Source organism: Abramis brama (assembly GCF_963993115.1).
Source record: "Abramis brama genome assembly, chromosome: 3".
Classification (NCBI taxonomy): domain Eukaryota; kingdom Metazoa; phylum Chordata; class Actinopteri; order Cypriniformes; family Leuciscidae; genus Abramis; species Abramis brama.
Window position 1 is genome coordinate 46,001,004 of NC_139965.1, and position 72,089 is coordinate 46,073,092.

The 72,089-nt window shown below is 36.5% G+C and overlaps 2 long non-coding RNA genes across 3 annotated transcripts; one reads left to right on the forward strand and one right to left on the reverse strand.

Annotated features, from left to right (window-relative positions):
• Positions 1-41,352: 41,352 nt before the first annotated feature.
• On the reverse strand, positions 41,353-43,773 carry LOC311079731. 2 transcript variants are annotated; one of them, XR_014605440.1, is made up of 9 exons: positions 43,628-43,773; positions 43,343-43,391; positions 43,171-43,239; positions 42,985-43,066; positions 42,857-42,890; positions 42,687-42,773; positions 42,380-42,544; positions 42,161-42,218; positions 41,353-42,067 (listed from the first exon to the last, which is right to left on the reverse strand). It is a non-coding gene; the product is annotated as an uncharacterized lncRNA (long non-coding RNA). The 2 variants fall into 2 exon arrangements; XR_014605441.1 differs by lacking the exons at positions 41,353-42,067; positions 42,161-42,218 and having other exon boundaries at positions 43,564-43,767.
• A 3,107-nt stretch (positions 43,774-46,880) lies between these two features.
• LOC311078579 lies at positions 46,881-49,656 on the forward strand. Its single transcript, XR_014605212.1, has 4 exons — positions 46,881-47,012; positions 48,499-48,545; positions 48,656-48,721; positions 49,274-49,656. It is a non-coding gene; the product is annotated as an uncharacterized lncRNA (long non-coding RNA).
• The last annotated feature ends 22,433 nt before the right edge of the window (positions 49,657-72,089 follow it).

The following is a 72,089-nucleotide window of genomic DNA, read 5'->3' on the forward strand; positions in this document are numbered from 1 at the left end:
ATGCAATGAAATGCAATGCAATGCACCAACAAACGTTATCTCTTTAATGAACATGGGAATGATTTAGTTCTGGTGTGCAATGCAATGCAATGCAATGCAGTGCAAATCAATGCAATGCAATGCAACAACACACGTTATGTCTTTAATCAACATGGGAATGATTTAGTTCTGGTGTGTAATGCAAAGCGAAAAGAGCATAACCTATATGTTATTCTTCAGTGCACAACGTTAGATCGTTAGTGCAATGCAATGCAATGCAGTGCAAAGCACTACAAATCAATGCAATGCAATGCAATGCAACAACACACGTCATCTCTATAATGAACATGGGAATGATTTTGTTCTGGTGTGCAATGCAATGAAAATGAGAAAAGTGCATAACCTTTACATTCTACAGTGCACAACGTTAGATCGTTAGTTCAATGCAATGCGAAAAGTGCATAACCTATACGTTATTCTTCAGTGCACAATGTTAGATCGTTAGTGCAATGCAATGCAATGCAGTGCAAAGTAATGCAAATCAATGCAATGCAATACAATGCAATGCAAAAACACTCGATATGTCTTTAATCAACATGGGAATGAGGTAGTTCTGGTGTGCAATGCAATGCAAAAAGTGCATAACCTATATGTTATTCTTCAGTGCACAACGTTAGATCGTTAGTGCAATGCAATGCAGTGCAAAGCAATGCAAATCAATGTAATGCATTGCAATGCAATGCAAAAACACTCGATATGTCTTTAATCAACATGGGAATGAGGTAGTTCTGGTGTGCAATGCAATGCGAAAAGTGCATAACCTATATGTTATTCTTCAGTGCACAACGTTAGATCGTTAGTGCAATGCAATGCAATGCAATGCAGTGCAAAGCAATGCAAATCAATGCAATGCAATACAATGCAACAACACACATTATCTCTTTAATGAACATGGGAATTATTTAGTTCTGGTGTGCAATGCAATGCAATGCAAAAAGTGCATAACCTATATGTTATTCTTCAGTGCACAACGTTAGATCGTTTGTGCAATGCAGTGCAATGCACCAACAAACGTTATCTCTTTAATGAACATGGGAATGATTTAGTTCTGGTGTGCAATGCAATGCAGTGCAAAAAGTACATAACCTATATGTTATTCTACAGTGCACAACGTTAGATCGTTAGTTCAATGCAATGCAATGCAATGCACCAACAAACGTTATCTCTTTAATGAACATGGGAATGATTTAGTTCTGGTGTGCAATGCAATGCAATGCAATGCAATGCAGTGCAAATCAATGCAATGCAATGCAACAACACACGTTATGTCTTTAATCAACATGGGAATGATTTAGTTCTGGTGTGTAATGCAAAGTGAAAAGAGCATAACCTATATGTTATTCTTCAGTGCACAACGTTAGATCGTTAGTGCAATGCAATGCAATGCAGTGCAAAGCACTACAAATCAATGCAATGCAATGCAATGCAACAACACACGTCATCTCTATAATGAACATGGGAATGATTTTGTTCTGGTGTGCAATGCAATGAAAATGAGAAAAGTGCATAACCTTTACATTCTACAGTGCACAACGTTAGATCGTTAGTTCAATGCAATGCGAAAAGTGCATAACCTATACGTTATTCTTCAGTGCACAACGTTAGATCGTTTGTGCAATGCAATGCAATGCACCAACAAACGTTATCTCTTTAATGAACATGGGAATGATTTAGTTCTGGTGTGCAATGCAATGCAATGCAATGCAATGCAATGCAGTGCAAAGCAATGCAAATCAATGCAATGCAATACAATGCAACAACACACATTATCTCTTTAATGAACATGGGAATTATTTAGTTCTGGTGTGTAATGCAATGCAATGCAAGAAGTGCATAACCTATATGTTATTCTACAGTGCACAACGTTAGATCGTTAGTGCAATGTAATGCAATGCAATGCAATGCAATGCAAAGCAATGCAAATCAATGCAATGCAATGCAATGAAATGCAATGCAATAAAATGCAATGCAACAACCCACGTTATGTCTTTAATCAACATGGGAATGAGGTAGTTCTGGTGTGCAATGCAATGCAATGCAAAAAGTGCATAACCTATATGTTATTCTTCAGTGCACAACGTTAGATCGTTAGTGCAATGCAATGCAATGCAAAATACAGTGCAAAGCAATGCAAATCAATGCAATGCAATACAATGCAACGCAACAACACACGTTATCTCTTTAATGAACATGGGAATGATTTAGTTCTGGTGTGCAATGCAATGCAGTGCAAAAAGTGCATAACCTATATGTTATTCTACAGTGAACAACGTTAGATCGTTAGTGCAATGCAATGCAATGCAATGCAGTGCAAAGCAATGCAAATCAATATAATGCAATATAATGCAATGCAAAATCACTCGTTATGTCTTTAATCAACATGGGAATGAGGTAGTTCTGGTGTGCAATGCAATGCGAAAAGTGCATAACCTATATGTTATTCTTCAGTGCACAATGTTAGATCGTTAGTGCAAATCAATGCAATGCAATACGTGCAATGCAACAACACACATTATCTTTTTAATGGACATGGGAATGATTTAGTTCTGGTGTGCAATGCAATGCAATGCAAAAAGTGCATAACCTATATGTTATTCTACAGTGCACAACGTTAGATCGTTAGTGCAATGCAATGCAATGCAGTGCAAAGCAATGCAAATCAATGCAATGCAATGCAATGCAAATGCAACAACACACGTTATGTCTTTAATCAACATGGGAATGAGGTAGTTCTGGTGTGCAATGCAATGAAATGCAAAAAGTGCATAACCTATATGTTATTCTTCAGTGCACAACGTTAGATAGTTTGTGCAATGCAATGCAATGCAATGCAACAACACACGTTATATCTCTTTAATAAACATGAGAATGATTTAGTTCTGGTGTGCAATGCAATGCAATGCAAAAAGTGCATAACCTATATGTTATTCTACAGTGCACAACGTTAGATCGTTAGATCGTTAGTGCAATGCAATTCAATTCAATTCAATTCAATTCAATTCAATGCAATGCAATGCAATGCAATGAAACAACACACATATCATCTCTATAATGAACTTGGGAATGATTTTGTTCTGGTGTGCAATGCAATGAAAATGAGAAAAGTGCATAACCTTTACATTCTACAGTGCACAACGTTAGATCGTTTGTGCAATGCAATGCAAGGCAAAGCAGTGCAAAGCAATGCAGTGCAAAGCAATGCAATGCAATGCAAAGCAATGCAATGCAATGCAATGCAATGCAATGCAATGCAATACAATGCAATGCAACAACACACATTATCTCTTTAATGAACATGGGAATGATTTAGTTCTGGTGTGCAATGCAATGCAGTGCAAATCAATGCAATGCAATGCAATACAATGCAATGCAACAACACACGTTATGTCTTTAATCAACATGGGAATGATTTAGTTCTGGTGTGTAATGCAAAGCGAAAAGAGCATAACCTATATGTTATTCTTCAGTGCACAACGTTAGATCGTTAGTGCAATGCAATGCAGTGAAAAGCACTACAAATCAATGCAATGCAATGCAATGCAATGCAACAACACACATATCATCTCTATAATGAACATGGGAATGATTTTGTTCTGGTGTGCAATTCAATGAAAATGAGAAAAAGTGCATAACCTTTACATTCTACAGTGCACAACGTTAGATCGTTAGTTCAATGCAATTCGAAAAGTGCATAACCTATACGTTATTCTTCAGTGCACAATGTTAGATCGTTAGTGCAATGCAATGCAATGCAATGCAATGCAATGCAGTGCAAAGCAATGCAAATCAATGCAATGCAATACAATGCAATGCAATGCAACAACACACATTATCTCTTTAATGAACATGGGAATAATTTAGTTCTGGTGTGCAATGCAATGCAAAAAGTGCATAACCTATATGTTATTCTACAGTGCACAACGTTAGATCGTTAGTGCAATGCAATGCAATGCAATGCAAAATGCAGTGCAAAGCAATTGCAAATCAATGCAATGCAATACAATGCAATGCAACAACACACGTTATGTCTTTAATGAACATGGGAATGATTTAGTTCTGGTGTGCAATGCAATGCAATGAAAAAAGTGCATAACCTATATGTTATTCTACAGTGCACAACGTTAGATCGTTAGATCGTTAGTGCAATGCAATTCAATTCAATTCAATGCAATGCAATGCAATGCAATGCAATGAAACAACACACATATCATCTCTATAATGAACTTGGGAATGATTTTGTTCTGGTGTGCAATGCAATGCGAAAAGAGAATAACCTATATGTTATTCTTCAGTGCACAACATTAGATCGTTTGTGCAATGCAATGCAATGCAATGCAATGCAACAACACACGTTATGTCTTTAATCAACATGGGAATGAGGTAGTTCTGGTATGCAATGCAAAAAGTGCATACCTATATGTTATTCTTCAGTGCACAACGTTAGATCGTTAGTGCAATGCAATGCAAGGCAAAGTAGTGCAAAGCAATGCAGTGCAAAGCAATGCAAAGCAATGCAAAGCAATGCAAAGCAATGCAATGCAGTGCAAAGCAATGCAATGCAATGCAATGCAATGCAATGCAATGCAATACAATGCAATGCAACAACACACATTATCTCTTTAATGAACATGGGAATGATTTAGTTCTGGTGTGCAATGCAATGCAATGCAATGCAACAACACACGTTATGTCTTTAATCAACATGGGAATGATTTAGTTCTGGTGTGTAATGCAAAGCGAAAAGTGCATAACCTATATGTTATTCTTCAGTGCACAACGTTAGATCGTTAGTGCAATGCAGTGCAAAGCAATGCAAATCAATATAATGCAATACAATGCAATGCAAAATCACTCGTTATGTCTTTAATCAACGTGGGAATGAGGTAGTTCTGGTGTGCAATGCAATGCAATGCAATGCAAAGCAGTGCAAAGCAGTGGCAAAGCAGTGCAAAGCAGTGCAAAGCAGTGCAAAGCAGTGCAAAGCAATGCAATGTAATGCAATACAATGCAATGCAACAACACACATTATCTCTTTAATGAACATGGGAATGATTTAGTTCTGGTGTGCAATGCAATGCAATGCAAAAAGTGCATAACTTATATGTTATTCTTCAGTGCACAACGTTAGATCGTTTGTGCAATGCAATTGCAACAACACATATGTTATCTCTTTAATGAACATGGGAATGAGTTAGTTCTGGTGTGCAATGCAATGAAATGCAAAAAGTGCATAACCTATATGTTATTCTTCAGTGCACAAAGTTAGATCGTTAGTGCAATGCAATGCAATGCAATGCAATGCAATGCAATGCAATGCAATGTCTTTCATAGTTTTCATAAGCCATATAGATGTCCATATCTGACCTTTTGAACTTATTTGTGGTCAAAGTGTCCTAACATTTTTTCAAACTGTAGAAAGTTATAGACTCCTTTTGATGATAAATCACCTATACAGAGGGCCCCTTTTGACATACTGAACATATTTCTGGCCAAAGAGTCCTCAATCTTGGGCTTTCTATACATATAGACTCCTTCTGATGCTTCATAAGCCATATAGATGTCCATATCTGACCTTTTGAACTTATTTGTGGTCAAAGTGTCCTAACATTTTTTCAAACTATATAAAGTTATAGACTCCTTCTGATGCTTCATAAGCCATATAGATGTCCATATCTGACCTTTTGAACTTATTTGTGGTCAAAGTGTCCTCAAAAGTTTTCAAACTATAGAAAGTTATAGATTCCTTTTGATGATAAATCAGCTATACAGAGGTCCCCTTTTGACCTCCTGAACATTTTTCTGGCCAAAGAGTCCTCGATCTTGGGCTTTCTATACATACTCATAGACTCCTTCTGGTGCTTCATAAGCCATATAGATTTCCATATCTGACATTTCGAACTTATTTGTGGTCAAAGTGTCCTAAAAAACAATTCTAACTATATATAGTTATAGACTCCTTTTGATGATAAGTCAGCTATACAGAGGTCCCCTTTTGACCTTCTGAACATATTTCTGGCCAAAGAGTCCTCGATCTTGCGTTTTCTATACATACTCATAGACTCCTTCTGATGCTTCATAAGCCATATAGATGTCCATATCTGACCTTTTGAACTTATTTGTGGTCAAAGTGTCCTAACATTTTTTCAAACTATATAAAGTTATAGACTCCTTCTGATGCTTCATAAGCCATATAGATGTCCATATGTGACCTTTTGAACTTATTTGTGGTCAAAGTGTCCTCAAAAGTTTTCAAACTATTAGAAAGTTATAGACTCCTTTTGATGATAAATCAGCTATAAAGAGGTCCCTTTCTGACCTCCTGAACATATTTCTGGCCAAAGAGTCCTCGATCTTGGGCTTTCTATACATACTCATAGACTCCTTCTGGTGCTTCATAAGCCATATAGATTTCCATATCTGACATTTTGAACTTATTTATGGTCAAAGTGTCCTAAAAAACAATTCTAACTATATATAGTTATAGACTCCTTTTGATGATAAGTCAGCTATACAGAGGTCCCCTTTTGACCTCCTGAACATATTTCTGGCCAAAGAGTCCTCGATCTTGGGCTTTCTATATATACTCATAGACTCCTTCTGATGCTTCATAAGCCATATAGATGTCCATATCTGACCTTTTGAACTTATTTGTGGTCAAAGTGTCCTAAAAAAAATTCAAACTATATAAAGTTATAGACTCCTTTTGATGATAAGTCAGCTATACAGAGGTCCCCTTTTGACCTCCTGAACATGTTTTTGGCCAAAGAGTCCTCAATCTTGGGCTTTCTATACATACTCATAGACTCCTTCTGATGCTTCATAAGCCATATAGATGTCTATATCTGACCTTTTGAACTTATTTGTGGTCAAAGTGTCCTAACATTTTTTCAAACTATAAAGTTATAGACTCCTTTTGATGATAAATCAGCTATACAGAGGGCCCCTTTTGACATACTGAACATATTTCTGGCCAAAGAGTCCTCAATCTTGGGCTTTCTATACATATAGACTCCTTCTGATGCTTCATAAGCCATATAGATGTCCATATCTGACCTTTTGAACTTATTTGTGGTCAAAGTGTCCTAACATTTTTTCAAACTATATAAAGTTATAGACTCCTTCTGATGCTTCATAAGCCATATAGATGTCCATATCTGACCTTTTGAACTTTTTTGTGGTCAAAGTGTCCTCAAAAGTTTTCAAACTATAGAAAGTTATAGATTCCTTTTGATGATAAATCAGCTATACAGAGGTCCCCTTTTGACCTCCTGAACATATTTCTGGCCAAAGAGTCCTCGACCTTGGGCTTTCTATACATACTCATAGACTCCTTCTGATGCTTCATAAGCCATATGATGTCCATATCTGACCTTTTGAACTTATTTGTGGTCAAATTGTCCTAACATTTTTTCAAACTATAGAAAGTTATAGACTACTTTTGATGATAAATCAGCTATACAGAGGGCCCCTTTTGACCTCCAGAACATATTTCTGGCCAAAGAGTCCTCAATCTCATGCTTTCTATACATACTCATAGACTCCTTCTGATGCTTCATAAGCCATATAGATGTCTATAGCTGACCTTTTGAACTTATTTGTGGTCAAAGTGTCCTAAAAAAAATTCAAACTATATAAAGTTATAGACTCCTTTTGATGATAAGTCAGCTATACAGAGGTCCCCTTTTGACCTCCTGAACATATTTCTGGCCAAAGAGTCCTCGATCTTGGGCTTTCTATACATACTCATAGACTCCTTCTGATGCTTCATAAGCCATATAGATGTCTATATCTGATCTTTTGAACTTATTTGTGGTCAAAGTGTCCTAAAAAAAATTCAAACTATATAAAGTTATAGACTCCTTTTGATGATAAGTCAGCTATACAGAGGTCCCCTTTTGACCTTCTGAACATATTTCTGGCCAAAGAGTCCTCGATCTAGCGTTTTCTATACATACTCATAGACTCCTTCTGATGCTTCATAAGCCATATAGATGTCCATATCTGACCTTTTGAACTTATTTGTGGTCAAAGTGTCCTAACATTTTTTCAAACTATATAAAGTTATAGACTCCTTCTGATGCTTCATAAGCCATATAGATGTCCATATGTGACCTTTTGAACTTATTTGTGGTCAAAGTGTCCTCAAAAGTTTTCAAACTATTAGAAAGTTATAGACTCCTTTTGATGATAAATCAGCTATAAAGAGGTCCCTTTCTGACCTCCTGAACATATATCTGGCCAAAGAGTCCTCGATCTTGGGCTTTCTATACATACTCATAGACTCCTTCTGGTGCTTCATAAGCCATATAGATTTCCATATCTGACATTTTGAACTTATTTGTGGTCAAAGTGTCCTAAAAAACAATTCTAACTATATATAGTTATAGACTCCTTTTGATGATAAGTCAGCTATACAGAGGTCCCCTTTTGACCTCCTGAACATATTTCTGGCCAAAGAGTCCTCGATCTTGGGCTTTCTATACATACTCATAGACTCCTTCTGATGCTTCATAAGCCATATAGATGTCCATATCTGACCTTTTGAACTTATTTGTGTTCAAAGTGTCCTAAAAAAAATTCAAACTATATAAAGTTATAGACTCCTTTTGATGATAAGTCAGCTATACAGAGGTCCCCTTTTGACCTCCTGAACATGTTTTTGGCCAAAGAGTCCTCAATCTTGGGCTTTCTATACATACTCATAGACTCCTTGTGATGCTTCATAAGCCATATAGATGTCTATATCTGACCTTTTGAACTTATTTGTGGTCAAAGTGTCCTAACATTTTTTCAAACTATAAAGTTATAGACTCCTTTTGATGATAAATCAGCTATACAGAGGGCCCCTTTTGACATACTGAACATATTTCTGGCCAAAGAGTCCTCAATCTTGGGCTTTCTATACATATAGACTCCTTCTGATGCTTCATAAGCCATATAGATGTCCATATCTGACCTTTTGAACTTATTTGTGGTCAAAGTGTCCTAACATTTTTTCAAACTATATAAAGTTATAGACTCCTTCTGATGCTTCATAAGCCATATAGATGTCCATTATCTGACCTTTTGAACTTATTTGTGGTCAAAGTGTCCTCAAAAGTTTTCAAACTATAGAAAGTTATAGATTCCTTTTGATGATAAATCAGCTATACAGAGGTCCCCTTTTGACCTCCTGAACATATTTCTGGCCAAAGAGTCCTCGATCTTGGGCTTTCTATACATACTCATAGACTCCTTCTGGTGCTTCATAAGCCATATAGATTTCCATATCTGACATTTCGAACTTATTTGTGGTCAAAGTGTCCTAAAAAACAATTCTAACTATATAAAGTTATAGACTCCTTTTGATGATAAGTCAGCTATACAGAGGTCCCCTTTTGACCTCCTGAACATATTTCTGGCCAAAGAGTCCTCGATCTTGGGCTTTCTATACATACTCATAGACTCCTTCTGGTGCTTCATAAGCCATATAGATTTCCATATCTGACATTTCGAACTTATTTGTGGTCAAAGTGTCCTAAAAAACAATTCTAACTATATAAAGTTATAGACTCCTTTTGATGATAAGTCAGCTATACAGAGGTCCCCTTTTGACCTCCTGAACATATTTCTGGCCAAAGAGTCCTCGATCTTGGGCTTTCTATACATACTCATAGACTCCTTCTGATGCTTCATAAGCCATATAGATGTCCATATCTGACCTTTTGAACTTATTTGTGGTCAAAGTGTCCTAACATTTTTTCAAACTATAGAAAGTTATAGACTCCTTTTGATGATAAATCAGCTATACAGAGGGCCCCTTTTGACCTCCAGAACATATTTCTGGCCAAAGATTCCTCGATCTTATGCTTTCTATACATACTCATAGACTCCTTCTGATGCTTCATAAGCCATATAGATGTCCATAGGTGACCTTTTGAACTTATTTGTGGTCAAAGTGTCCTAAAAAAAATTCAAACTATATAAAGTTATAGACTCCTTTTGATGATAAATCAGCTATAAAAAGGTCCCCTTTTGACCTCCTGAACATGTTTCTGGCCAAAGAGTCCTCAATCTTGGGCTTTCTATACATACTCATAGATTCCTTCTGATGCTTCATAAGCCATATAGATGTCCATATCTGACCTTTTGAACTTATTTGTGGTCAAAGTGTCCTGAAAATTTTTCAAACTATATAAAGTTATAGACTCCTTTTGATGATAAATCAGCTATACAGAGGGCCCCTTTTGACCTCCTGAACATATTTCTGGCCAAAGAGTCCTAAAAGATTAATACAATACATTCAGACTGATATCTTCGGATGTTATATCATCCTGACAAAAGTCCATATTTGACATACTAAACTTTTTTCTAGACCAAGGAGTTCTTGAAACTTGCCCTTTCCATATATACTCGTTGACTCTTTCTGATGTTACGTCAACCATACAGAAGTCCATATTTGACCCAAGGAATACATTTCTGGCCAAAGAGTCCTCGATCTTGGACTTTCTACACATACTCATAGACTCCTTCTGATGCTTCATAAGCCATACAGATGTCCATATCTGACCTTTTGAACTTATTTGTGGTCAAAGTGTCCTCAAAATTTTTCAAACTATATAAAGTTAGAGACTCCTTTTGATGATAAATCAGCTATACAGATTTCTGGCCAAAGAGTCCTCGATCTTGGGCTTTCTATACATACTCATAGTGCTTCATACTTCTGATGCTTCATAAGCCATACAGATGTCCATATCTGACCTTTTGAACTTATTTGTGGTCAAATTGTCCTCAACATTTTTCATTTTTCATTTTCATGACATACTGAACATATTTCTGGAACATATTTCTGGCCAGAAATATGTTCCTTGGGTCAATTATGGACTTCTGTATGGCTGATGTTACATCAGATGGGGTCAACGATTATTTATAGAAAGTTCAAGTTTCGAGTACCCATAGGCATGAAATATGTTCAGTAGTTCAAAAAGGGATCTCTGTCTGGCTGATTTAACATCAGAAGGAGTCTATAAGTTGGTTTCACTTTATTTTGATGGTCCCTTTAACACATTCTGTTGACTATAAGTAGCGTCACACCTACATGTCTACTAACTCTCATTAGAGTTTTAGTAGAGTATTAGTAGACTGGTAGGGTTAGGGTTAGAATAAGTTGACATGTAGTTGCAAAGTTACTTATAGTCAGTAGAATGTCTGTTGGAGGAGCATCACAATAAAGAGTTAGTAGATATTAAGCAGACACTCTACTAATACTCTAATGAAAGTTAGTTGACATGTAGTTGCAAAGCTACTTATAGTCAACAGAATGTTCAAAAGGGACCATCAAAAGAGAGTGTTACCTATAAGTTTATATAGTTTAAAACCTTTTGAGGACCCATTGACAAGAATTTTTTTTTAGGACACTTTGACCACAAATAAGTTCAATAGGTCAGATTTGGACTTTTATATGGCTTATGAAGCATCAGAAGGAGTCTATGAGTATGTATAGAAAGTTCACGATCGAGGACTCTTTTGCCAGAAAAATGTCCAGTAGGTCATTTATGGACTGCTGTCTGGCTGATTAAACATCACAAGAAGTTAATGATTTTATATAAAAAGTTCAAATTTATGGACTCTTTGGGTAGAAATATGTTCAGTAGGTCAATTATGGACAATTGTCTGGCCGATGAATCATCATAAGGAGTCAATTATCATGTATAGAAAGTTCAAGATCGAGGACTCTTTTAACAGAAATATTTTGAGCGGGTCAATTATGGACTACTGTCTGGCTGATGAAACTCTTGAAAAAGTCAATGAGCATGTGTAGAAAGTTCAAGTTCATAGACTCGTTGGCCAGAAATATGTTCAACAGTCAGTATGGACAATTGTCTGGCCGATGTATTATCTGAAAGAGTCTGTAAGTATGAATAGAAAGTTCAAGATCAAGGGCTCTTCAGTCAGAAATATGTTCAATATGTCAAATCTGAACTACTCGCATGAGTCATACACTCGCATGAGTACATACAACCGCGTGAGTACATACACTCGTTGGCCAGAATTTTTTTTTTTTAAATGTCATTATGGACAATTGTCTGACCGATGTCATATCTGAAATATGAGTATGTTTAAAAAGTTCAAGATCGAGGACTCTTCGGTCAGAAATATGTTCATTATGTCAAATCAGAACTACAGCATGGCTGATGAAACACCAGAAAGAGTCTATGAGTATGTTTAAAATGTTCAAGATCGAGGACTCTTTTGCCAGAAATATGTTCATGTCAAATATGGACTGCTGTCTGGCTGATGAAACATCAGAAGTCAACGATTAAGAAAGTTCAAGTTCTTAGACTCTTCGGGTAGAAATATGTTCAGTGGGTCAATTATGGACAATTGTCTCTCTGATGAATCATCATAAGGAGTCAATGAGCTTGTATAGAAAGTTCAAAATCGAGGACTCTTACCAGAAATATTTTCAGTAGGTAAATTATGGACTATCTGGCTGATGAAACACTAAAAGGAGTCAGTGAGCATACATAGAAAGTTCAAGTACATTGACTCGTTGGCCAGAATTTTTTTTCAATAGTCACTATGGACAATTGTCTGGCCGATGTACTATCTGAAAGAGTCTATAATAAGTATAAATAGAAAGTTCAAGATCAAGGACTCTTCGGTCAGAAATATGTTCAATATGTCAAACATGAAGTACTATATGGCCAAAGAAACATCAGGAGAAGTAAATGATTATGTATAAAAAGTTCATAAACTCTTCGGGCAGAAATATGTTAAGTAGGTCAATTGTGGACAATTATCTGGCTGATGAAACACTAGAAGGAGTCAATGAGCTTGTATAGAAAGTTCAAAATCGAGGACTCTTACCAGAAATATTTTCAGTAGGTAAATTATGGACTATCTGGCTGATGAAACACTAAAAGGAGTCAGTGAGCATACATAGAAAGTTCAAGTACATAGACTCGTTGGCCAGAAATTTTTTTCAATAGTCACTATGGACAATTGTCTGGCCGATGTACTATCTGAAAGAGTCTATGATAAGTATAAATAGAAAGTTCAAGATCAAGGACTCTTCGGTCAGAAATATGTTCAATATGTCAAACATGAAGTACTGTATGGCTGAAGAAACATCAGAAGAAGTAAATGATTATGTATAAAAAGTTCAAGTTCATAGACTCTTCGGGCAGAAATATGTTCAGTAGGTCAATTGTGGACAATTATCTGGCTGATGAAACATCAGAAGGAGTCAATGAGCATGTATAGACAGAATAAGATCAAGGTCTCTTTGGCCAGAAATATGTTCTCTTGGTCAAATATGGAGTACTGTATGGTGGATATAAAAAAATCAAAAACAGTCTAGTGTTAAACTTTGATAATTATTTTGCCAGAAATATGTTCAGTAGGTCAATAATGGACTTCTGTCTCAATGATGAAACATCAGAACAAGCCTATGAGTATGTATAGAATGATCAAGATCGAGGACACTTTGGTTATAGAAATGTTCAATAGGTCAAATTTGAACAACTGTATGGCTGATGAAACATCAGAAGGATTGTAAAAGAAATTAGTCTAGAAATTTAAAGTTCAAGGTCTCATGTCCAGAAATATGTTCAAAATATCAAATTTGAACTACTGTTCAAATACATCGGATAGCAGATCGGATAGAAGATACATCGGAAGCAGTCTATGAGTATGTTTAGAAAGTTCAAGATCGAGGACTCTGTGATCAGAAATATATTCAATGGGTCAAATATGGGCTTTTGAATGGCTGATGTATTATTAAGAGAAGTCAATAAACAGAGAAAGTTAATGTTCAAAGAGTCTTTGGCCAAAAATGTGAATGAATTAACATAATAAGAAACCCTTTGAAAATAAATATGTTCAGGAGGTCAAAAGGGGCCCTCTGTATAGCTAATTTATTATCAAAAGGAGTCTATAACTTTATATAGTTTGAAAAAATTTGAGGACACTTTGACCACAAATAAGTTCAAAAGGTCAGATATGGACATCTATATGGCTTATGAAGCATATGAAGGAGTCTATGAGTATGTATAGAAAGCCCAAGATCGAGGACTCTTTGGCCAGAAATATGTTCAGGAGGTCCAAAGGGGCCCTCTGTATAGCTGATTTATCATCAGAAGGACTCTATAACTTTATATACTTTTAAAAATTTTGAGGACACTTTGACCACAAATAAGTTCAAAAGGTCAGATATGGACATCTATATGGCTTATGAAGCATCAGAAGGAGTCTGAGTATGTATAGAAAGCCCAAGATCGAGGACTCTGGGCAGAAATATGTTCAAGAGGTCAAAAGGGAACCTCTGTATAGCTGATTTATCATCAAAATGAGTCTATAACTTTATATAGTTTGAAAATTTTTGAGGACACTTTGACCACAAATGAGTTCAAAAGGTCAGATATGGACATCTATATGGCTTATGAAGCATCAGAAGGAGTCTATGAGTATGTATAGAAAGCCCAAGATCGAGTTCTCTTTGGCCAGAAATATGTTCAGGAGGTCAAAAGGGGACCTCTGTATAGCTGATTTATCATCAAAAGGACTCTATAACTTTATATAGTTTGAAAATTTTTGAGTACACTTTGACCACAAATAAGTTCAAAAGGTCAGATATGGACATCTATATGGCTTATGAAGCATATGAAGGTGTCTATGAGTATGTATAGAAAGACCAAGATCGAGGATTCTTTGGCCAGAAATATGTTAAGGAGGTCCAAAGGGGCCCTCTGTATAGCTGATTTATCATCAAAAGGACTCTATACTTTATATAGTTTGAAAAATTTTGAGGACACTTTGACCACAAATAAGTTCAAAAGGTCAGATATGGTCATCTATATGGCTTATGAAGCATCAGAAGGAGTCTGAGTATGTATAGAAAGCCAAAGATCGAGGACTCTGGGCAGAAATATGTTCAAGAGGTCAAAAGGGAACCTCTGTATAGCTGAATTTTCATCAAAATGAGTCTATAACTTTATATAGTTTGAAAATTTTTGAGGACACTTTGACCACAAATGAGTTCAAAAGGTCAGATATGGACATCTATATGGCTTATGAAGCATCAGAAGGAGTCTGTGAGTATGTATAGAAAGCCCAAGATCGAGGACTCTGGGCAGAAATATGTTAAGGAGGTCCAAAGGGGCCCTCTGTATAGCTGATTTATCATCAAAAGGACTCTATAACTTTATATAGTTTGAAAAATTTTGAGGACACTTTGACCACAAATAAGTTCAAAAGGTCAGATATGGTCATCTATATGGCTTATGAAGCATCAGAAGGAGTCTGAGTATGTATAGAAAGCCCAAGATTGAGGACTCTGGGCAGAAATATGTTCAAGAGGTCAAAAGGGAACCTCTGTATAGCTGAATTTTCATCAAAATGAGTCTATAACTTTATATAGTTTGAAAATTTTTGAGGACACTTTGACCACAAATGAGTTCAAAAGGTCAGATATGGACATCTATATGGCTTATGAAGCATCAGAAGGAGTCTGTGAGTATGTATAGAAAGCCCAAGATCGAGGTCTCTTTGGCCAGAAATATGTTCAGGAGGTCAATAGGGGACCTCTGTATAGCTGACTTATCATCAAAAGGAGTCTATAACTTTACATAGTTTGAAAAATTTTGAGTACAGTTTGACCACAAATAAGTTCAAAATGTCAGATATGGACATCTATATGGCTTATGAAGCATCAGAAGGAGTCTATGAGTATGCATAGAAAGCCCAAGATCGAGGACTCTTTGGCCACAAATATGTTCAGGAGGTCAAAAGGGGACCTCTGTATATCTGATTTATCATCAAAATGAGTCTATAACTTTCTATAGTTTGAAAAATTTTGAGGACACTTTGACCACAAATAAGTTCCAAAGGTCAGATATGGACATCTATATGGCTTATGAAGCATCAGAAGGAATCTATGAGTATGTATAGAAAGCCCAAGATCGAGGACTGTTTGGCCAGAAATATGTTCAGGAGGTCAAAGGGGGACCTCTGTATAGCTGATTTATCATCAAAAGGAGTCTATAACTTTATATAGTTTGAAAATTTTAGGACACTTTGACCACAAATAAGTTCAACAGGTCAGATAAGGACATATATATGGCTAATGAAGCATCAGAAGGAGTCTAAGAGAATGTATAGAAAGCCCAAGATCGAGGACTCTTTGGCCAGAAATATGTTCAGGAGGTCAAAAGGGGCCCTCTGTATAGCTGATTTATCATAAAAAGGAGTCTATAACTTTCTATAGTTTGAAAAAATGTTAGGACACTTTGACCACAAATAAGTTCAAAAGGTCAGATATGGACATCTATATGGCTTATGAAGCATCAAAAGGAGTCTATGAGTATGTATAGAAAGCCCAAGATCAAGGACTCTTTGGCCAGAAATATGTTCAGGAGGTCAAAAGGGGAGCTCTGTATAGCTGATTTATCATCAAAAGGAGTCTATAACTTTATATAGTTTGAAAAAATGTTAGGACACTTTGACCACAAATAAGTTCAAAAGGTCAGATATGGACATATATATGGCTTATGAAGCATCAGAAGGAGTCTATGAGTATGTATAGAAAGCCCAAGATTGAGGACTCGTTGGCCAGAAACATGTTCAGGAGGTCAAAAGGGGACCTCTTTATAGCTGATTTATCATCAAAAGGAGTCTACAAATTTATTTGGTTTGAAAAATTTTTAGGACACTTTGACCACAAATAAGTTCAAAAGGTCAGATATGGACATCTATATGGCTTATGAAGCATCAGAAGGAGTCTATGATTATGTATAGAAAGCCCAAGATCGAGGACTCTTTGGCCAGAAATATGTTCAGGAGGTCAAAGGGGGCCCTCTGTATAGCTGATTTATCATCAAAAGGAGTCTATAATTTTCTATAGTTTGAAAACTTTTGAGGACACTTTGACCACAAATAAGTTCAAAAGGTCAGATATGGACATCTATATGGCCTTATGAAGCATCAGAAGGAATCTATGAGTATGTATAGAAAGCCCAAGATCGAGGACTCTTTGGCCAGAAATATGTTCACTAGGTCAAAAGGGACCCTCTTTATAGCTGATTTATCATCAAAAGGAGTCTATAACTTTCTACAGTTTGAAAAATTTTGAGGACACTTTGACCACAAATAAGTTCAAAAGGTCAGATATGGACATCTATATGGCTTATGAAGCATCAGAAGGAGTCTATGAGTATGTATAGAAAGCATAAGATCGAGGACTCTTTGGCCAGAAATATGTTCTGGAGGTCAAAAGGGCACCTCTGTATAGCTGATTTATCATCAAAAGGAGTCTATAACTTTCTATAGTTTGAAAAAATGTTAGGACACTTTGACCATTTAAAGTTCAAAAGGTCAGATATGGACATCTATATGGCTTATGAAGCATCAGAAGGAGTCTACGAGTATGTATAGAAAGCATAAGATCGAGGACTCTTTGGCCAGAAATATGTTCAGGAGGTCAAAAGGGGACCTCTGTATAGCTGATTTATCATCAAAAGGACTCTATAACTTTATATAGTTTGAAAAATTTTGAGTACACTTTGACCACAAATAAGTTCAAAAGGTCAGATATGGACATCTATATGGCTTATGAAGCATCAGAAGGAGTCTGAGTATGTATAGAAAGCCCAAGATCGAGGACTCTGGGCAGAAATATGTTCAGGAGGTCAAAAGGGAACCTCTGTATAGCTGAATTTTCATCAAAATGAGTCTATAACTTTATATAGTTTGAAAATTTTTGAGGACACTTTGACCACAAATAAGTTCAAAAGGTCAGATATGGACATCTATATGGCTTATGAAGCATATGAAGGTGTCTATGAGTATGTATAGAAAGACCAAGATCGAGGATTCTTTGGCCAGAAATATGTTAAGGAGGTCCAAAGGGGCCCTCTGTATAGCTGATTTATCATCAAAAGGACTCTATACTTTATATAGTTTGAAAAATTTTGAGGACACTTTGACCACAAATAAGTTCAAAAGGTCAGATATGGTCATCTATATGGCTTATGAAGCATCAGAAGGAGTCTGAGTATGTATAGAAAGCCCAAGATCGAGTTCTCTTTAGCCAGAAATATGTTCAAGAGGTCAAAAGGGAACCTCTGTATAGCTGATTTATCATCAAAATGAGTCTATAACTTTATATAGTTTGAAAATTATTGAGGACACTTTGACCACAAATAAGTTCAACAGGTCAGATATGGACATCTATATGGCTTATGAAGCATCAGAAGGAGTCTATGAGTATGTATAGAAAACGCAAGATCGAGGACTCTTTGGCCAGAAATATGTTCAGGAGGTCAAAAGGGGCCCTCTGTATAGCTGATTTATCATAAAAAGGAGTCTATAACTTTCTATAGTTTGAAAAAATGTTAGGACACTTTGACCACAAATAAGTTCAAAAGGTCAGATATGGACTCATAGACTCCTTCTGGTGGCTTATGAAGCACCAGAAGGAGTCTATGAGTATGTATAGAAAGCCCAAGATCTAGGACTCTTTGGCCAGAAACATGTTCAGGAGGTCAAAAGGGGACCTCTGTATAGCTGATTTATCATCAAAAGGAGTCTATAACTTTCTATAGTTTGAAAAATTTTGAGGACACTTTTACCACAAATAAGTTCAAAAGGTCAGATATGGATATTTATATGGCTTATGAAGCATCAGGAGTTGGTCTGAGTATTTATAGAAAGCCCAAGATCGAGGACTCTTTTGCCAAAAATATGTTCAATCAGTCAAATATGGACTGCTGTCTGGCTTATATAACATCACAAGAAGTCAGTCTTGTATGTTTAGTAAGTTAATGTTCAAGGACTCTTTATCCAGAAATGTGTTCAGTAGGTCAAAAATGGACTTCTGTATGGCTGATGTAACATCAGAAAGATTCTACGAGAATGTATAGAAAGTTTAAGATCGATTACTCTTGGGTCAGACATATGTGCAATATGTGAAATATGTTTGACCAAACATGGACTACTGTCTTGCTAATACAACATCACAAGAAGTCAGTAAGTAAGAAGTCAGTAAGAACTCTTTGGACAGAAAATATGTTCTAGTGTGCAATGCAATGCAATGCAAAAATACACGTTATCTCTTTAATGAACATGAGAATGATTTAGTTCTGGTGTGCAATGCAATGCAATGCAGTGCAATGCAGTGCAAAGCAATGCAAATCAATGCAATGCAATGCAATGCAATGCAATACAATGCAATGCAACAGCACACGTTATGTCTTTAATCAACATGGGAATGAGGTAGTTCTGGTGTGCAATGCAATGCAATGCAAAAAGTGCATAACCTATTTGTTATTCTTCAGTGCACAACGTTAGATCGTTAGTGCAGTGCAATTCAATTTAATGCAATGCAATGCAATGCAATGCAACAACACACATATCATCTCTATAATGAACTTGGGAATGATTTAGCTCTGGTGTGCAATGCAAAGCGAAAAGAGCATAACCTATATGTTTTTCTTCAGTGCACAACATTAGATCGTTTGTGCAATGCAATGCAATGCACCAACAAACGTTATCTCTTCAATGAACATGGGAATGATTTAGTTCTGGTGTGCAATGCAATGCGAAAAGTGCATAACCTATATGATATTCTTCAGTGCACAACGTTAGATCGTTAGTGCAATGCAATGCAGTGCAAAGCAATGCAAATCAATATAATGCAATTCAATGCAATGCAAAAACACTCGTTATGTCTATAATGAACAATGAGAATGATTTAGTTCTGGTGTTAAATGCAATGCAATGCAAAAAAGTGCATAACCTATATGTTATTCTACAGTGCACAACGTTAGATCGTTAGTGCAATGCAATGCAATGCAATGCAATGCAATGCGATGCAAAGCGATGCAAAGCGATGCATTGCAATGCAAAGCAATGCAAAAAGCAATGCAAAAAGCAATGCAAAGCAATGCAAAAGGCAATGCAAAAGGCAATGCAAAGCAATGCAAAAAGCAATGCAAAGCAATGCAAATGCAATGCAGTGCAAAGCGATGCAAAGCGATTCAAAGCAATGCAAAGCAATGCAAAAAGCAATGCAAAGCAATGCAAAAGGCAATGCAAAAGGCAATGCAAAGCAATGCAAAAAGCAATGCAAAGCAATGCAAAGCAATGCAATACAATGCAATGCAACAACACACATATCATCTCTATAATGAACTTGGGAATGATTTTGTTCTGGTGTGCAATGCAATGCGAAAAGAGCATAACCTATATGTTATTCTTCAGTGCACAACATTTGATCATTTGTGCAATGCAATGCAATATAATGCAATGCACCAACAAACGTTATCTCTTTAATGAACATGGGAATGATTTAGTTCTGGTGTGCAATGCAATGAAATGCAAAAAGTGCATAACCTATATGTTATTCTTCAGTGCACAAAGTTAGATCGTTAGTGCAATGCAATGCAATGCAGTGCAAAGCATTACAAATCAATGCAATGCAATGCAATGCAATGCAACAACACATATCATCTCTATAATGAACATGGGAATGATTTTGTTCTGGTGTGCAATGCAATTCAAATGAGAAAAGTGCATAACCTGAACAATGCAATCAATGCAATCAACATGGGAATGAGGTAGTTCTGGTGTGCAATGCAATGCAGTGCAAAAAGTGCATACCTATATGTTATTCTTCAGTGCACAACGTTAGATCGTTAGTGCAATGCAATGCAATGCAACAACACACGTTATCTCTTTAATGAACATGGGAATGATTTAGTTCTGGTATGCAATGCAATGCAATGCGAAAAGTGCATAACTTATATGTTATTCTTCAGTGCACAACGTTACATCGTTAGTGTAATGCAATGCAATGCAATGCAGTTCAAAGCAAATCAATGTAATGCAATGCACCAACAAACTTTATCTCTTTAATGAACATGGGAAAGATTTAGTTCTGGTGTGCAATGCAATGCAGTGCAAAAAGTGCATACCCTATATGTTATTCTTCAGTGCACAAAGTTAGATCGTTAGTGCAGTGCAAAACAATGCAGTGCAAAGCAATGCAAATCAATATAATGCAATACAATGCAATGCAAAATTACTCGTTATGTCTTTAATCAACATGGGAATGAGGTAGTTCTGGTGTGCAATGCAATGCGAAAAGTGCATAACCTATATGTTATTCTTCAGTGCACAATGTTAGATCGTTAGTGCAATGCAATGCAATGCAATGCAGTGCAAAGCAATGCAACTCAATGCAATGCAATACGTGCAATGCAACAACACACATTATCTCTTTAATGAACATGGGAATGATTTAGTTCTGGTGTGCAATGCAATGCAATGCAAAAAGTGCATAACCTATATGTTATTCTACAGTGCACAACGTTAGATCGTTAGATCGTTAGTGCAATGCAATTCAATTCAATTCAATTCAATGCAATGCAATGCAATGCAATGCAATGCAATGCAATGAAACAACACACATATCATCTCTATAATGAACTTGGGAATGATTTTGTTCTGGTGTGCAATGCAATGCGAAAAGAGAATAACCTATATGTTATTCTTCAGTGCACAACATTAGATCGTTTGTGCAATGCAATGCAATGCAATGCAATGCAATGCAATGCAACAACACACGTTATGTCTTTAATCAACATGGGAATGAGGTAGTTCTGGTATGCAATGCAAAAAGTGCATACCTATATGTTATTCTTCAGTGCACAACGTTAGATCGTTAGTGCAATGCAATGCAAGGCAAAGCAGTGCAAAGCAGTGCAAAGCAATGCAGTGCAAAGCAAAGCAATGCAATGCAGTGCAAAACAATGCAATGCAATGCAATACAATGCAATGCAACAACACACATTATCTCTTTAATGAACATGGGAATGATTTAGTTCTGGTGTGCAATGCAATGCAATGCAATGCAGTGCAAATCAATGCAATGCAATGCAATGCAATGCAATACAATGCAATGCAACAACACACGTTATGTCTTTAATCAACATGGGAATGAGGTAGTTCTGGTGTGCAATGCAATGCAAAAAGTGCATAACCTATATGCTATTCTTCAGTGCACAACGTTAGATCGTTAGTGCAATGCAATTCAATTTAATGCAATGCAATGCAATGCAACAACACACATATCATCTCTATAATGAACTTGGGAATGATTTAGTTCTGGTGTGTAATGCAAAGCGAATGAGCATAACCTATATGTTATTCTTCAGTGCACAACGTTAGATCGTTAGTGCAGTGCAATGCAATGCAATGCAGTGCAAAGCACTACAAATCAATGCAATGCAATGCAATGCAACAACACACATATCATCTCTATAATGAACATGGGAATGATTTTGTTCTGGTGTCCAATGCAATGCAAATGAGAAAAGTGCATAACCTCTACATTCTACAGTGCACAACGTTAGATCGTTAGTTCAATGCAATGCGAAAAGTGCATAACCTATATGTTATTCTTCAGTGCACAGTGTTAGATCGTTAGTGCAATGCAATGCAATGCAATGCAATGCAATGCAGTGCAAAGCAATGCAAATCAATGCAATGCAATACAATGCAATGCAACAACACACGTTATGTCTTTAATGAACATGGGAATGATTTAGTTCTGGTGTGCAATGCAATGCAATGCAAAAAGTGCATAACCATATGTTATTCTACAGTGCACAACGTTAGATCGTTTGTGCAATGCAATGCAATGTAATGCAATGCACCAACAAACGTTATCTCTTTAATAAACATGGGAATGATTTAGTTCTGGACTGCAATGCAACGAAATGCAAAAAGTGAATAACCTATATATTATTCTTCAGTGCACAAAGTTAGATCGTTAGTGCAATGCAATGCAATGCAATGCAGTGCAAAGCAATGCAAATCAATGCAATGCAAAGCAATGCAGATCAATGCAATGCAATACAATGCAATGCAAAAACACTGGTTATGTCTTTAATCAACATGGGAATGAGGTAGTTCTGGTGTGCAATGCAATGCGAAAAGTGCATAACCTATATGTTATTCTAATCAATGCAATGCAATACAATGCAATGCAACAACACACATTATCTCTTTAATGAACATGGGAATGATGTAGTTCTGGCGTGCAATGCAATGCAATGCAAAAAGTGCATAACCTATATGTTTTTCTTCAGTGCACAACGTTAGATAGTTTGTGCAATGCAATGCAATGCAATGCAACAATACACGTTATCTCTTTAATGAACATTAGAATGATTTAGTTCTGGTGTGCAATGCAATGCAATGCAAAAAGTGCATAACCTATATGTTATTCTTCAGTGCACAACGTTAGATCGTTAGTGCAATGTAAATGCAATGCAATGCAATGCAATGCAAAGCAAAGCAAATCAAAGCAATCAATGCAATGCAATGCAACAACACACATATCATCTCTATAATGAACATGGGAATGATTTTGTTCTGTTGTACAATGCAAATGCGAAAAGTGCATAACGTATATGTTATTCTTCAGTGCACAACATTAGATCGTTTGTGCAATGCAATTGCAACAACACATATGTTATCTCTTTAATGAACATGGGAATGAGTTAGTTCTGACGTGCAATGCAATGCAATGCGAAAAGTGCATAACATATGTTATTCTTCAGTGCACAAAGTTAGATCGTTAGTGCAAAGCAAAGGAAATCAATGCAATGCAATGCAATGCAATGCAATGCAATGCAATGCAATGCAATACAATGCAATCCAATGCAACGACACACGTTATGTCTTTAATGAACATGGGAATGATTAGTTCTGGTGTGCAATGCAAAAAGTGCATAACCTATATGTTATTCTTCAGTGCACAACGTTAGATAGTTTGTGCAATGCAATCCAATGCAATGCAACAACACACGTTATGTCTTTAATCAACATGGGAATGAGGTAGTTCTGGTATGCAATGCAAAAAGTGCATACCTATATATTATTCTTCAGTGCACAACGTTAGATCGTTAGTGCAATGCAATGCAAGGCAAAGCAGTGCAAAGCAGTGCAAAGCAATGCAGTGCAAAGCAATGCAATGCAGTGCAAAACAATGCAATGCAATGCAATGCAATACAATGCAATGCAACAACACACATTATCTCTTTAATGAACATGGGAATGATTTAGTTCTGGTGTGCAATGCAATGCAATGCAATGCAGTGCAAATCAATGCAATGCAATGCAATACAATGCAATGCAACAACACACGTTATGTCTTTAATCAACATGGGAATGAGGTAGTTCTGGTGTGCAATGCAATGCAAAAAGTGCATAACCTATATGCTATTCTTCAGTGCACAACGTTAGATCGTTAGTGCAATGCAATTCAATTTAATGCAATGCAATGCAATGCAACAACACACATATCATCTCTATAATGAACTTGGGAATGATTTAGTTCTGGTGTGTAATGCAAAGCGAATGAGCATAACCTATATGTTATTCTTCAGTGCACAACGTTAGATCGTTAGTGCAGTGCAATGCAATGCAATGCAGTGCAAAGCACTACAAATCAATGCAATGCAATGCAATGCAACAACACACATATCATCTCTATAATGAACATGGGAATGATTTTGTTCTGGTGTCCAATGCAATGCAAATGAGAAAAGTGCATAACCTCTACATTCTACAGTGCACAACGTTAGATCGTTAGTTCAATGCAATGCGAAAAGTGCATAACCTATATGTTATTCTTCAGTGCACAGTGTTAGATCGTTAGTGCAATGCAATGCAATGCAATGCAATGCAGTGCAAAGCAATGCAAATCAATGCAATGCAATACAATGCAATGCAACAACACACGTTATGTCTTTAATGAACATGGGAATGATTTAGTTCTGGTGTGCAATGCAATGCAATGCAAAAAGTGCATAACCATATGTTATTCTACAGTGCACAACGTTAGATCGTTTGTGCAATGCAATGCAATGTAATGCAATGCACCAACAAACGTTATCTCTTTAATAAACATGGGAATGATTTAGTTCTGGACTGCAATGCAACGAAATGCAAAAAGTGAATAACCTATATATTATTCTTCAGTGCACAAAGTTAGATCGTTAGTGCAATGCAATGCAATGCAATGCAGTGCAAAGCAATGCAAATCAATGCAATGCAAAGCAATGCAGATCAATGCAATGCAATACAATGCAATGCAAAAACACTGGTTATGTCTTTAATCAACATGGGAATGAGGTAGTTCTGGTGTGCAATGCAATGCGAAAAGTGCATAACCTATATGTTATTCTAATCAATGCAATGCAATACAATGCAATGCAACAACACACATTATCTCTTTAATGAACATGGGAATGATGTAGTTCTGGCGTGCAATGCAAAAAGTGCATAACCTATATGTTTTTCTTCAGTGCACAACGTTAGATAGTTTGTGCAATGCAATGCAATGCAATGCAACAACACACGTTATCTCTTTAATGAACATTAGAATGATTTAGTTCTGGTGTGCAATGCAATGCAATGCAAAAAGTGCATAACCTATATGTTATTCTTCAGTGCACAACGTTAGATCGTTAGTGCAATGTAAATGCAATGCAATGCAATGCAATGCAAAGCAAAGCAAATCAAAGCAATCAATGCAATGCAATGCAACAACACACATATCATCTCTATAATGAACATGGGAATGATTTTGTTCTGTTGTACAATGCAAATGCGAAAAGTGCATAACGTATATGTTATTCTTCAGTGCACAACATTAGATCGTTTGTGCAATGCAATTGCAACAACACATATGTTATCTCTTTAATGAACATGGGAATGAGTTAGTTCTGACGTGCAATGCAATGCAATGCGAAAAGTGCATAACATATGTTATTCTTCAGTGCACAAAGTTAGATCGTTAGTGCAAAGCAAAGGAAATCAATGCAATGCAATGCAATGCAATGCAATGCAATGCAATACAATGCAATGCAATGCAACGACACACGTTATGTCTTTAATGAACATGGGAATGATTAGTTCTGGTGTGCAATGCAAAAAGTGCATAACCTATATGTTATTCTTCAGTGCACAACGTTAGATAGTTTGTGCAATGCAATCCAATGCAATGCAACAACACACGTTATGTCTTTAATCAACATGGGAATGAGGTAGTTCTGGTATGCAATGCAAAAAGTGCATACCTATATGTTATTCTTCAGTGCACAACGTTAGATCGTTAGTGCAATGCAATGCAAGGCAAAGCAGTGCAAAGCAGTGCAAAGCAGTGCAAAGCAATGCAGTGCAAAGCAATGCAATGCAGTGCAAAACAATGCAATGCAATGCAATACAATGCAATGCAACAACACACATTATCTCTTTAATGAACATGGGAATGATTTAGTTCTGGTGTGCAATGCAATGCAATGCAATGCAGTGCAAATCAATGCAATGCAATGCAATACAATGCAATGCAACAACACACGTTATGTCTTTAATCAACATGGGAATGAGGTAGTTCTGGTGTGCAATGCAATGCAAAAAGTGCATAACCTATATGCTATTCTTCAGTGCACAACGTTAGATCGTTAGTGCAGTGCAATGCAATGCAATGCAGTGCAAAGCACTACAAATCAATGCAATGCAATGCAATGCAACAACACACATATCATCTCTATAATGAACATGGGAATGATTTTGTTCTGGTGTCCAATGCAATGCAAATGAGAAAAGTGCATAACCTCTACATTCTACAGTGCACAACGTTAGATCGTTAGTTCAATGCAATGCGAAAAGTGCATAACCTATATGTTATTCTTCAGTGCACAGTGTTAGATCGTTAGTGCAATGCAATGCAATGCAATGCAATGCAATGCAGTGCAAAGCAATGCAAATCAATGCAATGCAATACAATGCAATGCAACAACACACGTTATGTCTTTAATGAACATGGGAATGATTTAGTTCTGGTGTGCAATGCAATGCAATGCAAAAAGTGCATAACCATATGTTATTCTACAGTGCACAACGTTAGATCGTTTGTGCAATGCAATGCAATGTAATGCAATGCACCAACAAACGTTATCTCTTTAATAAACATGGGAATGATTTAGTTCTGGACTGCAATGCAACGAAATGCAAAAAGTGAATAACCTATATATTATTCTTCAGTGCACAAAGTTAGATCGTTAGTGCAATGCAATGCAATGCAATGCAGTGCAAAGCAATGCAAATCAATGCAATGCAAAGCAATGCAGATCAATGCAATGCAATACAATGCAATGCAAAAACACTGGTTATGTCTTTAATCAACATGGGAATGAGGTAGTTCTGGTGTGCAATGCAATGCGAAAAGTGCATAACCTATATGTTATTCTAATCAATGCAATGCAATACAATGCAATGCAACAACACACATTATCTCTTTAATGAACATGGGAATGATGTAGTTCTGGCGTGCAATGCAATGCAATGCAAAAAGTGCATAACCTATATGTTTTTCTTCAGTGCACAACGTTAGATAGTTTGTGCAATGCAATGCAATGCAATGCAACAACACACGTTATCTCTTTAATGAACATTAGAATGATTTAGTTCTGGTGTGCAATGCAATGCAATGCAAAAAGTGCATAACCTATATGTTATTCTTCAGTGCACAACGTTAGATCGTTAGTGCAATGTAAATGCAATGCAATGCAATGCAATGCAAAGCAAAGCAAATCAAAGCAATCAATGCAATGCAATGCAACAACACACATATCATCTCTATAATGAACATGGGAATGATTTTGTTCTGTTGTACAATGCAAATGCGAAAAGTGCATAACGTATATGTTATTCTTCAGTGCACAACATTAGATCGTTTGTGCAATGCAATTGCAACAACACATATGTTATCTCTTTAATGAACATGGGAATGAGTTAGTTCTGACGTGCAATGCAATGCAATGCGAAAAGTGCATAACATATGTTATTCTTCAGTGCACAAAGTTAGATCGTTAGTGCAAAGCAAAGGAAATCAATGCAATGCAATGCAATGCAATGCAATACAATGCAATGCAATGCAACGACACACGTTATGTCTTTAATGAACATGGGAATGATTAGTTCTGGTGTGCAATGCAAAAAGTGCATAACCTATATGTTATTCTTCAGTGCACAACGTTAGATAGTTTGTGCAATGCAATCCAATGCAATGCAACAACACACGTTATGTCTTTAATCAACATGGGAATGAGGTAGTTCTGGTATGCAATGCAAAAAGTGCATACCTATATGTTATTCTTCAGTGCACAACGTTAGATCGTTAGTGCAATGCAATGCAAGGCAAAGCAGTGCAAAGCAGTGCAAAGCAGTGCAAAGCAATGCAGTGCAAAGCAATGCAATGCAGTGCAAAACAATGCAATGCAATGCAATACAATGCAATGCAACAACACACATTATCTCTTTAATGAACATGGGAATGATTTAGTTCTGGTGTGCAATGCAATGCAATGCAATGCAGTGCAAATCAATGCAATGCAATGCAATACAATGCAATGCAACAACACACGTTATGTCTTTAATCAACATGGGAATGAGGTAGTTCTGGTGTGCAATGCAATGCAAAAAGTGCATAACCTATATGCTATTCTTCAGTGCACAACGTTAGATCGTTAGTGCAATGCAATTCAATTTAATGCAATGCAATGCAATGCAACAACACACATATCATCTCTATAATGAACTTGGGAATGATTTAGTTCTGGTGTGTAATGCAAAGCGAATGAGCATAACCTATATGTTATTCTTCAGTGCACAACGTTAGATCGTTAGTGCAGTGCAATGCAATGCAATGCAGTGCAAAGCACTACAAATCAATGCAATGCAATGCAATGCAACAACACACATATCATCTCTATAATGAACATGGGAATGATTTTGTTCTGGTGTCCAATGCAATGCAAATGAGAAAAGTGCATAACCTCTACATTCTACAGTGCACAACGTTAGATCGTTAGTTCAATGCAATGCGAAAAGTGCATAACCTATATGTTATTCTTCAGTGCACAGTGTTAGATCGTTAGTGCAATGCAATGCAATGCAATGCAATGCAATGCAGTGCAAAGCAATGCAAATCAATGCAATGCAATACAATGCAATGCAACAACACACGTTATGTCTTTAATGAACATGGGAATGATTTAGTTCTGGTGTGCAATGCAATGCAATGCAAAAAGTGCATAACCATATGTTATTCTACAGTGCACAACGTTAGATCGTTTGTGCAATGCAATGCAATGTAATGCAATGCACCAACAAACGTTATCTCTTTAATAAACATGGGAATGATTTAGTTCTGGACTGCAATGCAACGAAATGCAAAAAGTGAATAACCTATATATTATTCTTCAGTGCACAAAGTTAGATCGTTAGTGCAATGCAATGCAATGCAATGCAGTGCAAAGCAATGCAAATCAATGCAATGCAAAGCAATGCAGATCAATGCAATGCAATACAATGCAATGCAAAAACACTGGTTATGTCTTTAATCAACATGGGAATGAGGTAGTTCTGGTGTGCAATGCAATGCGAAAAGTGCATAACCTATATGTTATTCTAATCAATGCAATGCAATACAATGCAATGCAACAACACACATTATCTCTTTAATGAACATGGGAATGATGTAGTTCTGGCGTGCAATGCAATGCAATGCAAAAAGTGCATAACCTATATGTTTTTCTTCAGTGCACAACGTTAGATAGTTTGTGCAATGCAATGCAATGCAATGCAACAACACACGTTATCTCTTTAATGAACATTAGAATGATTTAGTTCTGGTGTGCAATGCAATGCAATGCAAAAAGTGCATAACCTATATGTTATTCTTCAGTGCACAACGTTAGATCGTTAGTGCAATGTAAATGCAATGCAATGCAATGCAATGCAAAGCAAAGCAAATCAAAGCAATCAATGCAATGCAATGCAACAACACACATATCATCTCTATAATGAACATGGGAATGATTTTGTTCTGTTGTACAATGCAAATGCGAAAAGTGCATAACGTATATGTTATTCTTCAGTGCACAACATTAGATCGTTTGTGCAATGCAATTGCAACAACACATATGTTATCTCTTTAATGAACATGGGAATGAGTTAGTTCTGACGTGCAATGCAATGCAATGCGAAAAGTGCATAACATATGTTATTCTTCAGTGCACAAAGTTAGATCGTTAGTGCAAAGCAAAGGAAATCAATGCAATGCAATGCAATGCAATGCAATACAATGCAATGCAATGCAACGACACACGTTATGTCTTTAATGAACATGGGAATGATTAGTTCTGGTGTGCAATGCAAAAAGTGCATAACCTATATGTTATTCTTCAGTGCACATCGTTAGATAGTTTGTGCAATGCAATCCAATGCAATGCAACAACACACGTTATGTCTTTAATCAACATGGGAATGAGGTAGTTCTGGTATGCAATGCAAAAAGTGCATACCTATATGTTATTCTTCAGTGCACAACGTTAGATCGTTAGTGCAATGCAATGCAAGGCAAAGCAGTGCAAAGCAGTGCAAAGCAGTGCAAAGCAGTGCAAAGCAATGCAGTGCAAAGCAATGCAATGCAGTGCAAAACAATGCAATGCAATGCAATACAATGCAATGCAACAACACACATTATCTCTTTAATGAACATGGGAATGATTTAGTTCTGGTGTGCAATGCAATGCAATGCAGTGCAAATCAATGCAATGCAATGCAATACAATGCAATGCAACAACACACGTTATGTCTTTAATCAACATGGGAATGAGGTAGTTCTGGTGTGCAATGCAATGCAAAAAGTGCATAACCTATATGCTATTCTTCAGTGCACAACGTTAGATCGTTAGTGCAATGCAATTCAATTTAATGCAATGCAATGCAATGCAACAACACACATATCATCTCTATAATGAACTTGGGAATGATTTAGTTCTGGTGTGTAATGCAAAGCGAATGAGCATAACCTATATGTTATTCTTCAGTGCACAACGTTAGATCGTTAGTGCAGTGCAATGCAATGCAATGCAGTGCAAAGCACTACAAATCAATGCAATGCAATGCAATGCAACAACACACATATCATCTCTATAATGAACATGGGAATGATTTTGTTCTGGTGTCCAATGCAATGCAAATGAGAAAAGTGCATAACCTCTACATTCTACAGTGCACAACGTTAGATCGTTAGTTCAATGCAATGCGAAAAGTGCATAACCTATATGTTATTCTTCAGTGCACAGTGTTAGATCGTTAGTGCAATGCAATGCAATGCAATGCAATGCAATGCAGTGCAAAGCAATGCAAATCAATGCAATGCAATACAATGCAATGCAACAACACACGTTATGTCTTTAATGAACATGGGAATGATTTAGTTCTGGTGTGCAATGCAATGCAATGCAAAAAGTGCATAACCATATGTTATTCTACAGTGCACAACGTTAGATCGTTTGTGCAATGCAATGCAATGTAATGCAATGCACCAACAAACGTTATCTCTTTAATAAACATGGGAATGATTTAGTTCTGGACTGCAATGCAACGAAATGCAAAAAGTGAATAACCTATATATTATTCTTCAGTGCACAAAGTTAGATCGTTAGTGCAATGCAATGCAATGCAATGCAGTGCAAAGCAATGCAAATCAATGCAATGCAAAGCAATGCAGATCAATGCAATGCAATACAATGCAATGCAAAAACACTGGTTATGTCTTTAATCAACATGGGAATGAGGTAGTTCTGGTGTGCAATGCAATGCGAAAAGTGCATAACCTATATGTTATTCTAATCAATGCAATGCAATACAATGCAATGCAACAACACACATTATCTCTTTAATGAACATGGGAATGATGTAGTTCTGGCGTGCAATGCAATGCAATGCAAAAAGTGCATAACCTATATGTTTTTCTTCAGTGCACAACGTTAGATAGTTTGTGCAATGCAATGCAATGCAATGCAACAACACACGTTATCTCTTTAATGAACATTAGAATGATTTAGTTCTGGTGTGCAATGCAATGCAATGCAAAAAGTGCATAACCTATATGTTATTCTTCAGTGCACAACGTTAGATCGTTAGTGCAATGTAAATGCAATGCAATGCAATGCAATGCAAAGCAAAGCAAATCAAAGCAATCAATGCAATGCAATGCAACAACACACATATAATCTCTATAATGAACATGGGAATGATTTTGTTCTGTTGTACAATGCAAATGCGAAAAGTGCATAACGTATATGTTATTCTTCAGTGCACAACATTAGATCGTTTGTGCAATGCAATTGCAACAACACATATGTTATCTCTTTAATGAACATGGGAATGAGTTAGTTCTGACGTGCAATGCAATGCAATGCGAAAAGTGCATAACATATGTTATTCTTCAGTGCACAAAGTTAGATCGTTAGTGCAAAGCAAAGGAAATCAATGCAATGCAATGCAATGCAATGCAATGCAATGCAATGCAATACAATGCAATGCAATGCAACGACACACGTTATGTCTTTAATGAACATGGGAATGATTAGTTCTGGTGTGCAATGCAAAAAGTGCATAACCTATATGTTATTCTTCAGTGCACAACGTTAGATAGTTTGTGCAATGCAATCCAATGCAATGCAACAACACACGTTATGTCTTTAATCAACATGGGAATGAGGTAGTTCTGGTATGCAATGCAAAAAGTGCATACCTATATGTTATTCTTCAGTGCACAACGTTAGATCGTTAGTGCAATGCAATGCAAGGCAAAGCAGTGCAAAGCAGTGCAAAGCAGTGCAAAGCAATGCAGTGCAAAGCAATGCAATGCAGTGCAAAACAATGCAATGCAATGCAATACAATGCAATGCAACAACACACATTATCTCTTTAATGAACATGGGAATGATTTAGTTCTGGTGTGCAATGCAATGCAATGCAATGCAGTGCAAATCAATGCAATGCAATGCAATACAATGCAATGCAACAACACACGTTATGTCTTTAATCAACATGGGAATGAGGTAGTTCTGGTGTGCAATGCAATGCAAAAAGTGCATAACCTATATGCTATTCTTCAGTGCACAACGTTAGATCGTTAGTGCAATGCAATTCAATTTAATGCAATGCAATGCAATGCAACAACACACATATCATCTCTATAATGAACTTGGGAATGATTTAGTTCTGGTGTGTAATGCAAAGCGAATGAGCATAAACTATATGTTATTCTTCAGTGCACAACGTTAGATCGTTAGTGCAGTGCAATGCAATGCAATGCAGTGCAAAGCACTACAAATCAATGCAATGCAATGCAATGCAACAACACACATATCATCTCTATAATGAACATGGGAATGATTTTGTTCTGGTGTCCAATGCAATGCAAATGAGAAAAGTGCATAACCTCTACATTCTACAGTGCACAACGTTAGATCGTTAGTTCAATGCAATGCGAAAAGTGCATAACCTATATGTTATTCTTCAGTGCACAGTGTTAGATCGTTAGTGCAATGCAATGCAATGCAATGCAATGCAATGCAGTGCAAAGCAATGCAAATCAATGCAATGCAATACAATGCAATGCAACAACAAACGTTATCTCTTTAATAAACATGGGAATGATTTAGTTCTGGACTGCAATGCAACGAAATGCAAAAAGTGAATAACCTATATATTATTCTTCAGTGCACAAAGTTAGATCGTTAGTGCAATGCAATGCAATGCAATGCAGTGCAAAGCAATGCAAATCAATGCAATGCAAAGCAATGCAGATCAATGCAATGCAATACAATGCAATGCAAAAACACTGGTTATGTCTTTAATCAACATGGGAATGAGGTAGTTCTGGTGTGCAATGCAATGCGAAAAGTGCATAACCTATATGTTATTCTAATCAATGCAATGCAATACAATGCAATGCAACAACACACATTATCTCTTTAATGAACATGGGAATGATTTAGTTCTGGCGTGCAATGCAATGCAATGCAAAAAGTGCATAACCTATATGTTTTTCTTCAGTGCACAACGTTAGATAGTTTGTGCAATGCAATGCAATGCAATGCAACAACACACGTTATCTCTTTAATGAACATTAGAATGATTTAGTTCTGGTGTGCAATGCAATGCAATGCAAAAAGTGCATAACCTATATGTTATTCTTCAGTGCACAACGTTAGATCGTTAGTGCAATGTAAATGCAATGCAATGCAATGCAAAGCAAAGCAAATCAAAGCAATCAATGCAATGCAATGCAACAACACACATATCATCTCTATAATGAACATGGGAATGATTTTGTTCTGTTGTACAATGCAAATGCGAAAAGTGCATAACGTATATGTTATTCTTCAGTGCACAACATTAGATCGTTTGTGCAATGCAATTGCAACAACACATATGTTATCTCTTTAATGAACATGGGAATGAGTTAGTTCTGACGTGCAATCCAATGCAATGCGAAAAGTGCATAACATATGTTATTCTTCAGTGCACAAAGTTAGATCGTTAGTGCAAAGCAAAGGAAATCAATGCAATGCAATGCAATGCAATGCAATGCAATGCAATGCAATGCAATACAATGCAATGCAATGCAACGACACACGTTATGTCTTTAATGAACATGGGAATGATTAGTTCTGGTGTGCAATGCAAAAAGTGCATAACCTATATGTTTTTCTTCAGTGCACAACGTTAGATAGTTTGTGCAATGCAATCCAATGCAATGCAACAACACACGTTATGTCTTTAATCAACATGGGAATGATTTAGTTCTGGTGTGCAATGCAATGAAATGCAAAAAGTGCATAACCTATATGTTATTCTTCAGTGCACAAAGTTAGATCGTTAGTGCAATGCAATGCAATGCAGTGCAAAGCATTGCAAATCAATGCAATGCAATGCAATGCAACAACACACGTTATGTCTTTAATCAACATGGGAATGAGGTAGTTCTGGTGTGCAATGCAATGCAGTGCAAAAAGTGCATACCTATATGTTATTCTTCAGTGCACAACGTTAGATCGTTAGTGCAATGTAAATGCAAAGCAAAGCAAAGCAAAGCAATGCAATGCAATGCAATGCAATGCAATGCAACAACACACATATCATCTCTATAATGAACATGGGAATGATTTTGTTCTGGTGTGCAATGCAATGCAAATGCAGTGCACAACGCACTGCATTTCTTCAGTGCACAACGTTAGATCGTTTGTGCAATGCAATTGCAACAACACATATGTTATCTCTTTAATGAACATGGGAATGAGTTAGTTCTGGTGTGCAATGCAATGCAATGCGAAAAGTGCATAACATATGTTATTCTTCAGTGCACAAAGTTAGATCGTTAGTGCAAAGCAAAGCAAATCAATGTAATGCAATGCAATGCAATGCAATGCAATGCAATGCAATGCAATGCAATGCAATGCAATGCAATGCAATACAATGCAATGCAATGCAATGCAACAACACACGTTATGTCTTTAATGAACATGGGAATGATTTAGTTCTGGTGTGCAATGCAATGCAATGCGAAAAGTGCATAACATATGTTATTCTTCAGTGCACAAAGTTAGATCGTTAGTGCAAAGCAAAGCAAATCAATGTAATGCAATGCAATGCAATGCAATGCAATGCAATGCTATGCAATACAATGCAATGCAATGCAATGCATCAACACACATATCATCTAATGAACATGGGAATGATTTAGTTCTGGTGTGCAATGCAATGCGAAATATGCATAACCTATAAGTTATTCTTCAGTGCACAACCTTACATCCTTTGTGCAATGCAATTGCAACAACACATATGTTATATCTTTAATGAACATGGGAATGAATTAGTTCTGGTGTGCAATGCAATGCAAGTAGTGCACAGACTATATGTTATTCTTCAATGCACAACGTTAGAAAGTACTCTATAACTTTATATAGTTTGAAAATTTTTTAGGACACTTTGACCACAAATATGTTCAAAAGGTCAGATATGGACATCTATATGGCTTATGAAGCATCAGAAGGAGTCTATGAGTATGTATAGAACGCCCAAGATCAAGGACTCTTTGGCCAGAAATATGTTCAGGTCAAAAGGGGACCTCTGTATAGCTGATTTATCATCAAAAGGAGTCTCTAACTTTATAAAGTTTGAAAAATTTTGAGTACAGTTTGACCACAGATAAGGCATATAGGCAATGCACTTTTTGCATAGCATTGCATTGCACACCAGAACTAACTCCTTCCCATGCTCAATAAAGAGATAACATGTTGCATTGCATTGCACAAACGATCTAACGTTGTGCATTAAAGAATAACATATAGGCTATGCATTGCACTGCACACCAGAACTAACTCCTTTCCGTGTTCATTAAAGAGATAACATTCATGCACTTTTTGCATTGCATTGTACACCAGAACTAACTCCTTCAAATGTTCATTAAAGAGATAACATATGTTTTACAACATTGCATTGCATTGCAGAAACGATCTAACGTTGTGCATTGAAGAGTAACATAGACCATGCACTTTTTGCTTTGCATTGCATTGTACACCATAACTAACTCCTTCCCTTGTTCAATAAAGAGATAACATGTTGCATTGCATTGCACAAACGATCTAACGTTGTGCATTAAAGAATAACATATAGGCTATGCATTGCACTGCACACCAGAACTAACTCCTTTCCGTGTTCATTAAAGAGATAACATTCATGCACTTTTTGCATTGCATTGTACACTAGAACTAACTCCTTCAAATGTTCATTAAAGAGATAACATATGTTTTACAACATTGCATTGCATTGCAGAAACGATCTAACGTTGTGCATTGAAGAGTAACATAGACCATGCACTTTTTGCTTTGCATTGCATTGTACACCATAACTAACTCCTTCCCTTGTTCAATAAAGAGATAACATGTTGCATTGCATTGCACAATCGATCTAACGTTGTGCATTGAAGAATAACATATAGGCTATGCACTTTTTGCATTGCATTGCAGAACTAACTCCTTCACATGTTCATTAAAGAGATAACATGTTGCATTGCATTGCATTGCAGAAACGATCTAACGTTGTGCACTGAATAATAACATTTAGGGTATGCACTTTTTACATTGCATTGCATTGCACACCAGAACTAACTCCTTCAAATGTTTATTAACATGATGCATTGCACTGCACAAACGATCTAACGTAGTGCAATGAATAATAATTATTTTAAACTTCTTGCATTGCATTGCATTGCACACCAGAACTAACTCAACTCCATGTTCATTAAATAGATAACGTGTGTTGTTGCATTGCATTGCACAAACAATCTAACGTTGTGCACTGAAGAATATATATATGCACTTGCATTGCATTGCACACCAGAACTAACTCATTCCCAAACTCATTGCGTTGTGCTTTGAGGCAATACAATTTGTGCTGTTGCATTGCATTTCACAGATCAAACTTTGTGCATTGAAGAATAAGCTATGAGTGCATTGCAAACATACAGCAACTATCCTCATTCCGATGTGCATTGAAAAGATACCATTTTTGGAGTACATTCCACTGCATAAAAGATCTGACTGATAAACTTAGATATAATAATACATTATTATTCAACGCTAATTCTTAGATCGTTTGTGCAATGCAACACTCATGTTATCTTTTCATTGCACATGAGGTATGAAGTAGTTTATTCTATGCATTGTGACGCAAGAGGTAAATTCAATAATTTCCCTTCAAAGCAAAAATGAATAAGTTAGCTATTCAGTGCAATGCGATAGCACATATGTTATGTGACAAATCAGGCCTACAGAGGTCCATCTTTGACCTACGGACATATTTTCTGTCCAAAGAGTTCTTACTATACATACAGACTGACTTCTTGTGATGTTGTATTAGCTGACATATTTGACCTTTTGAACTTATTTGTGGTCAAAGTGTCCTCAACATTTTTCAAACTATATAAAGTTATAGACTCCTTTTGATGATAAATCAGCTATACAGAGGGCCCCTTTGGAACTCCTGAACATATTTCTGGCCAAAGAGTCCTAAAAGATTAATACCGGTACAATATCTTCGGATGTTATATCATCCTGACAAAAGTCCATATTTGACATACTTGAAGCTTGAAGTGTAAAGCTTGTTCTCATACACAGATATGGCCTATTTATGAATGAAATTCATGCTTTTATTTGTCATTTAAACTGATGCAAACAGGGAAAGAGAGTAGAAAACACTTATTATCCTGTCGCCCCCTCTAGTGGACAGCATTGAGTATTACGGCCTTCATTGCTCAGAGAACGCAAGTCAATGGATTTTTTGGGAAAGTAAGTCTGACCAGTTAGAAAAGATATAAGCGAGTCAGACCAGTCTGAGCTGAGTTTGGTGAAGCATTAAAGGCGGAGTAAATTTCTCATAATAATATTACATAATAATAATGTTTAAATATATGCTTGCTTTCTCAAGCCAAAATAATAAAGAAAACTCAGAGAAACATCGACCAATTCAGTATTTAATAAAATCATCAAAAAACATCATTCGTTCAGTCGGTTTTTTATTTAATATTGAAAGTAGAAAAATGAGAAAACAGTTCCTTTTTTGATTTTTCATTTTTTCCAAAAAACCCCCCCGAAAAACAAGAATTCAGCTTGATTTTTCGTTCTGAGGAAGAAAAAAAATCCGTGTATCATTCGTTCAGTCGTTTTTTTATTTAATATTGAAAGTAGAAAAATGAGAAAACAGTTCATTTTTCGATTTTTCATTTTTTCCCAAAAAACGAAAAACAAGAATTCAGCTTTAGTTTTCGTTTTTCGTTCTGAGGTAGCAAAATTAATAAACAGCTTGATATTCGATTTCTACACATGGGCGGGAATGAAACGCCCCTTTCCTCTGATTTGTCAGCCGAAGATCAAACTGTCCCGTCATCAGTTCTTCCTCAGTTCTGCACTGCAGAATAAGAGTCCTCCGTTGTGCTGATTCTTAACGCTTTTATTGCAACTTTTTCATATTTTTTCGATCAACCAGACTAACGAATGGCTCGACACAACCCGTACTGGGGAATAGACTAGACAGGGCTTTCTGCTTTGTAGACCAGAGTTCTCAAGTGCCAGGGGTTTGCTATTTTCCGAACTGTAAAGTCACGTTTTTTTGTTTTTTTTATCATGAACCACGCTGTGTTTTATTCCTAAGTGACTATATAATGCATTTTACTTAAAATAATCTAAATGTTGACTTTCAAAAGTAGGCGCGTCAGAAGGCTATTCACTCTATTTTGGTTCATTTTTGGTGTGCGCCAGAAAGATGTTCAAGGAGTCTGAGACGCAGCGCATCGTGTTGTTTTCTTTATTTTTTAAAGGTCATTTGTAGTCATTTTGAATGTAGACAAATAAAAATATAAATTTTACTGCTTCGAATGACAGAGTATTAAAAGACAGAATATTAAGTTATTTCCCCTGCTGAGCAACAAATCCAAGTGATGGCGCTGGCGCATTGCTCGCCCACACAACATCTAGGCTATTATCAGTTCACTTCTGGCATTGCTAACTTGACATCGCAGCCTATTCATTATTAAAATAAAACACAGTCAACCAAATATATAAAAATTATTCTGCTTAATTTAATTGGTCTTTTGTACAATATAAAGGCTGTGCTGCACAGTCCTACTTGCTATTATTCCAAACTCATTTCCCTTGCTGTGAAGATGATGATTTTAGCATATACGTGTATATTGGGACTTGACTGAAGTACGAAGCCTTCTTTACATTACTAGTTAGCATCCAAATGTTACATTGCAAATGGAAACCTTGGACCGAATGAGAGATGCGCGAAACCAATGTCTGTACAGTTTCAGTTTCAATAAAGGACATAATAGGCTATTATTATAAGTTATTAGGTTAGGCTATATTTTTATGGAGCTTAAAATATGACAATATGATTTGAATTTGAATTGTGTAAATTTGAATTATTTACAAGTGAAATCTAACAAAACTGAATTTTAGGTGGTAGTTTAAATAGTTCTGAATTTGATTTTTTTTAAACGAATATTTAACATTTGAAATTTAACAAATTGAAATGTTTTTATGGCTGAATTTTATAGACCTGTATTTTCAAACAGCTAGTTTTTTTTTGTTCTGAATTCGTATACTGCAAATATTCAGTTTAAAAAAATACAGATTCAAGTTTTCAAGATGAAGAAATTTGGAACTTCAAATTCAGTTTTCTAAAATTCAAGTTCAAAAATTCAAGTTCAAAAATTCAGATCTTACAGAAAGTAGGTCACAGGTCATCCACAGGGAAGAGTAAAGGATCTCAGATAAGTCAAACAGAGCATTTTGGCTGCACTGTTTTCTGCCGCAAACGCGGTGGTGGTTCAAGATAATCCATGTATCTTTCGTTCAGTCGTTTTTTTATTTAATATTAAGAGTAGAAAAATGAGAAAACAGCTTGAGTATTAGATTTCTAATATAATAATAGTCCGCTGCAGCAGTTGCACGGAGCTTACAAAACGCCTGTATTGCAACTATAGGCTACATTTAATTTTCTCATCAAACAACTAGACTAACGAATGGCTCGGTACAACAGAAGAGCCTAGAAAGGGCTTTTTCTCTGTGTAGACCAGCAGTTGGTCTGAATTTGCTATAACCTATAGCCTATTTTCTGGACTGTATAGGCTAAAGTCACGTTTTATCATGAAACGCTGTGATTTATTCCAAAGTGACTCAGGCATTTAACGTTAAATAATCTAAATGTTGACTTTCAAAAGTAGGCGCGCCAAGAAGGCTATTCTCTGTATTTTGGTTCATTTTTGGTGTGTGCCAGAAAGATCTAAAGAGACTGAGACACACTAAAGCAGCACATCATGTTGTTTTATTTATTTTTCAATGACATGATATTTTGTAGTCATTTTGAATACACAAATAAAAATATACATTTTACTGTTTCGAATGATGTCATATTATCTGTATGACTATAAATAACAGAGTATTAAGTTATTTCCCAGCAGTGGAACAAATCCAAGAGATGGCGCTCGTGCATCGCGCTCTCACACAACATCCCAGATAGCAATGAGTCGGCGGACCACCGTCGGTGCTCCGGCGGCAGTATAAGCGGCAGAATGGCGACATCGCAAACACGTTGGACGGCGCACTGCCGGCGGCAGCCGCTTTTTAAAAGCGGCAGCCGCCTTCCTACCGCCTTCGTTCCGCGGCCGGCCCGCGGGCCAACCACCGTTCCGCCGCCTTTATATTGCAGGCGGCCCTTCCGCGGCCCGCCGGAGGCAAGCGCTATTTTCGAGCGATCAGCCGCCGCTTATTCTGGCTATATATATATATAGCATGCAGTTTATCAAGAATAATGATTGCTCAAACCAGACAAATATCCATTTGCCATTTTTATTCCACTTCAAAGTACAGTAACTGTATTTTAAACAAGATGTGTCAGATCACTGAAACATAACAGAAAAATATATAAATCAATATACTAACATGCAGGTTTCTAATTAAATTTTGGTTAAAAATAAAAAATAAAATCAGCCTTAGAAGCAAATTACAACTCTTACAATAATTGTTCATATAAAGAGGACAGCTCTAGGGTGAAACAAATTACCAGTAAACATTATGACAATTAAAGAGAATACTTGATACCAAATAATGTGCAGGATACCAAATAAATCAAAGTATGACATCACATTTACAAGCCATTTCTAACAATAGGATAAGTGGTAGTAATTTATAGTAAAGCTCTGGAGTAGAATAGACCATTATAACTGCAATGCTGACCTGTGGCACAAGGACTTACAAGCATTATTTGAAAAAAGAAAAAAAAGAAAGTAATTTCCACAGTGAGTGAGTATAGTGTGACACTTCTGACTTCTTTAGGGGTCTTGATGTTACTGACTGCAAGATAAAGAAAGGATTCCAGTTGTCAGTGATTCTGGGGTTTCAGTAGTCAGCCCAAGTGGTCGGCTGTGGGTCCCTCTCAGCTGTGCGGTGCCTTTTTCTGCCTTCACGGTCAGATGCTCCTTTCAGGTAACGTGAAACATTAACCTAGACCGCATCAGTGGCATCCTGGGTTGCTGAGTTCATCCGGATGGCTAATTTAGAAAATACAGATCTGTCATTTCATTTGAATTGCATGAGGCCATACACATCTACTTAAAATATAATTAAAAAAATATTCAACTTACTTTGAACAATGGTCTAAAGGAACATGTCTCTAAAACATGCTTTATCCCCTACACCAAGCTGAAAATCCAAAAAAGTGTTACAAATTACATTTCTCTGAAGCTTCTCATAAATAAATTAAAAATGTGAAAGGCTAAGGATTCAGACTGTAATATATGCAGTATACAATCTTAAATTTTACTTTTTAGATTACTCTACGGCGTTATAATCAGCAAACTTACAAGTTGTTCCTGGAGCTTTTTATCCTGCTTCAAACTGTTGTCAAGAACCGGCAAATCTTCCTGGGTGTGTAGGGGGAGTAACAGATCCCCTGACAGGAGTAACTCCAACAGACACAACATCGCCAAACTCTGCAAGACGTCACAGCATAAGGGTCTGATCTGCACCTACAGGGTTTCCCAGAATAAAATAGTCAGTCCTGGTCCCTCAACTACTAAACTATGACATTTATATCTAGGTCTACTACATGTACAGGTAGCCCCAGTGGGAATTAAACCAACAACCACAGGTGCTGTTTGCAAGTTGAACCTGATTGCCCAGTGCAAGCAAACGTCTTCAACATTGTTTGTTGAACTTGCTTCACCTACTCTTGAAGTAAGCCGCTGTCATCCGAAGCTACAAAATGAAAGGCATATGGTAATTTTGGACTTACATCACACACAAAAAAGTACAATTTAAGAAACAGGGCAAGTTCTCACCTGCTCGTGCATTGCTTTCCCTCAGGGCTTGGTTCTACATTTAAAAAATAAAATAAAACAAACAACTAAAGGCACTATTTTCAATACTGTTAAAACACTGGACATTAAGACATAGGGCTAGAATATACCTTCACAGCTGAAAACTTCATGCTTGACATGAGATGTCATTGGAGTACAAGGGCCAACAATAGATCAATGACTTTCTCCCTCCTATTGATAATCATTGACATGTAAAAATATGTTTGAAGTTATTGCATACATTTAATGAATTGGACTTAAATTTAACACTTAGTTAAGCGCAACGTATTACATACCTCCATAGTTTTCACCCATATGCTGCAAGGGTAAATTTGCTGCCGGGGGTGTAAAGCTTAGTACTTGAGCTGGGGGAGCAAACATAACAGCTTTCATTTCAATGCAGAGTATTGCATATTCAGTAATGAAACAATAATTGAACTGTGCAAGAGAATGGAATGTACAACACACCTCAACACCTTTCATCCAGAAACTGCTGCAGCGAATCCCATCAAGTGTCCTAGTGAAAAACAGATTATGATTAAAGGATTCATCATCTTAAAGTCAGCATGAAATCAAATTTTACTATTTGTATTTTTATATGTAATATTGTAGTGTTTATGTAAATGATTCATCTGTGCACTTTTTTTATTTATTCATGTACCCTTATAATCTTTAATCAAATACGTTACCCTTCCCTCCCCCCTCGAAATGACTTCTCTTCCGGTCATGAGCAATGGCGTGAGGGCGTACTACCTGTAGCTAGATACATTTCAACATGAAACGTTAGAACATGCTTGAACTCAGTGTGTAAAAAAGGTGTGTAAAAAAGGTGAAACAGCATGTGGTAGCGATCACTGTAATTCTCTTCACTTGGAAATACGTCACAACACTACGAAGGTACTGAAACCGTGTGACGAGACGAGTAAATCTGCTTCAGTTTTTTAGGTGCTGCCCCTTTCGACCGGTGGAGGTACTTCTCTGTTTGTGCTTTAACACTTTCTTAAACATTTGTACAGGTCGCAAAACTCGCAATTGCAAACTGCAAAGTAATCCCTTATACATGTAAAAGGTAAAATAAATTAAAAATTGAGCTTGTAAAACAATGAAAGACATAACCACAATTTCCTGGAGTGACAGAGAGACAAAATATTTCTAAATATTTCACTTTATCCTTCAGGTCAAAACAGGGATTTTCATGTTTCTCATAGACATTACCATGGTTGCAAATTAATAAAAAAAAATATAAAGCAAACCCAAGATTTTGGCCAAGTTGCAGATATCGTTCACTGTTCACTGATTTCAAGCATTGGTGAAAAATCTAACTTCATCCATTTATTCTGCTAAATTGTTCATACCATGAATTAAATATTTATTTTAAAAACTAATCAGAATCAGAAAGATATTTATTGCCAAGTAAGTTTTACAAAAGGAATTCTTTTTGGTCTATTGGTGCATCTCAAATTGTGCATAAGAAATGTAAAGAATTGTCACCTTAAGTGAATAAAATAATTCTATATATTTTACATATCTGCTATCGCTTCAGAGTTTCAAAGTAATTTAAATGTAATTTCCTAAACCTTATCATGGAATCAGAGTCAAATCTGTTAACCCCTAATGGCTTTGAAGCAACAACAACAACAAAAATTGATATAATTCACATAATAATTATAATCGCTTTAAATGTGAAAAGTAGTTAAAATGCTGTCAGTTTCACTCATGGCTGGTCGATTTCAAAGCGACTTGCCGCCAGCCAGCCGCGGTTCATTTAGACGGCGGCAGCCGTCAGAGAGAATGAAGTCGGCGGCCCGGCGGCTGTTCGCCGGTGGCATCTCGCAAGAAATGGGAGTGACGTATTCGGCGGCAAACGTTTCATCTCCGCCAGCGGGGCGCACCTATAGCCGACAGCTTGGGGCCGGCGGCAAAAAGAAGCCGTGCAGATATTTTTTGCTATCTGGGATAGTAGGCTATCAGTTCTGGCGTTACTTCATATCGCAGACTGTTCATTATCAAAATGAAACACAGTCAACCAAACATATAAAAAGTTATTCTGCCTAATTTAATTGGTCTGCATACAATATAAAGGGCAAGCTGTGCCACACACAGTCCTACTTGTTATTCCAAACATGTCCCTTGCTGTGAATATGCTGATTTAGCCTATACGTGTATTTTGGGACTCGACTGAAGTATGAAGCCTTCTTTATATTAATAGTTAGCACGTTACGTTGCAAATATGAAAACTTTTGACTGAATGAGAGATGCGCGACCGTTTCGATTTAAATAAATTTGTTTAGGCTTGGCGTTTAAAATAGGCTAAATGTTGTTTGTAATAAAGGGCACAGTATAGGCTATTTTTATAGTCTATGTAGCCTATATTATTTTATTATACATGGCTACTTATTTTTCATTCTTGTTGTTTTCTGCATTCATTTGTCATACACTAAGGGAAAGTAAAATAGGCAACACATAGCCTACATGTTAATAGTGTTTATCATGTAAATGTTGTTTATTTACAGGTCTTTTACACTATTGCGGAATATTAAAATGTTTTTGTTTTTTTATGATGCGTTTCTCTCTCAACATGATCCGGTGTGACTTGCACTCATGTGCATGCGACTTATTTTCTGGCAAATACGGTCAGTTAAATTTTTTCGCTGTATTATTACAAAATGCATAGAGTGGAGACCATTCGGGCAAAACAAACAAACAAACAAACATATTGTGTTCATTACCCCCACACACATTTGGGCTTAATCACTGTTATTATTAGGAAATGTATTTAGGTGTAGAAATCAGTTATGTTTATTTATAAATATGAACGTACCTCGCATCTCCCGGACACTAGCCGTTAGTCTACTTCTTTGGCCTATTTTTTTTAGCTGGCCGTTCTCAAAATCTGTGTGGAAAAGCTGCGGAGCGCGGAGAGAACGCACAATGGCTTTGCTTTGGAAGTTTTTTTTTTTTTTTTTTTTGGAAGTTTAGTTGCCAGAGAAAATAACACACCGTTTTGTTTAACATCAATTGATACTCAATATTAATTAAATACATAAATATAATGTCAGAGAATGCACAAAGCGCATTTTCAGATGTAAATTATAATACATTTTAATAAAACACACAAGGCCTACATCATAAAACTCAGAAGATTATGTATTTTAATATATTATATTATAATACAAATAAAAAGGCGTCATACTTCAGTCGAGTCCCAAAATACACGTAGCCTATAGGCTAAATCAGCGTATTTACAGCAAGGGAAATGTTTGGAATAACAAGTAGGACTGTGCGGCACAGCTATGGAGGTAGATTTGTGTCTTTATTATTCAATCAAAAAAAAGGTTGCTTCAATCAAAAAATATATTTTCAATCAAAAAAACCCGTTTCAATCAAAGAAAAAAAGTGTTTGAATGCAAAAATATATTTGAGACTCAAAAAAATGCATTTGAACACTATTTTTTTTTGCTTGAAAATGTTTTTTTTGATAGAAGTGAAGGTTTTTTTGTTTGAAGCAACTTTTTTGATTGAAGTATTGTTGTTTTGTGTTTGGGCCATATTATGGGTAGGACATTTGTGTCTTTATAATTCAATCAAAAAAGAAGTTGCTTCAAACAAACAAAACATATTTTCAATAAAAAAATCACTTCAATCAAAAAATAAACCTTTTCAATCATAGAAAAAATGTTTTTGAATGCAAAAAAATATTTGAGACTCAAAAAATTGCACTTGAACACTTTTTTTTTGATTGAAAATGTTTTCTTTGATTGAAGTAATCTTTTTTGTGTTTGGACCATGTTATGGGTAGGACATTTGTGTCTTAATTATTCAATCCCAAAAAAGTTGCTTCAATCAAAAAAAAAACATTTTCAATCAAAGAAAAAACTGTTTAAATGCAAAAAAAAAAAAAATCATTTGAAGTGTTTTTTTTTATTGAACTTTCTTTTTTTTTGAATGAAGTGAAAAAAGTTTTGAAGTCGTTTTTTTTTAAAATCATTTTGACACAAACGTACCGCAGTGGGGGCGGGTGCTTCCCCATTGGTCAGACATGTTTGAGTGACAAGTGTCTACACCAACGACGTCTTTCTGACAAGCAAGTCATGGTCGCCACTCGCCAGCGAGCCAGGAAGCAGTGGTGGAGTTGTTGGTAAGTAGATAAAACCGTATTAAAATGATTGGTGTCACGTTATTAGCCTACTCTGTTTGATATTTCGATTAAACATACAGCTTGCTAACTTAGCTCACGTTGACTAATTTGTGTGATGGTGTTAGATATCTGACGCCTCATATTGTCAGGCAGGCTAGCAGGGTGCGCTAACGGCTAATTGAATTGTTTATTTCACTTAAGTAACGTTACAGAGGCTTGCTATGTGCTTGTGCTATATTGTGTTATAATACGTAACGTCATTAGTGGTCAAACAACAGTCCACAGGCCAACTGTTGCCCACAGCGCTGCCTGTTTAGCAGCAACAGGTCATGCAGAGCCTGAGTCTATCTTCTCACACAGCCCACAGGATTACAGCTATTTGACCGTCCCGCTCTCTCTCTCGCTCACGGGTAGTGGTCTCCCCACCATCACAGTCAAATGCTCGCAGACACAGAGGCAGATGCTGTTATTTTGAGAGCGGGGCTTACATATGCCGTCCCGTACGGAAAATAATGTTGCATACCACCGGTAACATGAATATATATTCCGTTGCTCGGTGCGCAAACTAGCTGTGTCAGGCATTATTTATAAGTAGCCTAATGTCCTGCACAACTCCACATGGAAAACTGGCAGTTCAATGAAGTGATGCTTATTGTCTGACATAGTGTACAAGTAGTTACTAGCTTAAAGTATTGTGCCAATAATGATCCTTCTGGTAAATTTGGCATTCAGTTGAGACACAAAAGCTCTTAGTTTAATGAAAATCCTTGGAAAAGAAGACAAGATGGTTTGTTTAATTAGTATTCATTTATTTAGATTTCTAATATCATATAGTATTGTCCTGTCAACCCATTACAAGTCTTGCCTTATTCAGTGTTGATTTATTGACATGTTTATGTAAGATGTTTTATTAGAAGGTGTGTGAGTGAAAGTTGTCTGAAGTTGTATTTTTCTATTTTATTGCAATGCTGATTGATAATGTAGGACTCTGGTCCTGGCTTGGCCTAAGTTTTGGTGTCTCTAAATGCTGTGCTCTGTAGGCATGACACATTAATTTCTTTATGTGATACTTTATTTTTTGCATCAAATTATTTGAAGTATTGATAAGCAGTATTGATATCGATACAGGTATTGCTGCACTCTCAATTATAACTGCTCAATAGTGTCGTATGGTTACTTTTATTATACAAGCCATCAATTTTGATGGCTTGTTAGTGTAACCGTTAAGCATAATGGCATTAATGCTATATATAGCGTACATTTAGCCAGATTTTTTTTTTTTTTTTTTTTAAAGTAGCTAACTAGCTAAAGCCTTAAGTAGCTGAAATTAAGTTGTCTCATGTCTCTGTCTGCAGCAACACACACACACACACACACACACACACACACACACAGACAACGATAGCTACCTACATTAACTGCAACATCTTTCCAGGCAGCAGATGGACTAATTGTTTTTCCTGTTGATCAAATTATGTTTTTTTAGGCCAAGAACTCCACTAAAACTTTTTGGAACAGGATTGCTTAATAAAGGTAAGAATGGATGGGTAGATTTTATTTATGGTTTTGCTCTTTTTATGTGTCCGGTGTATTGTAGGTCATAACCATTTTCACAACAGCCATCTTTTCTCCCTCCCATTTAGAAAGACCAATACTACACATCACCTCTTGTGCATGTCTTCATGGCAAGGCGATTATCACATACTCAGGTTACACTCCACTTGCTGTTAACTGGATTCACACTTTTTAATCTTTTTAAAAAAATATATATATATATATTAGTCTTTTTAGACTCTACCTGCTTCATCTAAAGTGATTGATGGTGTTATTGTTGATAACAGTGGTTAACTTAGGATCTAATCTCTCATCCCAGTATGACGAGCAGGCAGCCACTTTTGGAGTTCAAAGGTTAAGGTCACTGTGATCTCACAAGGTGGTTTTAGTCTGAAGAATGTGATCTTTGGGATGGATTGATAAATTAGTCAAAATTAACCTAAATATTCACTTTCATATTTAAATTATATTCCTTCAGCCTTCACCACATGGGGTAAACAGAGGATGTTGGCCTAAATGGCAAACTGACTCTTGTTGCTGGAGGAATATACGTACATGGAAGTATTTTCAACAATCAACTTTCTCTAGCATAGTTTTTAGATAATAGAGGAAAAAAATATATCCATGGTAATGGTGTGAATGAACAGGGAGGTCAATACATAATTTTGTCATAGCATCACTTTTTTATTTCCCCCTCTTATATCCAGAGTTGCTGGTGAAATATTTGCAGTGAGCCTTGGCCAAGGTGGACCGCCTCCAAGCTTTCTTCAAGAGTGGTGTTACCAGTATCTGGTGACCGGGACACTGAAGGACATCACAAAAGAAAATGTGCATGATGCAGAGTTGTCCACATTAATTTTAATTAGTTTTGATGCAAAAAATAAAGTATCACATAAAGAAATTAATGTGTCATGCCTACAGAGCACAGCACCTAGAGACACCAAAACTTAGGCCAAGCCAGGACCAGAGTCCTACATTATCAATCAGCATTGCAATAAAATAGAAAAATACAACTTCAGACAACTTTCACTCACACACCTTCTAATAAAACATCTTACATAAACATGTCAATAAATCAACACTGAATAAGGCAAGACTTGTAATGGGTTGACAGGACAATACTATATGATATTAGAAATCTAAATAAATGAATACTAATTAAACAAACCATCTTGTCTTCTTTTCCAAAGATTTTCATTAAACTAAGAGCTTTTGTGTCTCAACTGAATGCCAAATTTACCAGAAGGATCATTATTGGCACAATACTTTAAGCTAGTAACTACTTGTACACTATGTCAGACAATAAGCATCACTTCATTGAACTGCCAGTTTTCCATGTGGAGTTGTGCAGGACATTAGGCTACTTATAAATAATGCCTGACACAGCTAGTTTGCGCACCGAGCAACGGAATATATATTCATGTTACCGGTGGTATGCAACATTATTTTCCGTACGGGACGGCATATGTAAGCCCCGCTCTCAAAATAACAGCATCTGCCTCTGTGTCTGCGAGCATTTGACTGTGATGGTGGGGAGACCACTACCCGTGAGCGAGAGAGAGAGCGGGACGGTCAAATAGCTGTAATCCTGTGGGCTGTGTGAGAAGATAGACTCAGGCTCTGCATGACCTGTTGCTGCTAAACAGGCAGCGCTGTGGGCAACAGTTGGCCTGTGGACTGTTGTTTGACCACTAATGACGTTACGTATTATAACACAATATAGCACTAGCACATAGCAAGCCTCTGTAACGTTACTTAAGTGAAATAAACAATTCAATTAGCCGTTAGCGCACCCTGCTAGCCTGCCTGACAATATGAGGCGTCAGATATCTAACACCATCACACAAATTAGTCAACGTGAGCTAAGTTAGCAAGCTGTATGTTTAATCGAAATATCAAACAGAGTAGGCTAATAACGTGACACCAATCATTTTAATACGGTTTTATCTACTTACCAACAACTCCACCACTGCTTCCTGGCTCGCTGGCGAGTGGCGACCATGACTTGCTTGTCAGAAAGACGTCGTTGGTGTAGACACTTGTCACTCAAGCATGTCTGACCAATGGGGAAGCACCCGCCCCCACTGCGGTACGTTTGTGTCAAAATGATTTAAAAAAAAAACGACTTCAAAACTTTTTTCACTTCATTCAAAAAAAAAGAAAGTTCAATAAAAAAAAAAACACTTCAAATGATTTTTTTTTTTTTTGCATTTAAACAGTTTTTTCTTTGATTGAAAATGTTTTTTTTTTGATTGAAGCAACTTTTTTGGGATTGAATAATTAAGACACAAATGTCCTACCCATAACATGGTCCAAACACAAAAAAGATTACTTCAATCAAAGAAAACATTTTCAATCAAAAAAAAAGTGTTCAAGTGCAATTTTTTGAGTCTCAAATATTTTTTTGCATTCAAAAACATTTTTTCTATGATTGAAAAGGTTTATTTTTTGATTGAAGTGATTTTTTTATTGAAAATATGTTTTGTTTGTTTGAAGCAACTTCTTTTTTGATTGAATTATAAAGACACAAATGTCCTACCCATAATATGGCCCAAACACAAAACAACAATACTTCAATCAAAAAAGTTGCTTCAAACAAAAAAACCTTCACTTCTATCAAAAAAAACATTTTCAAGCAAAAAAAAATAGTGTTCAAATGCATTTTTTTGAGTCTCAAATATATTTTTGCATTCAAACACTTTTTTTCTTTGATTGAAACGGGTTTTTTTGATTGAAAATATATTTTTTGATTGAAGCAACCTTTTTTTTGATTGAATAATAAAGACACAAATCTACCTCCATACACAGCTTGCCCTTTATATTGTACAGCAGACCAATTAAATTAGGCAGAATAAATTTTTATATGTTTGGTTGACTGTGTTTCATTTTGATAATGAGCAGTAACGCCAGAAATAAATAAAACAACATGATGCGCTGCTTTAGTGTGTCTCGGTCTCTTTAGATCTTTCTGGCGCACACCAAAAATGAACCAAAATACAAAGAATAGCCTTCTTGGCGCGCCTACTTAGATTAGATTAGATTTAGATTATTTAACGTTAAAAAGAGTCACTTTGGAATAAATCACAGCGTTTCATGATAAAATGTGACTTAGCCTATACAGTCCAGAAAATAGGCTATAGGTTATAGCAAATTCAGACCAACTGCTGGTCTACACAGAGAAAAAGCCCTTACTAGGCTCTTCTGTTGTACCGAGCCATTCCTTAGTCTAGTTGTTTGATGAGAAAATTAAATGTAGCCTATAGTTGCAATACACGCGTTTTGCAAGCTCCGTGCAACTGCTGCAGCGGACTATTATTATATTAGAAATCTAATACTCAAGCTGTTTTCTCATTTTTCTACTCTTAATATTAAATTAAAAAAACGACTGAACGAAAGACATGGATTATCTTGAACCACCACCGCGTTTGCGGCAGAAAACAGTGCAGCCAAAATGCTCTGTTTGACTTATCTGAGATCCTTTACTCTTCCCTGTGGATGACCTGTGACCTACTTTCTGTAAGATCTGAATTTTTGAACTTGAATTTTTGAACTTGAATTTTAGAAAACTGAATTTGAAGTTCCGAATTTCTTCATCTTGAAAACTTGAATCTGTATTTTTTTAAACTGAATATTTGCAGTATACGAATTCAGAACAAAAAAAAACTAGCTGTTTGAAAATACAGGTCTATAAAATTCAGCCATAAAAACATTTCAATTTGTTAAATTTCAAATGTTCAATATTCGTTTAAAAAAATCAAATTCAGAACTATTTAAACTACCACCTAAAATTCAGTTTTGTTAGATTTCACTTGTAAATAATTCAAATTTACACAATTCAAATTCAAATCATATTGTCATATTTTAAGCTCCATATATTTTTATTATACGGGCTACTTATTTTTCATTCTTGTTGTTTTCTGAATACCATTCATTTAAGGATTTGACAGGCTACAGTAAGGGGAAGTATAATACGCATAGACATATGTTATTAATAGTGTTTATAATGTTGATGTTGTATTTTATTTACGGTCTTTTACACTATTTCTGAATAGGCTAATAATACAATGCGTTTGTTTCCCTCTCAACATGACCGTGCGCTGGGGCTTATTCAGATGCAGCACTAGCCTAGAGTACCTTATTGCTTTTTATAAAACTCAAAGCACATCTTTGAGATATAAATTAATAAATTTCAGAAGAGTATGTATTTTAATATCTCTGTTGTTCTCTGTTCTCCGGTTGTTAGATAGGCAGTCTGAATGACAGTTCATGCGTTTACGTTAAAATAGGCCTATTATATAGTCAATGCATTATTCTTTTCTTTGTGTATTAGTGTTAAAAATATTTAATTTACAACTAATTATATTGATTTATATCTTCATTTATTATTAAAAAAATAAAATAATTACTGGGTGAGGCGACCATGGTAGCCGTCACAGCCGTCATTTACCCTGCCCAGCTGATGCAAAGCGTAGGTGAATTTATATCTACACAGAAGAAAGCCCTGTCTAGTCTATTCCCCAGTACGGGTTGTGTCGAACCATTCGTTAGTCTGGTTGTTTGATGAAAAAAAGATTAAATGTAGCCTAGTTGCAATAAACGCGTTAAGAATCTGCACAACGGAGGACTCTTATTCTGCAGTGCAGAACTGAGGAAAATCTTCGGCTGACAAATCAGAGGAAAGGGGCGTTTCATTCCCGCCCATGTGTAGAAATCGAATATTCAAGCTGTTTATTATTTTTTCTACCTCAGAACGAAAAACGAAAAATCAAGCTGAATTCTTGTTTTTCGTTTTTTTGGAAAAAATGAAAAATCGAAAAAGGAACTGTTTTCTCATTTTTCTACTTTCAATATTAAATAAAAAAACGACTGAACGAATGATACACGGATTAAAAAATAATAAACAGCTTGAATATTTGATTTCTACACATGGGCGGGAATGAAACGCCCCTTTCCTCTGATTTGTCAGCCGAAGATCTTCCTCAGTTCTGCACTGCAGAATAAGAGTCCTCCGTGGTCCGGGTATGAATCAGGGTATCTTCCGTCCATTTCATTTCCTATTTGAAATGAAATAAGCAGAAACGAGAAGCGGCGCCTTTATTCGTTTTTTCGTTTTTTCCAAAAAACGAAAAAACGAGATTTCGGCTTGATTTTTCGTTTTTTAGTTCACAGGCAAAAAACGAATAAATTACTTCAAAATTCGTTTTGCACATGTGGACGGTCATGAGGCACCCCTGTCAGCCGATTGGTCAAGAAAATCTGAGCATGTGACGTCATCGGTAGTTCCCTAGGTTTATTCAACAAAATAATAGTCCTATGGCTCTGCGTACCGCATATTAAACTGTTCAGGGCAGGTCCTGGGCTTACTTATGTGCAACTTAACGCGTTTCAGAGAAATATTTATATATCAGAAATATTACATATTAATCTGCTGCACCCAGACGGTTTTATTAGCTGTGCGGAGTTAAATCTGTCTGGTGCTGCACAATGTTCAGTCAAGTGTAGCATATACGCAGCAGTCATAACTCTTCTTTTAGACAATACGCTCAGTTTTGGACAAGGGGTGGTTATTATTGCAAATACTGTAATGCAAAAGTGCTGATGGTGGTTGGTACCGCGATGATGGTACATAAAATTGTACTGTAACTGTAGCCGCGAGAGTGAGACAGCGAGATGATTGACAGGACGATAGCGGAGGAAAAAGCGCAAGATTTTGTTAGTAAAGAAATATTTATTTGTTTAATATAAAAGTGAGTTTGTCTTTGAAAACAACAACAAAACGGTGAAATAACAGTGTGATCACAAAACTGAGCTTTCGTTTTAAAGGGAAATTTCCAAATATATTTTATTTATTTGTTAGCCTAATGCTGTTGTTTTATGCTACAAGTTTAATACTATGCGGATGCGGGAGTTAAAACTGTGCTGGGCTATGTTGGTGTCGTGACCCAGTGTAATTGTAGCCTACAGCGTAAAATACAACCACAAACACACGTAATATGTATGCATAGCCAAAACACAACACGAGTTTGTTTAAACTTTTTTACCATCCATATTTTTTTTTCTTCCGGACTCCACGCCAGAGGTCCCCCTCAGCACCCCTAACCCTTGTGTTATGTTGCGGGTCAATTTGAACCGTTTAGGGTGCTTTCACATCTGTAGTTCCGTTCATTCCGGACCAAGGGAGAAAAATTATACTTTGTAGCATTTTTCAGGCGTTTTGGTTCCTTTTCACACCACACATTTGTGATGTTCCCGCCCGGGTCAATTTGTCCCTCAGCTATTCAAAAGCAACTGTATGGACACATGTGTTTGTATGACAGGGCACTTCAACTCCAGTTCTAAAGTGCAAGTGTCTAAAAGTGATCTAACCCTATCCAAACACACTTGAAAAAGCTAAATCACGTTGTTGCAATTTAATTGCAAATTACAGATGAAAATCTTTGTCAGACAAATAAGCTCTCATTTCTATATTCAAGATATCTGAAATACCTAGCTTTTAACCTTTTATGATTTTCAAAGGCAGCTTTACAGAGCCAATAAATAAATAAAAAACATTTATTTGATGTATGTTTTTGTTATGTTTTGTTTCTCACTCCCATGTGAGTGAATAATGAGCTTTCCCACAATTTTGCTTAGTGTGGCACAAGACTTTGGCATAGACAGCAGGAAAAATGAGCTCCCAAAGATTGACATTTAAATAAGTATTTTCATTATACAGCTACATTTAATTGTTTAGTTATGATGTTATAAGCATAAAATGTATAAGAAAAAATGAAAACGTAAAAAAAAATTATGCAAAAAAAGTCAGTAGGCCTATACTGTTTATAAAAAGAAAACGGTTTTAAAAATGGAAAAAAAACAATTTGACCAATTTGTCAATTTGACCCGCTCCGTAAGTAGGCCTAGCCTAAGGAAATCGAACAGTGCACGAGGGTACGTTCAGCATATAGCGCTTATTTTAGATTTTTTTTTTAATGTTTGACAACATCTTCCTCCACTCTTTGAACAATTTTAATTAACATTAGCCTATTCGTTATTAACAAAGCGAATAAGACGGATGAGATAACACAACTTATCTCATGGCCGCGGGCCGCCAGTTGTCGTTCCCTGACCTATGGATTAACCTTTCAAACGAATGCGGTTCATTGTTATTTTTTAATGAAAACACAACAACAATAAAATAGTAGGCTACAATAAAAAAAACTCCTGCATAGTATTAAACTTGAATTAACAAAACGATTAAGACGGAATAACAACAGCATAGGCTAACAAATAAATAACAAATAAATAAAATATATTTGGAAATTTTCCCTTTAAAACGAACGCTCAGTTTTGTGATCACACTGTTATTTCACTGTTTTGTTGTTGTTTTCAAAGACAAACTCACTTATATTAAACAAATAAATATTTTTTTACTAACAAAATCTTGCGCTTTTTCCTCCGCTATCGTCCTGTCAATAATCTCGCTGTCTCACTCTCGCGGCTATGATTAGCTACTGTTACAGTACAATTTTATGTACCATTATCGCGGTACCCACCACCATCAGCAGTTTTGCATTAGACCTACAGTATTTGCAATAACCACCCCTTGTCCAAAACTGAGCGTATTGTCTAAAAGAAGAGTTATGACAGCTGCGTATGCTACACTTGACTGAACATTGCTTGCCTAGCGCAGCACCAGACAGATTTAACTCCGCACAGCTAATAAAACCGTCTGGGTGCAGATTTAATATTTCTGATATATAAATATTTCTCTGAAACGCGTTAAGTTGCACATAAGTAAGCCCAGGACCTGCCCTGAACAGTTTAATATGCGGTACGCGGAGCCATAGGACTATTATTTTGTTGAATAAACCTGGGGAACTACCGATGACGTCACATGCTCAGATTTTCTTGACCAATCGGCTGACAGGGGCGCCTCATGACCGTCCACATGTGCAAAACGAATTCTGAAGTAATTTATTCGTTTTTTGCCTGTGAACTAAAAAAACGAAAAATCAAGCCGAAATCTCGTTTTTCGTTTTTTGGAAAAAACGAAAAAACGGATAAAGGCGCCATTTCTCGTTTCTGCTTATTTCATTTCAAATAGGAAATGAAATGGACGGAAGATACCCTAATCCGTGTATCATTCGTTCAGTCGTTTTTTATTTAATATTGAAAGTAGAAAAATGAGAAAACAGTTCCTTTTTCGATTTTTCATTTTTTCCAAAAAACGAAAAACAAGAATTCAGCTTGATTTTTCGTTTTTCGTTCTGAGGTAGAAAAAATAATAAACAGCTTGAATATTCGATTTCTACACATGGGCGGGAATGAAACGCCCCTTTCCTCTGATTTGTCAGCCGAAGATTTTCCTCAGTTCTGCACTGCAGAATAAGAGTCCTCCGTTGTGCAGATTCTTAACGCGTTTATTGCAACTAGGCTACATTTAATCTTTTTTTCATCAAACAACCAGACTAACGAATGGTTCGACACAACCCGTACTGGGGAATAGACTAGACAGGGCTTTCTTCTGTGTAGATATAAATTCACCTACGCTTTGCATCAGCTGGGTATGCAGGGTAAATGACGGCTGTGACGGCTACCATGGTCGCCTCACCCAGTAATTATTTTATTTTTTTAATAATAAATGAAGATATAAATCAATATAATTAGTTGTAAATTAAATATTTTTAACACTAATACACAAAGAAAAGAATAATGCATTGACTATATAATAGGCCTATTTTAACGTAAACGCATGAACTGTCATTCAGACTGACTATCTAACATCCGGAGAACAGAGAACAACAGAGATATTAAAATACATACTCTTCTGAAATGTATTAATTTATATCTCAAAGATGTGCTTTGAGTTTTATAAAAAGCAATAAGGTACTCTAGGCTAGTGCTGTATCTGAATAAGCCCCAGCGCACGGTCATGTTGAGAGGGAAACAAACGCATTGTATTATTAGCCTATTCAGAAATAGTGTAAAAGACCGTAAATAAAATACAACATTAACATTATAAACACTATTAATAACATATGTCTATGCGTATTATACTTCCCCTTTCTGTAGCCTGTCAAATCCTTAAATGAATGGTATTCAGAAAACAACAAGAATGAAAAATAAGTAGCCCGTATAATAAAAATATAGCCTAACCTAATAACTTATAATAATAGCCTATTATGTCCTTTATTGAAACTGAAACTGTACGGACATTGGTTTCGCGCATCTCTCATTCGGTCCAAGGTTTCCATATTTGCAATGTAACATTTGGATGCTAACTAGTAATGTAAAGAAGGCTTCGTACTTCAGTCGAGTCCCAATATACACGTATATGCTAAATCATCATCTTCACAGCAAGGGAAATGAGTTTGGAATAACAGCAAGTAGGACTGTGCAGCACAGCCTTTATATTGTACAAAAGACCAATTAAATTAAGCAGAATAATTTTTATATATTTGGTTGACTGTGTTTTATTTTAATAATGAATAGGCTGCGATGTCAAGTTAGCAATGCCAGAAGTGAACTGATAATAGCCTAGATGTTGTGTGAGCGAGCAATGCACCAGCGCCATCACTTGGATTTGTTGCTCAGCAGGGGAAATAATATTCTGGGAACAGAATAATATTCTGTCTTTTAATACTCTGTCATTCGAAGCAGTAAAATTTATATTTTTATTTGTGTACATTCAAAATGACTACAAATGACCTTTAAAAAATAAAGAAAACAACACGATGCGCTGCGTCTCAGACTCCTTGAACATCTTTCTGGCGCACACCAAAAATGAACCAAAATAGAGTGAATAGCCTTCTGACGCGCCTACTTTTGAAAGTCAACATTTAGATTATTTTAAGTAAAATGCATTATATAGTCACTTAGGAATAAAACACAGCGTGGTTCATGATAAAATAAATAAAAAAAACGTGACTTTACAGTTCGGAAAATAGCAAACCCCTGGCACTTGAGAACTCTGGTCTACAAAGAAGAAAGCCCTGTCTAGTCTATTCCCCAGTACGGGTTGTGTCGAGCCATTCGTTAGTCTGGTTGATGGAAAAAATATTAAAAAGTTGCAATAAAAGCGTTAAGAATCAGCACAACGGAGGACTCTTATTCTGCAGTGCAGAACTGAGGAAGAACTGATGACGGGACAGTTTGATCTTCGGCTGACAAATCAGAGGAAAGGGGCGTTTCATTCCCGCCCATGTGTAGAAATCGAATATCAAGCTGTTTATTAATTTTGCTACCTCAGAACGAAAAACGAAAACTAAAGCTGAATTCTTGTTTTTCGTTTTTTGGGAAAAAATGAAAAATCGAAAAATGAACTGTTTTCTCATTTTTCTACTTTCAATATTAAATAAAAAAACGACTGAACGAATGATACACGGATTTTTTTTACCCTGATTCTCCTTTTTCCGTTTTTTCGTTTTTTTTAGAAAAAACACTTGATATTCCGATTTCCCCCTGTGGGTGGTGCTAAATCTGATTGGCAGGAAATGCATTCATTATTTTTCAAATTAAGAGTTTACCCATACGGTGATGCATTGCTGCCACCTAGGCCTATACGTTATATATTATTTTTTCCCCTCAGTTTTTTTTCGTAATAACGAGATCTTTTGTCGTTAAAACGACATATTTTCTCGTAATAACGAGATGTTATGTCGTTAAAACGACATGTTTTCTTGGCCTTATAAGAACATGTGTCGTCATGTACAAAATATGCCTTTAAAAATATATATATATATTTTATATTTTTATATTGTATAAGTTTTTTTTATATAATATATTATATATAAGATTTATTTTTGTTAATAGTCTATATCTTCATTAGGCCTACCTAGAGATATAATTAAACAAAAAGTAGTCAAAACACATCTAACAGAACATAGCCTAAGTTGATTATTTTTTACAACATTGTGTTCTTATTTTGTTTAATTAACAAAATGTCAATCTTGTCTTTATAACCGAAGATACAATACAATACAAAAATCTTCAAGATACACCCTACAATCTTCACATGTATAACGGATTGTCACCTAATAAACAGTCCTTTGTGTGGTGGAATAAGCAATGCTATATAGAAATATATGGTTAGTTTCTTAATTTAAACTTTATTTTATTATTGTATTAGTTCATTAACTAATTATGCTAACTCAACTAATTTAATGTAAAGAGCTGGATAAAATTACTAATTAAATAATGCCAAATATTAAATGTAGGCTAGGCTATTGATTAGAGTTGCCATAGACTAAAGATTTTTCTAGACTAGTAGTCATTTATTTAAGCAATTAGGACTAATCGCACGTTTATATTCTATCCTGGGTGCATGTAGGCTATAGCCTATATTCCGCGCTCAAGCGCATGCATAAAACTTGCCGCAAAGCACCCAGTAGCACCGGCAAAAGTAGGCTAATGATAATAAATGTGTCTGGAAAAAAAAACGAAGCATTTTAATTGTTTATTAATAAACAGGTCTTTTCTAAATCAGTGTAGGCTGCCTGCAAACATATCTCCATACATCTCCGCTGTAATGTAGCCTAGATGCGCCTTTATACGGACAGGATTACATAATCAGATGGTACCGTACATGTATCTGCTGTCGATTGGATTTTTTTCGTTGGTGGACATTTTTTATAAGCTTTATATAGATAGCTATATTTCTCATGTCTGTGAGGCTTTGTCAGTTAATGTTTGAGACGCGCTCCAATTCACAGAGATCATGAAAGCGCGCCCTGTTCGTTTTCTTTTCTTTTACAAAAGCACAACGTTTTCTTGTTGTTGTGAGTTTACACAAATAAAAGTAGTTGCGACTGATGTATTATTATTTTCTGTACGACCAGAAATGATGGAGTATTTTAAGTTGTTTCCACTGTTGATAGGAAAATGCGAGTGATGGCACCGGCGCCTCCATCATGTCATGCAGTGCGCGCTCCACACTCCGCACAAACACTCGGATATGCGCTTATTAATAATAGCGAACATTTATCTAGGTTAACGTTAGAGCGAGCGGCCATGCCAGACGGAAAAGTCCTTTTCATGTTTAACAAATCAAATTCTGTTGCATTTTCTTGCGCCAGTTTGAAAAGGGCGGCTGAAACACTTAGCCTATACAGATAAACGCCCAACGCTGGCGTTTTTCTTTAAATAAATTCGTTTAGACTTTAAAATAAATATTGTTTGTGGGCTAATTAATGCCACAATAATTTGTTTGGCTACTTATATTTTTCATTTTTGTTTTGCATTGAATAGGCTACCATTTAAAGGATTTGCTGTGTACCGCAATGCCATCCTCAAAATCCTGTCATCCTCACGTTAAGAGCCACCTTTATTTGCTTTGTAATAAAGTGTTTCTATAATGGGAGGAAAACGCTTAACGTTTCGTTATAAATGCGTTGCGTTCATATGCTTTTCTGTAGGATAGTATGGTTTATTAATAAGGTGTGTACAGCATTTGATCTTTATCACTGAAGTAGCCTAAGCCAAATTTTGCTATTGCAGTTCCAGCGTTATGGACGTGCCATTAGCAGTCAACACTTGAAATATAAATGATCAGAAAATTCGTTTAATACTAATATATTGAAACGTCTATATCCATACTCCCTTAATAAAGGAGTCCAGACGTTAGAAAAATATCAGTCTACACATGCGTTTTATATTTAATATGAGGGAAATACACTTGCGTTACGGTCCGGACGTGACACAAAAAAACTTAAACTTTTAGGTGGTAAAATAATGGTTTTAGTAATTCGAATTTTGCGCAAACCAAAAGTATACCCACCGGATGAAGAAGGGTCGACTCTCCACAAAACATGATATAATATATTCATTTTATTATATTTTTCGTGTTCGCATTTATGAGAAAGAAACAATGTTACGGACGTACTAAAATACTGCTTTAAAACTTTCACAGAGACCTCAAACAGGCATTTAAAACACCAAATATTAATGATTGGCATATCAAGCAAAATAATATTCGATTATTGATCGAAAATCGTATCTCTCCCCCCACACATGCTCACCGGAAAGACGCTCCGACATTAAATTTCTCTGTACTGTAGGCTAGGCCTGTTTAAATAATATATTTAAATAAATATATATTTTATTAAAACGTGAATATGAAACTAAATCGTTTTTAATAGGCTACAACTATTCATTAAAAACGATTTAGTTTCATATTCATGGTTTAATAAAATAGGTAACATATTTCTTTTTAAATTTCATCTTGATTATATGAAAAGTGAAAAGCATGAATAAGATAAGATGATCCCGAAAATATCGGGAGACAAATGGAGTGGGCAGACATGATTTTGCCCACTTCATTAAGTTTGTTTTTGTAGAAAGTCTTTCTTTAAAGTGTATTTCGTTTTGTATTAATTGTATCTTAATTTAAATCAATGTTTCATCAACCAATTTCCTGGGTTTATTAAATAAGAGGTAAATATAGCAGGCAATAATCAGGACACAGAGGCGCCGGCGCGTGAACTGGAGCTCTCTTAAATAAACCGAAACTCAGCGTATAAGCTACTTGCCTCACAGACCTGAGAACTATATCTATAAAAAGCTTGGAATGAGTAGGCTACTTTTAAACAAAACAATTCAAAAAGAAAAAAAAAACAGACTGCTCTCTGCTTATGTAATCCGACCCTATGAAATGTGCATTTCTCTCTGGCAAGTTCACTACTGCAAAGATGGCGTCAAGTTCGTCAAATTCATCTTTGCAGCCAAATGTGACACAAAAAAACACTTGTTTATTAATATACAAATGAAATGCCTCCTTGCTATAATCATTCATTTTCCCAGTTCTATATTCGAGATATATATATATATCTATCTATATATATATATATTTTTTTTAATCAAAATCTTCTTTTTTTTCTCTCGACACCTCTTTAACTTGCACGAAGTTCTGGAAAACTGTCAGTGAAGTCCCGATATGCAAATTTGTTTAAATTCATACCTACGTAATCACCTTGACCAAATTTGTACTTTTTTTTTTTACATTGAATCTTGAAAAAAAATATATATACCGACGCCTTTTTTTTTTTTTTTTTTTTTGGTTGTTACAGCAAACCAAAATATTTTTAAGGATGGCCTGAGCAAGAGTATATCGGGAAGATATAAAGGGATAGCAAAATCTATTGGCAAGGGAAGGCAAAAGAAACCTATATTGCGAAGGAATGCACTAAGGGTCCGTGTACTTTTTCGTTCATTCATTATTCTTTTTCGGAATGAAGATGAAATTTAAAAAAGGGTGCAGCTTGGTTTTTTGTTTAAAAGAAAAAAATCAGAAATGGCTGTATTTTGTTTTCCAGATGTATTGTTATCATCAAATAATAGTATTAGAAAATTGGACGACATTTCCGATCGTTTTTTAATTTGTAAGATTTATTTGTACGTTTATTGTATTTCATTTGACTGATCCTATCTTTACCCGGAAGTAAATTACACCGTCGTGCGAAGTCATAGATATGTACACTAGAGCTGTGTCCCAATGTGAAGTCTGCATCCTCCGAAGGCCGTATTTGAAGACCGATTGCCTCACAGCGGCGCGACGAAACGTCACAGCGGAGCGACGAAGGATGTCCCAATTCAAAGTCTGCACACTTCTTTTTTTTTTTTTTTTTTTTTTTTTTTTTGTCTTTTTTTTTTTTTTATTGAATTGCGAAGAACATACAAAATCAATGCCAGGGGTAAATACAATTGCGAGTACAGCTACAAATTATATATTCTGGAGAATATTATGCAAATGACACAGTGAGACAGTTTTAAGGGCTTTGGAATTGCTGGATGTACTGAGAGTGTCCAGGTAGGATTTAAGTTCCTTATAGAAAATAAAAAAGTAGGGCTTAGCATCCTGACATTTACATTTGTGTAAAAAGAATTTTGCTAGAAAAATAAATAGGTTTATCAAAAAATATTGGTCCTTTACATCTTTATCAAAGTTGTGCTGACCAAATAAAACATCTTTGTATAACAAAGAGAAGCTCTGTGATGAAAATGTGCGAACAAAGATACAAAAATCCTTCCAGAACAGACTTGTATATGTGCATTCCCAGAAGAGATGAGAAATGGATTCGTGTTCAGCACCACAAAAAGAACATAAAGTGTCAATATCAGGAAACATCTTTTTTAAGTAAAGCTTCACAGGATAAAAAAGATGAAGTAATTTGTAAGACACATCCTTAACCTTATTGGTTATTAAATATTTAGATGACAAAGTCCACACTTTCTTCCATGAAATATTGACAAACTGGCCATTCCAAGTCTGCACACTTCGGAGGTCGCATTTGAAGGCCGATTGCGTCACCGCGGCGCTATGAAGGCTGTCCCAATTCAATTCTGCATCCTCCGAAGGCCGTATTCGAAGGCCGGTTGCGTCATCGCGGCGCGACGAAGGCTAAAGCGACGCCAAATGCACCCTTCGTTTCCCCGTAAAAGGAAGGATACATAAATGGACACTTTGCGGACTATCCTACCCCATAATTCATCGCGCGGCGGTGACGACAGCATTTTTATTAAAACATAAATAAATAAATAGGCTTGTTTGAGATGAGCAAAATCTGCGCAGAATCGATCACCGGTGATCAGCGCGAGATGCATGCCGGTTAGAAATGTGTCCGAGTGCGGTCCGCCTTGCTCTGATGTCATGCTGACGTATGTCAAAAATCTCTCGCGATCGCAAGGCGGATGTGTCGGATTCTGCAGCCGAGCGCAGTTGCTCTCCACTGACTGCGCTGATCAAAAGCATGATGGGAAACGACTTGCTGACGACACAGCTTAATGCTCATTGGTTTAAACAACTGTGATGTATTGTTCTCTTTTAAAATGTTTGAATTTAAAACTCTAATATCATGTTTTATGTGTATATTTTATGTGTGAATATTCCCAAACTATCTGACAGTGCGATCTCTTTGGGTTATGCAATTGAATTTTTATAAAAAAATAAAATAAATAAAAACACATATGTCTGTATTAAAGAAAAAAATATTGATAAACATGTATTTGGAATGGAATTAAATAACAAGTACTTTGGGTGTCTTGTTCATTTTATTTATTTTAATATAAAAGCAACAGAACTTAAATTACATCCAGTTTATTAGCAACACCGTGCACGAGCGTGAATATCGTGAATCCCGCGATATCCATCTTTGATCTCACAGGTGTCAGATCCATTGCGAGAAGAGAGAACTGTCCGTCTTGCCTGCGCTTTTTTCACTCCTCCCCTCACTGCAGCCGCCTACTCTCGCACACATTTCAGGCGAGGCTAGGCGCATCTCAAACAAGCCTAATGACGGCCGAGAGTTCGCTGGTGGACAGCAAATTCACATTTAAATGTAAGTATTATGTTTTCATTTTCTCAAATAGCTAGTGAAACCTGAGTTAAAAGCCACAAGTTTTTCTTTCTTATAAACTTCACCTTAACTCCTTCTTCACCATTGCATGGCTTCATTTGTCAGGAGGTCTGAGGCAAAACTTGAGCTAATAGTTTAATAATTGTTTCAGGGAGCAAGGAGCAGACAGCTCAATTTATTAAACTGCAATTTAAAATAAATAAATAAATTAAATTAAGTTTTATTGTAATATTGGCACTAGTCTGTCTAACTTGTGTAAATAAGAAATATCACTCACCCTATAAAGCCCACAACAATAAGAAAAGCAGTAGATAAGGCAATGGGGTTTCACTTGTATGTGTTTTTGTAGTGCTGTCATGCAAGCTATGTCTACAAAGGTTTTAACCAAATTTGAGTATTCATGAATATGATTTCTGAACATGAATATGATTTTAAAAATACAAAGTAAGAAAGTTGAGATCACATCTTTGCTGAAATGTATTGTGCTGTTGTTGTTAACAAGCCATGGTTAATTTGCTCTGCCTTAGGATGTGTCCTGGGACAGGTGATGGTGTGAGTGGGAAACCCACTGCTGCAACTTGGCCCTGGTTTGTCTTCATGGATGAGATGTTGGGACAGAGGCATTGCACCCTCATTGCCTCAATCCCTGAGGACACACCAGGGCCGAGTTCAGCAGTGTGTGACCAAGAAGGGGGGGAGCCAGGGGCAGCAGCAGCACGAGCACCAGCACCAGCACCAGCACCAGCAGCAGCACCAGCACCACGATGAAGGCGAGACAGAGAGGACGAGTTTTTGGACTTGATTAGAGAAGACATGGGACTGCAGAGGCGAGGAGAGCACAGGAGAGAATGGACAGGCTGTTTTCTCTTCTTGAAAGAATGATTAAGAATATATATATATATATATATATATATATATATATATATATATATATATATATATATATATTCTTTAACTTTTTTCACTTATTTTTTTAAAAGGAAAAAAAATTTATGCAACTTTAAATGTGTAAATAAAAGAGAATTCATTGCTCTGGACATTGTTTATTTTTGTAATGACAGTCATAATTTCTACATGAAACAAATTCTTCTATAACGTTTTTCCCCAAACTATTTACAACATACGTTAAACATATCAAAATCAACATAAACATTTCAATTTACAATACATAAAATAAGAAAAAATGATGTAGACTTTTATTCAGCTGAGTGGGAGACCCTGGTGTGCTGCTGGACCGGGATGGGCTCCACAATAGAGACCCTGGTAAGGCCTCCTGCTGGTTGGACATCATCTGGGACGGTCTTCAGAGTGTTTGACTGCATATTTCCACTATCCACTAAGTTGTCTACCAACAGGTTTGCAGGGCTGACTCATGGAATAAATATTGAGATACTTTATTACACTAAAGTACTTTTAATAACCACTAATACCGCATTGGGGAAAAACTACTAGTCATATATTTCAAACCTTAGTTAAGCAAAATTATCTTGCATACTCTAATGTACTTAAGGTATCAAGAGTAAAAGTAAAGGAATTCTGCAGGAAAAAAACCTTGTCAGGGTTTGTATGATGGTTCTGCTTTTATATTACTGCATATGTTGCATTTTACTTCTGAATATTTTCAAGGTTGACTTGATACATTTAAACTATATACTTTTGTGTAGTTTATTGTAAAACAATGCATATTGTAAAATAACATAATTTTGTAGTGTTGCTGTCCTGTGTGGGAAAATCACTTCGAGTATTAACGATGTAGTTCCTTACATACCACCACTGGTTATTTTGAAAATGAAAGTAAATGTAGGCCTATTGTCACAATATTAACAAATTGTTGCTAACTACAGCTCCGTCCCATTTCAAAGGGCGCATCTGAAGCGCTCGGATTGTTCTTGTCGCCTAGCAACAGTGACTGACAGCTGCCGATGAAGAGCATTCGCACTAGACTTTTTATATTCAACTGAGTTTTATATTCAAATAGGGTTGAAAACCTGTGTAAATATATTTACCATGGTCCATTTATGTGCATAATAAAAAGAATACACTAGCCTACAAAATCGCATCAAGGTAAGATATAAATGAACATTTGAATCTTCGGCTAAGCCGAAAGTACATGACCTGAAACATCCTTAATACCATGTCCTCCAGTAAAATATAAAACATAAAAATTACAATAGCCAATTCTGGCTCCATAGCTGTTTACTCAATTATATCAAATGAATTATCAGGATGGCAGCATAGGCTACTCTCGCACCGTTGCTTGGCGCCTGGAGCGGTAATCGGGAACACCTGGCTGCACAATTAGGAAATCCTACGAAGGCTACATGGAGCGTCGTTCGGAGGACGCATAGGCTGCATCGTTTGAAGTCCGCAGCCTTCGAAGGATGCAGTCTTCACATTGGGACACAGCTTAGATGTCGCCTTGGCTACGGCAGTTCATTGGAACGAATGCGTCAATAGAGCCGCCATCTTGGAACAGGGGAGCCCCTCCTCTTTAATGCATCAGCGTCAATGTAGGCTAAGGTCTAACGGAAATAATATCACCTAGTTTTTTTGGTTCGTTCCAACGGTCAGACATGTATTTATCATTGAGTCCAGAGAAAATTTAAGGTTTTGATATTAAGTTAATCTAATTATTTTTCAAAATATAATGCATAGTGCTAGTAGGCCTAAGTTTATTAGTCACATTCTTCCACTTGAGTAAACTTAGAATGAACTATCGCTACTAGTATATATATATATATATATATATATATATATAAATTAGCAAAACTTGGCCACTAAATAATTAATATTTAATAAATTAAATAATTTTAATGATCACAATTAAAGTTTTAATTTTATTAAATTGAACAAGCGTTCAATCAGCATTCAATCAAATAATCTAAAAGATGTATTATTATTAATAATGTTATTTCAACATAATATCTCGTTATTTCGACATAATAGCCTATTTGTGCGTGCAACAAGCAAGATGTGATTTGTAAATCCGGTGATGCGTGTATTGATTTTTATTAATAAACAAGTGTTTTCTCTGACAGTGTGGACTCGGCTGCAAAGATGAAGTTGACGATCGCCATATTCGTAGTGAACGCGCCTATAGCCTAGAGAGAAATGCACATAATGGATTACATAATCAGAGAGTAGCCTTTTTCTTTTCGTTTTGAATTATTTCGTTTAAAGACATTTCAAGCTTTGTGTAGGCTATTTGATGTATTTCTCATGTCTGTGTGAGGCATACACTGAGTTTCGCTCAGGATGTATGATGAGATGCGCTCCGGTTCACTTGCAATGCAATTGACCGCGCAGGCGCCTCCATGATTATTATTGTCTGTTATATTTGCTTCTTATTAATTAAATCCAGGAAATTGGTTGATGAAAAATGTATTAAAATTAAGATACAATTTATACAAAACGAAATTCACTTTAAAGAAAGGCTTTCTACAAAACAAAACGTAACGAAGTGGTCAAAATCATGTCTGACTCGCTCCATGTCTCTCGATATATATTGTGCATCCTATCTTACTGGTGCTGTTCAATTTTCATAAATCAACATAAATGGAAAAAAAAATAACATTAATATTTAAACAAATATGAAACTAAATGCGCTTACCTATTTAATGGCTACAACAGTATAGTAGGCCTACAGACTCTCTATTTGTACAAATTGCTGCACATTCATTTAATTCTGAATTTTGCACACACAAGTTGAAAGGCATTTGTTCAAATCAAGTTCACGGATAATTGTGCGCATTTATTAGTGGTGCTTGCTGAAAGCAAGGCATCACTATTGTTATTGCTCATACTTATTATTAGTGGTGCTTGCTGAAAGCAAGGCATCACTATTGTTATTGCTCATACTTATTATTAGTGGTGCTTTTTTGAAAGCATCACTATTGTTATTGCTCATACTTATTATTAGTGGTGCTTTTTTGAAAGCATCACTATTGTTATTGCTCATACTTATTATTATTAGTGGTGCTTGCTGAAAGCAAGGCATCACTATTGTTATTGCTCATACTTATTATTATTAGTGGTGCTTGCTGAAAGCAAGGCATCACTATTGTTATTGCTCATACTTATTAGTGGTGCTTGCCAAAGGCGAAGCAACACTATTGTTATTGCTCATACTTATTAGTGGTGCTTGCCAAAGGCGAAGCAACACTATTGTTATTGCTCATACTTATTATTAGTGGTGCTTGCTGAAAGCAAGGCATCACTATTGTTATTGCTCATACTTATTATTATTAGTGGTGCTTTTTTGAAAGCATCACTATTGTTATTGCTCATACTTATTAGTGGTGCTTGCTGAAAGCAAGGCATCACTATTGTTATTGCTCATACTTATTATTATTAGTGGTGCTTGCTGAAAGCAAGGCATCACTATTGTTATTGCTCATACTTATTAGTGGTGCTTGCTGAAAGCAAGGCATCACTATTGTTCTCTTGCATACTTATTATTATTAGTGGTGCTTTTTTAAAAGCATCACTATTGTTATTGCTCATACTTATTAAGTTGGCTTGAGAGAGCCAACATATTGAAATCCTATTTAAACTTATTAAGTTGGCTTGAGAGAGCCAACATATTGAAATCCTATTTAAACTTATTATTATTAAGTTGGCTTGAGAGAGCCAACATATTGAAATCCTATTTAAACTTATTATTAGTGGTGCTTGCTGAAAGCAAGGCATCACTATTGTTATTGCTCATACTTATTATTATTCTTTTTATTATTCTGGACAAAAGTTTGGCGCGTAACTCGCCCCGCACCGTTTGTCACAGACCCCTGAGTGAGGTGTCAAATCAACCGGCTCATTAAGGAGAGGTGTGCTATGACTTTTATAAGCGATCGGGGGTGCGGTGTTCGCCCCAGGGGCGAAAAAGCGGCCAAAAAAGTCCCATTGACTTAACATTGAGACGAACTTTGACCACACGTAGCTCTGAGCGAGGATTTCGCAGAAACGTGTGATTTGCCACATTTGAAGAGGCTAACAGGCTCTGTAAGAACATACCTCACAATGGGGTAAAAGTTGCACCCCTGGGGGGCAGGAGATGCCCAAAGTTGCCCCATTGACTTACTATGGGGAAGGAACGTCCCATGAAACACACATGCTTTTCCTACTATGGTAAATTGCATAGGGACTTTGTATTGAACGTAGCTCTGGATCACAGTGTCATAGAGACAAGGGGGAGGCCTCATTTTACTCAGACGACCAATCAGTCTCTCAGGATCATTGTGAAGCTATCAAGCCACGCCCTAGCAACCATTTAGAGCCCCTTAGCAACAAGTTCCATAGACTTCCATTGAAAGAGTTCAAAGAGATATCTCCAGACTGAATTGTCATAGAAACGTGGGGATTATTAGTGGTGCTTGCTGAAAGCAAGGCATCACTATTGTTATTGCTCATACTTATTATTATTAGTGGTGCTTGCTGAAAGCAAGGCATCACTATTGTTATTGCTCATACTTATTATTATTCTTTTTTTTATTATTATTCTGGACAAAGTTTGGCGCGTAACTCGCCCCGCACCGTTTGTCACAGACTCCTGAGTGAGGTGTCAAATCGACCGGCTCATTGAGGAGAGGTGTGCTATGACTTTTCTAAGCGATCGGGTGTACGATGTTCGCACAGCGGACGAAAAAGCGGCCAAAAAAGTCCCATTGACTTTACATTGGGAGTTCTAAAAATATTTGAATCCCAACCGACGTTTTCACACACACAGACTCCAAAGGGCCTGACACCCCTGCATCTCTCCCTCTCTCTCTCCCTCAGAGGATTTATATTATCAAGCAACCAATAAGTAATGGCCTAAAATCTTCATAGCCACACCCTAGCAACCAGTTTCAGCACCCTAGCAACCACTAAGAGCTCCCTAGCAACCACCCTAAACCAAAAAAAAAATTTTTTTTTTATTTTTTTTATTTTTTAAAGCAATTTTACTCTCGTGGCCTTGCGATATCGCTCCATGCTTGTGCCTATTCGGCCATAGGCACGAGGCCGCAGGCCGAGTGCCGTACTGAAGGCACTCGTTATTAAAGATTTTAATAACTCTATAAAAACTCCATAGTAACCATCTTTGACAACTACCAACCACCTAGTAACACCATAGCAACTAAAAAAAAATACCTTAGCAACCATCCTGAACACCCTAGCAACGTCGAGAAACGCTCTAGTAACCACCAAAAATACCGTAGCAACTACCCAGAACACCCTAGCAACTGTCTAGCAACCCCCCAGAACACCTAGCAACTGCATAGCAACCACCCAGAACACCCTAGCAACTGCCTAGCAACGCCCTAGCATCCACCCAAAATACCATAGCAACTGCCTAGCAACACCATAGCAACCACCCAGAACACCCTAGCAACCACCTAGCAACGCCCTAGCAACCACCAAGAATACCCTAGCAACCACCTAGCAACCACCCAGAATACCCTAGCAACACCATAGCAACTACCCAGAATACCCTAGCAACCACCTAGCAACGCCCTAGCAACCACCCAGAATACCCTAGCAACCGCCTAGCAACACCATAGCAACCACCCAGAACAGCCTAGCAACCACCTAGCAACGCCCTAGCAACCACCAAGAATACCCTAGCAACCGCCTAGCAACCACCCAGAATATCCTAGCAACCGCCTAGCAACACCATAGCAACCACCAAGAATACCCTAGCAACCGCCTACCAACCACCCAGAATACCCTAGCAACCGCCTAGCAACGTCCTAGCAACCACCCAGAATACCCTAGCAACCGCCTAGCAACACCATAGCAACCACCCAGAACACCCTAGCAACTGCCTAGCGACGCCCTAGCAACCACCCAGAATACCCTAGCAACTGCCTAGCAACGCCATAGCAATCCAGAATACCCTAGCAACTGCCTAGCAACACCCTAGCAACCACCCATAATACCCTAGCAACCGCCTAGCAACGCCATAGCAACCACCCAGAACACCATAGCAACCACCCAGAACACCCTAGCAACCACCTAGCAAAGCCCTAGCAACCACACAGAACACCCTAGCAACCACCTGAACAACATGAATAAGCCATATCTCAGCACCAGAACATCGTACAAACATGTTTGTTGGCTCGTATGCAATCATGTACCACACTTTAGCAACTGAGTGGCGAGTTTTGCCACTGCAAGCACCACTTCACATTTTCTTCAGGAAATGTACATTCTAGTT